At 37.1% G+C, this 72,089-nt stretch overlaps 3 pseudogenes; all 3 read right to left on the reverse strand.

The window, feature by feature from the left end:
* Positions 6,417-40,581, reverse strand: LOC102175107 (annotated as a pseudogene).
* On the reverse strand, positions 60,678-61,601 carry LOC108635904 (annotated as a pseudogene).
* Positions 70,779-71,731, reverse strand: LOC102173455 (annotated as a pseudogene).

The following is a 72,089-nucleotide window of genomic DNA, read 5'->3' on the forward strand; positions in this document are numbered from 1 at the left end:
ATTTCACAGTAATGATCACACTGGAAGAGTACCATCTTTAGGACTGGAGGATGCTATATTAGAATATGGAAGAATGCAGATAGGTATCACAGATCAAGAAACTATCTTTTTATAAATGTGAATCAAAAGCTGTTTTAATGATTTCTTACTAAATCTAGTAGATTTTATATTTTTAAACTTTTTACATTTTTTGATTCTGAATTTCCCTTACGTAAGGGCTTCCCTGGTGGCTCAGAAGGTAAAGAATTTACCTTCAATGCAGGAGATGTGGGTTTGACCAATGGGGAAAGATCACCTGGAGAAGAGAATTGACACCCACTCCAATGTACTTGCCTGGAGAATTCCATGGTCAGAGGAGCTTGGCGGGCTACAGTCCATGTGTGCATGCTCAATCACTTCAGTCGTATATGACTCTGTGTACCTGTGGACTGTAGCCCACCAGGCTCTTTTGTCCATTGGATTCTCCAGGGCATCTTCTCCACCCAGGGATTGAACCCAGGACACCTGGTATATAGGTGTCCTCTGTATAGCAGGCCACCAGAGGAAGCCCAGGCTTCAGTCTATGGACTCACAAAAAGTTGGACATAACTGAGCCCCTAACACACTTTACTTACAGAAACTTTAGTTATGTAACTTTAGCTATCCAACTTCAGTTATGTAAGGAAAACGTCTTGTAATAGAATAATGTAGTAAGATACGTGCCTAATATCAATCAGTATATTGGCTGTTGCCTTCTTTACTTACTCAACTTATTAATATTGGCATGTATACATCATGCACCAGATCCAGGTTTTGTAATTATTGCTCCAGAAAGAAGTGAACATTGAACTGTACAATTCATGGCAGTATTGTATGTATCCTCAGTAACCGTTTAGTTATGGTCTTTCAAAGAAGAAAAGTTATATTTATACTTGCTACATCCAAAAGTTTTAAAGATAAGTAGTATGTAAATCCATCTATAGAAACAGTAGTTCATAAATGTTACTTAGTATAACAGTTAGTGAACTAACCTATGTTATCTAATATATCAATGCATTGAGCTTCATAGTTAAAATGTTTATTTTTAGATTGAAAGTGCAACCTAAGAATTTTTGGAAAAAAGTTTGCATTGCATTTATATAAATAAACTGTCTATTCAAGAGCATTTACCAAGCAAAAATAATCTATACTAAAAAGATTTTGCAACTATTTGATCCTTTTCTCTTTTGTTTTCTTTCTACTTAATATAAAAATCTAATGAGAACCAAATTACAATTTATATAACTTCAAATTTGATATTTAAACAGTATATTTTCTTTACTCCATTATATATTCTTGCCTCCTTTGTCAAAGATAAGGTGTCCATAGGTGTGTGGATTTATCTCTGGGCTTTTTATTTTGTTCCATTGATCTATATTTCTGTCTTTGTGCCAGTACCATACTGTCTTGATGACTGTGGCTTTGTAGTAGAGCCTGAAGTCAGGCAGGTTGATTCCTCCAGCTCCATTCTTCTTTCTCAAGATTGCTTTGGCTATTAGAGGTTTTTTGTATTTCCATACAAGTCTTGAAATTATTTGTTCTAGCTCTGTGAAAAATATCGCTGGTAGCTTGATAGGGATTGCATTGAATCTGTATATTGATTTGGGTAGTTTACTCATTTTCACTATATTGATTCTTCCAATCCATGAACATGGTATATTTCTCCGTCTATTAGTGTCCTCTTTGATTTCTTTCATCAGTGTTTATGGTTTTCTATATATAGGTCTTTAGTTTCTCTAGGTAGATATATTACCAAGTATTTTATTCTTTTCGTTGCAATAGTGAATGGAATTGTTTCCTTAATTTCTTAAAGACAATCTCTTTAACAGGTGGTGCTGGGAAAACTGGTCAACCACTTGTAAAAGAATGAAACTAGATCACTTTCTAACATCACACACAAAAATAAACTCAAAATGGGTTAAAGATCTAAATGTAAGACCAGAAACTATAAAACTCCTAGAGGAGAACATAGGCGAAACACTCTCAGACATAAATCACAGCAGGATCCTCTATGATCCACCTCCCAGAATTCTGGAAATAAAAGCAAAAATAAACAAATGGGATCTAATTAAAATTAAAAGCTTCTGCACAACAAAGAAAAGTATAAGTAAGGTGAAAAGACAGGCTTCTTAATGGGAGAAAATAATAGCAAATGAAGCAACTGGCAAACAACTAATCTCAAAAATATACAAGCAACTTCTGCAGCTCAATTCCAGAAAAATAAACGACCCAATCAAAAAATGGGCCAAAGAACTAAATAGACATTTCTCCAAAAAGACATACAGATGGCTAACAAACACATGAAAAGATGCTCAACATCACTCATTATCAGAGAAATGCAAATCAAAACCACAATGAGGTAGCACTTCACACCAGTCAGAATGGATGCGATCCAAAAGTCTACAAGCAGTAAATGCTGAAGAGGGTGTGGAGAAAAGGGAACCCTCTTACACTGTTGGTGGGAATGCAAACTAGTATAGCCACTAAGGAGAACAGTGTGGAGATTCCTTTAAAAATTGCAAATAGAACTGCCATATGACCCAGCAATCCCACTGCTGGGCATACACACTGAGGAAACCAGAATTGAAAGAGACACATGTACCCCAGTGTTCATCGCAGCACTGTTTATAATAGCCAGGACATGGAAACAACCTAGATGTCCATCAGCAGATGAATGGATAATAAAGCTGTGGTACATATACACACTGGAGTATTACTCAGCCATTAAAAAGAATACATTGCAATCAGTTCTAATGAGATGGATGAAAGTGGAGCCTATTATACAAAGTGAAGTAAGCCAGAAAGAAAAACACCAATACAGTATCCTAACACATATATATGAAATTTAGAAAGATGGCAATGATGACGCTGTATGCAAGACAGCAAAGGAGACACAGATGTGTAGAGTGGACTTTTGGACTCTGAGGGAGCGGGAGAGGGTGGGATGATTTGGGAGAATGGCATTGAAACATGTATACTATCATGTAGGAAATGAATCGCCAGTCTATGTCTGATGCAGGATACAGCATGCTTGGGGCTGGTGCATGGGGATGACCCAGGGAGATGTTATGGGGAGGGAGGTGGGAGGGGGGGTCATGTTTGGGAACGCATGTACACCCGTGGTGGAGTCATGTCAATGTATGGCAAAACCAATACAGTATTTTAAAGTAAAATAGAACTACCTTATGACCCAGCAATCCCACTTCTGGGCATACACACCGAGGAAACCAGAATTGAAAGAGACACATGTACCCAATGTTCATCGCAGCACTGTTTATAATAGCCAGGACATGGAAACAACCTAGATGTCCATCAGCAGATGAATGGATAAGAAAGCTGTGGTACATATACACAATGGAGTATTACTCAGCCATTAAAAAGAATTCATTTGAATCAGTTCTGATGAGATGGGTGAAACTGGAGCCAATTATACAGAGTGAAGTAAGCCAGAAAGAAAAACACCAATGCAGTATACTAACACATATATATGGAATTTAGGAAGATGGCAATGATGACCCTGTATGCAAGACAGGAAAAAAGACACAGATGTGTATACCAGACTTTTGGACTCAGAGGGAGAGGGAGAGGGTGGGATGATTTGGGAGAATGGGAGTTCTAACATGTATACTGTCATGTAAGAATTGAATCGCCAGTCCATGTCTGACGTAGGATGCAGCTTGCTTGGGGCTGGTGCATGGGGATGACCCAGAGAGATGTTGTGGGGAGGGAGGTGGGAGGGGGGTTCATGTTTGGGAACGCATGTAAGAATTAAAGATTTTAAAATTTAAAAAAAATAAAAAATTAAAAAAAAATAAAGTAAAATAAAGTAAAAATAAAAATAAAAAAAACAGTGTTTTAATTGTTATCTTAAAACATTACTGAATTTGTCAGACATTACATGATGCATTCTCAAATTTTCTAAATCATTTTTGTATTAGTAACAGATCTTTATTAAACTACAGAGACACACAGCACACTATTTTTGTTTCTTATTTTTTTTTTTAATTTTTGCAATGCTCTACTGGTTTCTGCCATGCTGCTGCTGCTGCTGCCAAGTCTCTTCAGTGGTGTCCGACTCTGTGCAACCCCATAGATGGCAGCCCACCCGGCTCCCACGTCCCTGGGATTCTCCAGGCAAGAACACTGGAGTGGGTTGCCATTTCCTTCTCCAATGCATACAAGTGAAAAGTGAAAGTGAAGTCACTCAGTCGTGTTAAACTCTTAGCGACCCCATGGATGGCAGCCTACCAGGCTCCTTCATTCATGGGATTTTCCAGGCAAGAGTACTGGAGTGGGATGCCATTGCCTTCTCCGGGTTTCTGCCATACAACAATGCTAATCAGCCATGATTATACATGCATCCCTTCCCTTTCTAGGCTCACTCTCCTCTCCTCTCCTCATTCCATTCCTCTGGGTCATCACAGACCACCAGACTGGGCTCCCTATACTGGATAGGAACATTTGGTTATGACCCTTGGATGACAAACAAAAGTTAAATTTCTATCTCTATTGCCATGAATAAAGAGGGTCGGGAATTTTGTTGTATATTCATAAACAATAAAAGACATATGATTTAGTATAAAGAATTATGGTAAATATTTAATTTTCACGGAAAACTCTAAATCATGGAAGGAAATGTAATATTTAATATGTTGAATTATAACTACAACACATAGTCCCTCCCTACTTTCTGCTTATAAACCTTAATCATGATTGAAGTGAAGTGAAGTGAAGTCGCTCAGTCGTGTCCGACTCTTTGCAACCCCATGGACTGTAGCCCACCAGGCCCCTCTGTCCATAGAATTCTCCTGGCAAGAGTACTGGAGTGGGTTTCCATTCCTTCCTTCAGGGGATATTCCCAACCCAGGGATTGAACCTGGGTCTCCCGCATTGCAGTCAGACACTTAACCGTCTGAGCCACCAGGGAAGCCCATTAGTAAGACACAAATAGGAAAGGCAAATTCTTATATTTAATCTCAATCAGTCATTGGAGAAGGAAATGGCAACCAACTCCAGTGTTCTTGCCTGGAGAATCCCAGGGACAGCGGAGCCTGGTGGGCTGCCGTCTATGGGGTTGCACAGAGTCGGACACGACTGATGCGACTTAGCAGCAGTCATTTGCTTAAAGCAATCCAGTGACCCATCAATTATTAAAACCTTAGGTAAAACAAGTCATAGTCATGAATTCTCTGCTATTTGCTATGGAATTACCTGGAATTATCAAGAAAGAATATATTTGATGAGATAAATATTTTAATTAATCTTTGGTGAATATTGAGCCAGGGCTTTCCAGGTGATGCTAGTGGTAAAGAATCTGCTTGCTAATGAAGGAGACGCCAGAGACTCTGGTTCAATCCTGATAGGCCTGGATTTGATTCCTGCTTTCGGAAGTTCCCCTGGAGGAGGAAATGGTGACCCACTCCAGTATTCTTGCCTGGAAAATTCCATGAACAGAGGAGAGTGAGGGGTTACAGTCTATGGCATCACAGTGTCAGACCTGACTGAGAAGGCACACATCACACATGCACAAATGTTGAGCCAACTTCTTCATGTCACCCTATACCCCTGACATAAAACATAACAGCTCTACAAGAAGCAAAGATTTTCAAACCTTGCCTTTGAGTTTAGCCTTTTGGTTTTTTTAAACTTTGACCCAAACATAGATGAGACCCAAACAGGGACTTGATTGTTTCCAACATAAGAATGGTCCAAGGAGGATGATTTACATACAGGTCTGTAGGCTGAAGATTAGTTGGTCCGATTAGCTCAGCCCTGAACCTCGAGTGACCTGTCTCATATCATCAGAGCTGCCTCAGTAAAGTCACTATTTCAAAAATAGCTGTTGTTGCAACCTACTGGAGTTCATAAATGTTTCTTTTTCATCATAAATAGCTAATGCTTTAATGAAATCTGTACACTAAATCATAATCAATTTGTTGGTTGTTATATTATACTATACATGGGAGAACTGGTTTAAAGATACTGTAACTTAAAATGAATTGAAAATTACCTAATTAAAATTTCTAGTAAAAGAGATAGATAAATACATTTAAAAATGTACAACCACAATGATGTACATGGAAAAACTTAAGTGATAGGTATACGTTATATTTCCAACATTTGTATCATTTTCTTGCAATAGCACATAGAAAATAATTTATATCTGGTTATATTATCAATTATATTTAAACTATAACATATTATGAACTATTTAAGTTAAACATATTTCAAATTTGTCTTTGTTTGCCTGGGAATCTTCCAAAGTCAAAGTGTTTCTTATGGAATTAGTAAAGTCTTAGTCCCGCAAAAGGATAATGTTGATAAAAAGTATATGTATTACTGCAAGAGTATAATGCAGACATCAACAAGGAACAAAGCTTCTGGGACATCACAGTGGCTTACAGAAGAGGGTTACAAACGGCCATAAATCGGTCATATGCCATCACTGCCAACAGGAATGTCTCTGTTACCACAAATACGCAGACAAAGAATTGTATGAGGCATCCTGTGAAGGAGATGGTTCTGTCTTCCACAACCAAGTTTTCTAGTAGCTTGGGTGTAACTACTGTCGAGTAACAGAAATCAACGAAGGATAAGGGGCTGAGAAAGAAGTACATTGGTGTGTGGAGCCTGGAGTGGGACTTGATGATCAGGATCATGCCCAGGTTCCCCAGCACAGTGACTGTGTAGATTTTCAGGAAGACCAGGAACAGGTGTAGCTGGAGCTGAGGATATTCTGAGAAGCCCAAGAGAATGAAAGTGACCTCAGCACTCTGGTTTGTTTGGTTCCTGTGGACAAAATATCAATTTTCATCCAGAAGAGTAAAAACTAAACTTTGAAATAGGCGGGAGAGTAGAAAATGTGTTGAGAAGCTCACTGGGTCTCTGTTTACAGTGCTTCTGTAAATGCTATATTTGTGCTTTATTTCAAATGCTAATGTTCACTTATATGTCAATTATACAGCCAATAATAATTTTCATTGTGTATGATCTTCAGAAACAAAGAAATAAAACAGATTAGATCCTGCTTTATTTCAAATAATAAAATTCATTATTACCAGCTGTTTTCAGGAGACATGGTATTTGCGTGAATCTGAGCTTTGTGAAAACACCTGCTATGACAATCCAATTACATGTATTGGAGAAAAACATGTCATTAGGTTCCACAGTTTCTTACCTGCCTCACCTCCTGAGCTATGAGACAATTAACTTATATGCTAATTTGTATAGTGGTAACATCTCTGAAAAGATTGTTAATATAATATTCTTTTGGTTGTTCTATCTCCTTTCAATTCCTTTCTTATTCCTAGTTATTCCAAATTCTCAACCCATTCTGGAGCTATGCTATAAGACATGCTAAAGTTTTTCACTTAAGTTGAATTAATCTTGAAAATATTTAAATGTATTCTTCATAGCCAGTTGTATTATTCATCAGAAGTTTCAAAACAAAATATGTGCTATGCTTCCTATGATCATAGTTGAAACAATATTGAACAGAAAACTCTTATTTTTTTCCATTGTAGCAGATTTTGGAATTTAGGTGACAAAAATAAGAAATGTGAAAATACTGGAGAAAGCATATAGGCTTCAGAATGGATCAAATATATACTCTGCCATTTTGAATTAAGTTTTTAGTTCTCCCAAATAAAAGTGGCTGGAAAACACCTATTTCAATGGGACACCAGAATATTTCTTGATTATTACTGATCACAATGTATTTCCTCTATAGTAAGATAAGAATATTAATATAAATTATAAATCATTAGATTGGAACTAGATACTTCAATAATAATTCCAATGCTGTAAGACATGGTAGAACAGATATTTACCTTTTTATATATTAGAATTATGAACAATTGTTATTTCAAACACCTGATATGTTTGTGAAAATCCAGCACAGCATGGACATCTATCAACTGGTAGACACATTGGGGAAGAGAATGCAGTAATCCCTTCTTCTAGAAGCCACACAACAGAAACACTGTACAATTTCATTAGAACACTTGGTTTAAGATGCGTGTTTCCTTATTTTCCTCTAGATTTTCTCACAACACTATAGTTTTCTCTGATTCCCACATGATGAACTTGTAAGAAAGATATCTTCCAAAGACCATGTCCACAACAGATCTACGGGGGTGGTTGGGGGTGCTCCACAGAAAGAGAGAAGCAGTGGAACTTCCCTCAGCAGAGCTGAGGGGTCCTGAGGAAAAGTGAGCCTGCTGTCAGCCAAACCAGCCCCTCGGCGAGCGAGAAACAATCAGACCGACAGGTGTTCCGTCTGAGCAGTTCTGCTTTATTGCCGCAAGCTCCCAGCTTATAAAGGCAAGGAGGGTGGGGGGGTGTTGCCAGGGACTTTCCATAGTTGCACCAATCACGCTAAAGGTCAAATCATCATGTGCCAGCATTATAACAGGAGTCTATGGTGATCATGCGCTGTCCATGTGCACGGAAATCAAGAGAGCCAATCAAAAGTTTTGACAAACAACATAGACACGCCCCTATCTCTTCCTCCAGGCGCCATCTTAGTTTCCGACAGCAAAGCTAGCCCTTCTCTTTTCTTTTTTAAGGTTTCCCATTTAGGGCCAACACAGATCCTCTGTAACAGTAGTTTGTAAGGTCTCAGCACCACTACAAAGATTGATTATGACTATATTATTCCAGCCACATTCCTTCAATTTAAAATGCTCTGTGCAAGGTTATGAGAATAATTTTCCAAGATTGTTTAATATAACAGTGACTTTAAGGTTCCAATAAATATTAATAGCAAATGCATAACATTAACATTATTCACTATGACTCTTCCAAAAACTGCTTGGATTTATAAATTCAACCTCATTATCAATTAATACATCCTTCTTTAGTGAAGGTGGATTTATCAACCTCTGCTATATAGTACATGCCTATTTCTTTATAATTTATTTCCCCATTTTATTTTTTCTTATGATGTTTGCTTTATTTTGCCACCTACTTTTATAGACATGACTTATTCTTTCATCCCCTCTGTACACAGACGAACTTTCATATTTATCACTCACAATTACTATAGGTTATATTCCTATTATTTATAAATATTGTTGTTAATGTCACTTTATTTCTAGAAAGTTACAGAAAAATCTTGAAGACAAGGCTCACTTTGTTATAATCCTCCCTTTTGCCAAAAGGAGAATTCTCCTTTTTGGACTTTATGGTGAATATCCAATGAGAAAATTAGGATAAAATTTATTTGAAAGAAAGAATTTGATATAACTCCATAAACCTTCTCAGCCAAAAAGTGGTTCTTTGTGGACACTTTGTTCTACACATGTGTCTGTCTCCCACAAAGATTACTGGATCTTTGTATTTTCTTTTTTAAGTAAAACAAAAGAGACATGAGTCAACTCACCTAAATAGAGAAGAACTTGAATGAGTCATTTAGTGAAGAACTCTTTAGTAAGATTAATGGATTCCAGCAATGCTGCCGCTTAGTACTTAATAGAAACACACCTGAAAAGGGTAGTAAAAATGCCCAGTTATTTTCATTAATTATTTCATAGTTTATGATTTTCCAACCTGTTGAGAAAACTCAGAAATACCAAAGATAAGATCAAGCCTGAAAAGTAACTCCTGTCACCAAACTTTATCACAAATATATGCCATCATGACCTTAAGGGTATGAAAACTAGAGAATATAACTGAAGTGCTGCCTTGATGACTGCAGTTCAACTAATTACATTTTAACTCTGAACTCTGTCCCAGGTGGTATATTGATTGTATATTATTTCCCTAAAGCTTTAGGGCATTAGTATTATCAACTTTACACATTTAATCTTAAAAAACAAACAACACCATTTAAAAATATTTTATGTGGATATAAAATACATAAATCAACAAGGGGAAGTTATACAGCAATATATTTACTTTTATTAATCCGTATTTAATTTTCAAAATTTTCCTATGAAGATATATATATATTCTTATGTTTCTAAACATATGGCTGCTAAACTATAGTTATACTGTTTATTTGGTACTTTACAACATTTGTACTATAAACTTTATTTTATATTTACACTATTGATTTTATTGATAGAAAACAGCTTCCATTGGCTTTTCAAATATAGAATATGCTCAGATGTTTATATTTGTTACTGAATCTAAAAAGAAATTTTGGATAATATGTTTTCTAAAAATATCTGTTTATGAAAAGGATGATATTTTCACTAATTTTGGTAAATACCCATCTTGGCTTTAAGGACACAGGTTAAGAAAAATAATAACTTGATGCAGAAGGAGCTGAAGTGGAAGCAGTGAAAGATTTCACTTTCTTGGGTTCCAAAATCTTTGCTTTATGGTGACTGCACCCATGAAATTAAAATGCACTTGCTCTGTGGGGTCAGTTCAGTTCAGTCGCTCAATCATGTCCAACTCTTTGTGACCCCATGAATCGCAGCATGCCAGGCCTCCCTGTCCATCACCAACTCCCAGAGTTCACTCAGACTCATGTCCATCAAGTCAGTGTTGCCATCCAGTCATCTCATCCTCTGTCATCCCCTTCTCCTCCTGCCCTCAATCCCTCCCAGCATCAGAGTCTTTTCCAATGAGTCAAATCTTCGCATGAGGTGGCCACAGTACTGGAGTAAGTTATGATAAAACTAGGCAGCATATTCAAAGCCAGAGACATCACTTTGCCAACAAAAGTGCACATAGTCAAAGCCATGGTTTTTCCAGTAGCCAGGTATGGATGTGAGAGTTGGACCATAAAGAAGACAAAGTGCTGAAGAATTGTCCTTTCAAATTGAGGTGCTGCGGAAGACTCCTGAGAGTCCTTTGGACAGCAATGTCCAACCAGTCAATCCTGAAGGAAATCAACCCTGAATATTCATTGGAAGGACCGATGCTGAAGCTGAAGGTCCAGTGCTTTGGCCACCTGACCTGAAGAGCTGACTCACTGGAAAAGACCCTGATGCTGGGAATGATTGAAGGCTAGTGGAGAAGAGGGCAGCAGAGGATGAGATGGTCAGATGGCATCACTGACTCAATGGACATGAGTGTGAGCAAATTCCACTCGACAGTGAAGGACAGGGAGGCCTGGCATGTTCCAGTCCAGTTCAGTTCAGTTCAGTCGCTCAGTCGTGTCCGACTCTTTGCAAACCCATGAATCACAGCATGCCAGGCCTCCCTGTCCATCACCATCTCCCAGAGTTCATTCAGACTCACATCCATTGAGTCATTGATGCCATCCAGCCATCTCATCCTCTATCGTCCATTTTTCCTCCTGCCCCCAATCCCTCCCGGCATCAGAGTCTTTTCCAGTGAGTCAACTCTTAGCATGAGGTGTCCAAAGTACAGGATCTTCAGCTTTAGCATCATTCCTTCCAAAGTACACCCAGGGCTGATCTCTTTCAGAATGGACTGGTTGGATCTCCTTGCAGTCCAAGGGACTCTCAAGAGTCTTCTCTAACACCACAGTTCAAAAGCATCAATTCTTCGGTGCTCAGCCTTCTTCACAGTCCAACTGTCACAACCATACATGACCACAGGAGAAACCATAGCCTTGACTAGACTAAACGGACCTTAGTTGGCAAAGTAATGTCTCTGCTTTTGAATATACTATCTAGGTTGGTCATAACTTTTCTTCCAAGGAGTAAGCGTCTTTTAATTTCTTGGCTGCAGTCCATGTGGTGGCAAAGACTTGGACATGACTTAGTGACTGAACAACAATAACACAATAACAACAAGCTTATTTCTCACTAATGGAAGATTCAAAATACACTTTGACTACGTAGCTGTGCCCTATACAGGCTCTGATTTCTCCCAATTTGTACCTCACCATCATCATGGTGCTTCTGAGGTTCTCTTAATATTAATTGGAGAAAGAATTGATTCTTCTTCAAATAAGTGATGCCAGGACAACTGGGTGTTCACAAGTAAAATTATGGGATTGGACACTTGCCTCATATTATATACAACAGTTAACTCAGAAAGTGAACAAGGACCTGAATGAAAGAGCATAAGCTATAAAACTCTTAAAAGAAAAACACAGGCCTTAAATTTCATGGCCTTGAATTTGGCAGTAGATTCTTAGATAGGGAAACAAAAACATAAGTGACAATAAATAAATAAATAAATAAATAACTTGAACTTCCTCAAAATTTAAAATATTTTTATATTAAAAACATTATGAATAAAGTGAAAAGAAAGGGTACAGAAAAGAAACAATAAAGACAAAAAGTCAAATCAGATACAACACAAATTTTACAAATGTCCAACAAGCATGTGAAAATATTCTCAACATATTTAGTTACTAAGTGGTGAAGTCACTCAGTCATGTCCAACTCTTTGTGACCCAATGAACTACAGCCCACCAGGCTCCTTCATCCATGAAATTTTCTAGACAAGAGTACTGGAGTGGAGGGGCGGTCCTAAGATGGTCCTAATAGGATGGGAAGACCACTTTCTCCCCTAAAAATTCATCAAAAGAACATTTCAACGCTGAGTAAATTCCACAAAACAACTTCTGAAAGCTGGCAGAGGACATCAGACATCCAGAAAAGCAGATCATTGTCTTCAAAAACAGGTAGGAAAAAATATAAAAGATGAAAAAAGAGACAGAGGAGGTAGGGAGGAAGCTCCATCCGGGAAGGGAGTCTCGTCCCAGGAAGGGAGTCTTAAAAAGAGAGAAGTTTCCAAACACCAGGAAACACTTTCGCTGCCGAGTCTGTGGCGAGCCTTGGAAGGGCAGAGGGCAACATAACAGGGAAGAAAAATAAATAAATAACTAAAACCAACAGATTATGAGCCCAGTGGTAACTCCCCCAGCAGAGAAGCAGCACAGATGCCTGCATCTACCACTAGCAAGTGGGGGCTGGGCAGGGAGGCGCGGGCTGCAGTGCTTTTTATGAATTGGGCCGGAATGCCCTGAGTGTAACTAGAGCAAACTAACTTGGGCTAGCATATCAGACTGTGGGATAGCTACCACGCAAAAAGCTCTAACATAAGACACCACCAGGACTGCACACAGAACAAAGGATGGAACAGAAATAGCCAGCTGCAGACCATCCCTCTCCAGTGACAGGCAGCCAGAGCCATAAGGGCTGGAAAGGGGCAATCGCAGCCCTGTTGAAGCATTACCTACCAAACTGCAAGCAGGCTTCTTTGCTAAGACTTCTTGGGGTTCTGGACAGTCACCATCTGCCTGAGAAAGGGAGCCAGTGGTACACCCAGAAAACTGAGCAGCAGCGACGGGAAAGGTGATAAGTCGCAGTGACTGTGCTCGCCAAACACCTGAGCTACTTGCACCTGGGAAGGATACAAAAGGCAGGCACAACCTAATCTGCACCTCTGAGGGCTACCTGAGAGCCGAACCTGAGTGGCTTAGACCAGGGAGGTGCATGCAGTCCAGGGCCGGCCTCGGATGGTTCCTGGTGGAGCAACATAGGGCCTGAATGGTGTGCGCTGTGAGCAGGGGCAGGCCCAGCGTGGCTGAGACACTGTGAGCACACACCAGTGTTATTTGTTTGCAGCATCTCTCCCTCCCCACAGCACGACTGAACAAGTGAGCCTAAAAAAAAAAAAAAAAGAAAAGAAAAGAAAAAAAAATTGTCCACCACCACCCCCCTTGTGTCAGGGAAGAAATCAGACACTGAAGAGACCAGCAAACAGAAGCTAAAACAGAGGAAACCACCTTTGAAGTGAACCCACACTGCCCACAACACCAGAGAAAGTCCCAGAAATATCTTTACTATTTTTTTAATCATTCTCTTTTTTTGTTGTTTTGTTTTGTTGATGTTGTTGTTTGATTGTTTTTTCTTCTTTTCTTTTTCTTCTTTTTTTAAACTTTTTTAAAATTTTTAAGTCCTCTATTTCTCCTTGAATTTTTATTTTTATAACCTACTATTATTATTCAAAAAAACCCTATTTTTAAAGCAAACACCATATATATATATATGTATGTATATATATATATATATATATATATAAAAAAAATATATATATATATATATAGTGTGTGTGGTTGTTGTTTTTTTAATAATTCTTGTAACTTTTTTTCTCTTCTTCTTTTCTTTAATATTGTATTTTTGAAAATAGGAGCTCTACTCTAGACTTTTAATCTTTGCTTTTTGGTATTTGTTGTCAATATTGTACATTTATAAATCCAATCTTCAGTACCCAATTTTACCTGAGAGTGACATTACTGGCTTGACCACTCTCTCCTCCTTTGGACTCTCCTTTTTCTCCACCAGGTTGTCTCTCTCTCCTCCATCCCCCTTCTCTTTTCTACCCAACTCTGTGAATCTCTGTGTGTTCCAGACGACGGAGAACACTTAGGGAACTGGCTACTGGCTGGACCTGTCTCTCTCCTTTTCATTTCCCTGTTTTATCCTCCTGGACACCTCTGTCAACTTCCCCCGTCTCCTCTTCCCTGTATAACTCTGTGAACATCTCTGAGCGGCACAGACTGTGGAGCACACATAAGGAAGTGATCACTGGCTAGCTTGCTCTCTCCTCTTTTGATCTCACCTCATCTCATTTCAGTCAACTCTAACTACCCCCTCCCTCTTCTCTTCTCCATGTAACTCAGTGAACCTATCTGGGTGTCCCTCAGTGTGGAGAAACTTTTCATCTTTAACCTAGATGTTTTATCGTCAGTGCTGTGTAGATGGAGAAGTCTTGAGGCTACTGTAAAAACAAGACTGTAAACCAGAAGCAGGAAGCGTAAGTCCAAACCCTGAGAACATCAGAGAACTCCTGAATCCAGGGAACATTAATTGATAGGAACTCATCAAATGCCTCCACACCTACATTGAAACCAAGCACCACCCAAGGGCCAACAAGTTCCAGAACAAGACATACCAAGAAAATTCTCCAGCAACACAGGAACAACCCCTGAGCTTCAATATACAGGCAGCTCAAAGTTACTCCAAAACGACTGACATCTCATAACTCATTACTGGATGCTTCATTGCACTCCAGAAAGAAGAAATCCAGTTCCACCGACGAGAACTCCAACACAAGCCTCCCTAACCAGGAAACCTTGACAAGCCACTGATACAACCACACTCACAGCGAGAAAACTCCACTATAAAGAGAACTCCACAAATTCCCAGATTACAGAAAGGCCACCCCAAACACAGCAATATAACCAAGATTAAGAGACAGAGGAATACCCAGCAGGTAAAGGAACAGGAGAAATGCCCACCAAACCAAACAAAAGAGGAAGAGATAGGAAATCTATCTGAGAAAGAATTCTGAATAATGATAGTGAAAAATGATCCAAAATCTTGAAGTCAAAATGGAATCACAGATAAATAGCCTGGAGACAAGGATTGAGAAGATGCAAGAAAGCTTTAACAAGGACCTAAAATAAATAAAAAAGAGTCAATATATAATGAATAATGCAATGAATAAGATCAGAAACACTCTGGAGGCAACAAATAGTAGAATAACAGAGGCAGAAGATAGGATTAGTGAAGTAGAAAATAGAATGGTAGAAATAAATGAATCAGAGAGGAAAAAAGAAAAATGAATTAAAAGAAATGAGGACAAGCTCAGAGACCTCCAGGACAATATGAAACGCTCCAACATTCGAATTATAGGAATCTCAGAAAAAGAAGATAAAAAGAAAGACCATGAGAAAATACTTGAGGAGATAATAGTTGAAAACTTCCCTAAAATGAAGAAGGAAATAATCACCCAAGGCCAAGAAACCCAGAGAGTTCCAAACAGGATAATCCCAAGGTGAAACACCCCAAGACATATATTAATCAAATTAACAAAGATCAAACACAAAGAACAAATATTAAAAGCAGCAAGGGAAAAACAACAAATAACACACAAGGGGATTCCTATAAGGATAACTGCAGATCTTTCAATAGAAACACTTCAGGCTAGGAGGGAATGGCAAGACATACGTAAAGTGATGAAAGAAAATCACCTACAGCCCAGATTACTGTACCCAGCATGGATCTCATTCAAATATGAAGGAGAAATAAAAAGCTTTCCAGACAAGCAAAAGCTGAGAATTCAGCACCACCAAAACAGCTCTCCAACAAATGCTAAAGGATATTCTCTAGACAGGAAACACAAAAAGGGCATATAAACCCAAACCCAAAACAATAAAGTAAATGGCAATGGGATCATACTTATCAATAATTACATTAAACATAAATGGGTTGAATGCCCCAACCAAAAGGCAAGGACTGGCTGAATGGATACAAAAACAAGATCCCTATATATGCTGCCTACAAGAGACCCACCTCAAAGTGAGGGACACATACAGACTGAAAGTGAATGACTGGAAAAAGACATTCCATGCAAATAGAGACCAAGAGAAAACAGGAGTAGCAATACTCATATACGACAAAATAGACTTCAAAACAAAGGCTGTGAAAAGAGACAAAGAAGGACACTACATAATGATCAAAGGATCAATCCAAGAAGAAGATATAGCAATTATAAACATATATGTACACAACATAGGTGCACTGCAATATGTAAGACAAATCCTAACAGGTATGAAAGGGGAAACTAACAATAACACAATAATAGTGGGAGACTTTAATACCCCACTCACACATATGGACAGATCAACTAAACAGAAAATTAACAAAGAAACGCAAACTTTAAATGATACAATAGACCAGTTAGACCTAATTGATATCTATAGGACATTTCACCCCAAAACAATGAATATCACCTTTTTCTCAAGTGCTCATGGAACCTTCTCCAGGATAGATCACACCCTGGGCAATAAATCTAACCTTGATAAATTCAAAAAAATTGAAATCATTCCAAGCATCTTTTCTGACCATAATGCATTAAGATCAGATCTCAATTACGGGGGGAAAAAAACTATTAAAAATTCCAACATATGGGGGCTGAACAACACACTTCTGAATAACCAACAAATCACAGAAGAAATCAAAAAAGAAATCAAAATATGCATAGAAATTAATGAAAATGAAAACACAACAACCCAAAACCTGTGGGACACTATAAAAGCAGTGCTAAGAGGAAAGTTCATAGCAACACAGAAATACCTCAAGAAACAAGATAAAAGTCAAAGAAATAATCTAACTCTACACCTAAAGCAACTAGAAAAGGAAGAAATGAAGAACCCAAGAGTTAGTAGAAGGAAAGAAATCTTAAAAATTAGGGAAGAAGTAAATGCAAAAGAAACAAAAGAGACCAGAGCAAAAATCAAAAAGCCAAAAGCTGGTTCTTTGAAAGGATAAATAAAATTGACAAACCATTAGCCAGACTCATCAAGAAACAAGGGGAGAAAAATCAAATCAATAAAAATAGAAATGAAAATGGAGAGATCACAACAGACAACACAGAAATGCAAAGGATCATAAGAAACTACTACCAGCAATTATATGCCAATAAAATGGACAACATGGAAGAAAAGGAAAAATTCTTAGAAAAGTACAACTTTCCAAAACTGAACCAGGAAGAAATAGAAAATCTTAACAGACCCATCACAAGCACGGAAATTGAAACTGTAATCAGAAATCTTCCAGCAAACAAAAGCCCAGTCCAGACGGCTTCACAGCTGAATTCTACCAAAAATTTCGAGAAGAGCTAACACCTATCCTCCTCAAACTCTTCCAGAAAATTGCAGAGGAAGGTAAACTACCAAACTCATTCTATGAGGCCATCATCACCCTAATACCAAAACCTGACTAAGATGCCACCAAAAAAGAAAACTACAGGCCAATATCACTGATGAACATAGATGCAAAAATCCTCAACAAAATTCTTGCAATTAGAATGCACAACACATTAAAAAGATCATACACCAAGTGGGCTTTATCCCATTGATGCAAGGATTCTTCTGTATCCACATATCAATCAATGTAATTCACCACATTAACAAATTGAAAAATAAAAGCCATATGATTATCTCAATAGATGCAGAGAAGGCCTTTGACAAAATTCAACATCCATTTATGAATAAAACCTCTCCAGAAAGCAGGAATAGAAGGGACATACCTCAACATAATAAAACCTATATATAACATACCCACAGCAAACATTATCCTCAATGGTAAAAAATTGAAAAAAATTCCCCTAAAATCAGGAACAAGACAAGGGTGCCCACATTCATTGCTACTTTTCAACGTAGTTCTGGAAGTTGTGGCCATAGCAATCAGAGAAGAAAAAGAAAAAAAAAAAAGAATCCAAATTGGAAAAGAAGAAGTAAAACTCTCACTGTTTGCAGATGACATGATCCTCTACATTGAAAACCCTAAAGACTCCATCAGAAAATTACTAGAGCTAGTCAATGAATACAGTAAAGTTGCAGGATATAAAATCAACACACAGAAATCCCTTGCATTCCTATACATTAATAATGAGAAAGTAGAAAAAGAAATTAAGGAAACAATTCCATTCACCATTGCAACGAAAAGAATAAAATACTTAGGAATATGTCCACCTAAAGAAACTAAAGACCTATATATAGAAAACTATAAAACACTGACGAAAGAAGTCAAAGAGGACACTAATAGATGGAGAAACATACCATGTTCGTGGATTGGAAGAATCAATATAGTGAAAATGAGTATACTACCCAAAGCAATCTACAGATTCAATGCAATCCCTATCAAGCTACCAGCGGTATTTTTCACAGAGCTAGAACAAATAATTTCACAATTTGTATGGAAATGCAAAAAAAAAAAAAAAACTTGAATAGCCAAAACAATCTTGAGAAAGAAGAATGGAACTGGAGGAATCAACCTGCCTGACTTCAGGCTCTACTACAAAGCCACAGTCATCAAGACAGTATGGTACTGGCACAAAGACAGGAATATAGATCAATGGAACAAAATAGAAAGCCCAGAGATAAACCCACACACCTATGGACACCTTATCTTCCACAAGGGAGGCAAGAATATACAATGGAGCAAAGACAATGTCTTCAACAAGTGGTGCTGGGATAACTGGTCAACCACTTGTAAAAGAATGAAACTAGATCACTTTCTAACACTGCACACAAATATAAACTCAAAATGGATTAAAGATCTAAATGTAAGACCAGAAACTATAAAACTCTTAGAGGAGAACTTAGGGAAAGCACTCTCCAACATAAATCACAGCAGGATCCTCTATGATCCACCTCCCAGAATTCTGGAAATAAAAGCAAAAATAAACAAATGGGATCTAATTAAAATTAAAAGCTTCTGCACAACAAAGGAAAATATGAGCAAGGTGAAAAGACAGCCTTCTGAATGGGAGAAAATAATAGCAAATGAAGCAACTGACAAACAACTAACCTCAAAAATATACAAGCAACTTATGCAGCTCAATTCCCAGAAAAATAAATGACCCCAATTGGAAAAAATGGGGCCAAAGAACTAAATAGACATTTCTCCAAAAAGACATACAGATGGCTAACATATATACAATGGAGTATTACTCAGCCGTTAAAAAAAAATTCATTTGAATCAGTTCTGATGAGATGGATGAAACTGGAGCCGATTATACAGAGTGAAGTAAGCCAGAAAGAAAAACACCAATACAGTATACTAACACATATATATGAAATTTAGAAAGATGGCAATGACGACACTGTATGCAAGACAGGAAAAAAGACACAGCTGTGTATAATGGACTTTTGGACTCAGAGGGAGAGGGAGGGTGGGATGATTTGGGAGAATGGCATTCTTACATGTATACTATCATGTAAGAATTGAATCGCCAGTCTATGTCTGATGCAGGATACAGCATGCTTGGGGCTGGTGCATGGGGATGACCCAGAGAGATGTTATGGGGAGGGAGGTGGGAGGGGGGTCATGTTTGGGAACACATGCAAGAATTAAAGATTTTAAAATTAAAAAAAATTAATTTTTTTTAAAAATAAAGTAATACATGAAAGAAAAATTGTAGAAATAGAATATCATCCTTTTGATTACATGGAGCAGTAATACATGGAGTTCAACATTCATCTTACAGAATTCCAAAAAGAGAAAGAATGGATGGAATGAAATAAATAATAGAAGATTATTTCCAAGCACTAAAGAAGGACAAGCCTTTAGACAATCTGCTATTTGGCACAAGGAGCACAGCCCAGTGCTCTGTGATGACTGAGGGGTGGGATCTGATGGGATGGAGAGGGAGAGGATATGTATATACCTATAACTGATTCACTTTGTTATAGAGTAGAAACTAACACAACATTGTAAAACTATTATATTCCAATTAAAAAATAAATAAAAATTAAAAAAATATATATACAAGCAACTTATGCAGCTCAATTCCAGAAAAATAAATGACCCGATCAAAAAATGGGCCAAAGAACTAAATAGACATTTCTCCAAAAAGACATACAGATGGCTAACAAACACGTGAAAAGATGCTCAACATCACTCACTATTAGAGAAATGCAAATCAAAACCACAATGAAGTACCTTTTCACACCAGTCAGAATGGCTGCGATCCAAAAGTCTGCAAGCAATAAGTGCTGGAGAAGGTATGAAGAAAAGGGAACCCTCTTACACTGTTGGTGGGAATGCAAACTGGTACAGCCACTATGGAGAACTGTGTGGAGATTCCTTAAAAAACTGGAAATAGAACTGCCTTATGACCCAGCAATCCCACTGCTGGGCATACACACCAAGGAAACCAGAATAGAAAGAGACACATGTACCCCAATGTTCATTGCAGCACTGTTTATAATAGCCCGGACATGGAAACAACCTAGATGTCCATCAGCTGATGAATGGATAAGAAAGCTGTGGTACATGTACACAATGGAGTATTACTCAGCCATTAAAAAGGATACATTTGAATCCGTTCTAATGAGTTGGATGAAACTGGAGCCAATTATACAGAGTGAAGTAAGCCAGAAAGAAAAACACCAATACAGTATACTAACACATATATATGGAATTTAGAAAGATGGTTATGATAACCCTGTATGCGAGACAGCAAAAGAGACAGAGATGTATAAAACGGACTTTTGGACTCTGAGGGAGAGGGAGAGGGTGGGATGATTTGGGAGAATGGCATTGAAACATGTATACTATCATGTAAGAAATGAATCGCCAGTCTATGTTCGATATTTTTGTCTTTAAATACTTGCAAAATGCAGAAATATACAAAAGCAAAATCAGCTATTGGGTAACAATCCAAAGATTCTTAATTTTTGTTCAATTTCTGGTTGTCCCTCTGTATCTGTGGACTTCCCTCATAGCTCAGTTGGTAAAGAATCTGCCTGCAATGCAGGAGACCCTGGTTTGATTCCTGGGTCAGGAAACTCTGGTGGAGAAGGGATAGGCTCCCCATTCGAGTATTCTTGGTCTTCCCTTGTAGCTCAGCTGGTGAAGAATCTGCCTGCAATGCAGGAGACCTGGGTTTGATCCCTGGGTTCAGAAGATCCCCTGGAGAAGGGAAATGCTACCCACTCCAGTATTCTGGCCTGGAGAATTCCATGGACTATATAGTCCATGGAGTCACAAAGAGTCAGACAGGACTGAGAGACTTTCACTTTCTGTGTATCTGAGGGACATATTGATATGTTTGGATGTAAAACTTATACAATATGAATCATATTATAGTGTTTTTTATCCTTTCTTTAACATTGTGTTGTGAATTTCATTTTCTGTAAAAACCATTGGTTTTCTTAAGATAATACAACTTGCATTACTATTACAAATATGAGCACAATTCTTTTTTATTCTTACATTTATTATTGAAATTGCAAAAAAAAACTGGTATTCTATTTTTTAATTTATAGTCTAGGTTTATGGGAAGTATTGTATATTTATTATTTAAGAAGCCGCCATATCTTAACATATAAACATCTCAACTCCAGTGACTTAATTTAATAAAGCAGGGAGCAGCACTTTTTTCTGGGAAAAGAAGTATAGTAAATAATTTAGCCTTTGTGGGCCACATAGTCTCAATTTCAGCTATGCACTTCTGCATCTTGCAGGTTGGATTCACCCATAGGCAATACATAAATCAATAGGCATGACTCTGTTCCAATAAACTTTCATTTATAAAAGACAGTAGGACAGATTTGGTTTGCAGATCACACTTTGTCAACCTATGCAATAGAATGCATTTCTTGATTGTTCAAAGTCTAAAATTATTTCCAGATCAGTAGGCAGATGTCCTCTGAGTGGCAATGCAGAGACTTAAGCTTGTTCTCAATTATGGCTTATGACAATGTGACTGGGTGCATGTGTGTTAAGTCACTTTAGTGGTGTCTGACTCTGTGAGAGGGTATGGACTGAAGCCCACCAGGCTCCTCTGTCCATGGGATTCTCCAGGCAGAATTCTGGAGTGGTTTTTGCAGTGCTCTCCTCCCAGGAATCTTCCCAGCCCAGGGATCAAACCTGTCTCTCTTGAATTGGCGGTTGGGTTGTTTACGACTAGTGCCACCTGGGAAGTTCAACAATGGGATTGTTATGGTATAATTATAATGTAGTGAGAGAAAGAATAATTTGCTTTCAAAAATACTACACTTTTCTGCATTGCCACTGTGCATAATATTTTGTGTTTTGCTTATTTATTTTTAATTAAGATTTTATCAAGCATATTGAGTGTTCCTCATATGTTGAGATACTTGAATAATGACCAAGATATTTCCTGATCAATAAAATCACAATAGTACTTTGAACTTTGAGTCAAACTACAGTGTTAAGATAGATTGAAGGGATAAGAAAGAAAAACAAAAGACATATTAAGCAGAGAAGACAGTCTGAACCAAGGTAGGAGTTGAATGTTCAAATTTTTTTCAGTTAGAAGTAGAGTTTATGCAGGGCAAACTTTGGGAGATGGTGAGGGACAGAGAAGCCTGGCTTGCTGCAGGACATGGGATTGCAAAGAGTCTTACATGACTGCGAGACTGAACAACAACAAAAAGTATGAGATATTATCAGAGGACCAGAGAATCTAAATTGTGCAAAGAATGCAATTAGGATTAATACCAATTGCTGAATAGAGTTAAAATAGAGTTCCATGCCCACAGGAAAAGTATGTAGTAATGAAGATTGTGGTTGCAAAACGGTGTCTACAATGGGAATGAAACTGACTCAGTTTCAATATTGTAATCATGGCATTCAATGCGGTTGCATTAGTAGTTGATGTAAACAGAAAGAAGTAACTCCCATTTTCATTTTGATTCACAAGCAAACATTATGTTCTTGACAGCATCTCACTGTAGAGGAGTCAATGATTCCCAGTAACTAGCAATAATTATGTAGGCACCTACAATGTGAAGTAATAAACAGTGAGGTATAATATGGGAGCTGGAGCATCTGAAAAACCAATCAAGGCCTGAAGACATCTGGAACACAGAAGGAAAACAAAAGGAGGCTTTTACCACTGTCTTCAAATATTTCAAGCCTAAAATATGAAAGAAACACTGACCTTTTTTCTGTGTCCTGAGGAGAGAAATTTAATTTTAAATGAATTAACTTTTAAAAGCCACAGGAAGCTAATTTCAGAACAACAACAATAAAATAATTTTCTTTTTTTTTTTTTCTCCAGTTTCAATAAACAGAATAGTGTGAATGACTCAGAGTCTCTGAGTTGCCTGGTTTCACTAAAAGTATATAAGAAGGGGCTGTAGGGACACAAACTTTAATGTAAACAAAAGGAAGGGGGAGACTCTTCAGGAAGAATGCAGACAAAATATTAAACCCCACAGTGTCTCTCTACATTTCCCATATTCTGTGACTGGTCCTCACATTGTCCTAGAGCTTTCACTAAGATCACTTTTTGCTTGGTGTTCTCAAAATACTGTTGTAAAATTATTTGTATAATTCTCAAAATCCATAATTTACACATCTGTAACAGGTTGATTTAACTACTCCATCTGATAAAAAAAATCTATTACTATAATTTAGTACATTCTAACCACCTTAACACATAAGGATTGAGTTCAATACCAACTTTATTAATCTTTGTCTATAACTGAGGAGGGGCTTCCCTGGTGACTCACATAGTTAAGAATCCTGCAATACAGAAGACCCAGGTTCGATCCCTGGGTTGGGAAGATCCCCTGGAGGAGGGAATGGTAACTCACTCCAGTAATTTTGCCTGGAGAATTCCCATGGACAGAGGAGCTTGGTGGGCTCTAGCCCATGGGTTGCAAAGAGTCAGACATGACTGAGTGACTGAGCACAGCACATAACTGAAGAGATCATTCCTATAAGTATATGTAGGTAAAGTGAAAGTGAAAGGTGAAAGTGAAGTCGCTCAGTCGTGTCCAACTCTTTGCGACCCCATGGACTGTAGACCACCAGGCTCCTCTCTCCATGGGATTCTCCAGGCAAGAATACTGGAGTGGGTTGCCATTTCCTTCTCCAGTATGTAAGTATGTAGGTAAAGCATACTGTAAAAATGTAAGAAATTCAATTCAAAATAGCCTCCTAAATTCAGTATGACATGTAAATACATAATTTTAGATAGATCCCTGGTGGCTCAGATGGTGAAGATTTGACCTGCAATGCAGGAGACCTGGTTCTCTCCCTAGATTGGGAAGATACCCTGGAGAAGGGAATGGCTACTCACTCCAGTATTCTTGCCTGGAGAATTCCATGAATGGAGGAGCCTGGTAGGCTATAGTCTGTGGGGTCATGAAGAGTCAGACACGACAGAGCAACTAATGCTTGCACTTTTTTTCCCACATGTATTTATGTGTAGATACTTCTGAGAGTGGCAAGTATGAAGTGCAGGCCATCACGGGCACCCTGGTGTCTAGGGTTACTCAGTGTGCTCACAGGCAGTTTTATTTATCTTTCTTTGATCTGGTCTGGGCCTCCAGTCTGGCACATGTTTCAGAAAAGATTAAAGAATTAAAGTAAATATGATCATCTCAGTCCAGTATTATTTCTTATTACACAAGAAATTATTTTTCCCCTTAAGTCTATATACAGTTTAAATACTAGATTGACATAATGGGAAGGAAATGTTGGTTTTATTTTCCCCCAACATTCCCAGTTTGACCCTACATTATCTATTTGTGGTCTCATTCTCAGCAAAATTACATAGTAATTGGTAGAATTTTTTCATAGGCTCTAAGAGTATAAAGTGCTAATTGCTCAGTCATGGTTGACTCTTTGCAACCCTGTGGACTGTAGCCCGCTAGGTTCCTCTGTGCCTGGAATTCTCCCGGCAAGAATACTGAAGTGTGTTGCCATTCCCTTCTCCAGGGTATCTTCCCGATCCAGGAACCGAACCCAGAATCTCAGATTCCAGACGGATCCTTTACCTTCTGAGCCACAAGTAGCATAACATCCCTCTGCAAATTAGTAGCAAAGAGTATGAATTTGTTTTTCCCTAACGAGTACTCTTGCCTGGAAAATCCCATGGACGGAGGAGCCTGGTAGGCTGCAGTCCATGGGGTCGCTAAGAGTCGGGCCCGACCGAGCGATTTCACTTTCACTTTTCACTTTCATGCACTGGAGAAGGAAATGGCAACCCACTCCAGTATTCTTGCCTGGAGAATCCCAGGGACAGAGGAGCCTAGTGGGCTGCCGTCTCTGGGGTCGCACAGAGTCGGACACGACTGAAGCGATTCAGCTGCAGCAGCAGCAACGAGTGATGCAAATAGCATATCCACTAGATGGCAGAGTGACACTGTAATTTAAATCAAGGCACAAATAAAGTGCATTGATTGCTTTAGAGAAAGTAGCAGAAACTGATAGAAAGTAAGATGTTCGTGGTTTAAATATAACTTTGAAAACATTTTATTCCGTGAAAAATGTGATTTGTCATGCCTACCGACAGAGGATGCTGAGGCCACCAAGCCGTCAGCAGGGCTCCTGCACCCCCACCTCCTGCTCAAGCTGATGAGTCCTGAGGAACTCTGAATGGAAACAGAGCTGCGCCCTGAGGGAACACAGGATAGAAAAGAACAGGACCTAGGTAGTCAAGGTGCAGCTCAAAGAGATTATTTCAAGGAGCCCAGACTGTTTTCTCTTCCCAGGCGCAGAAAAGCCCTGAATTTGTTAACATGAGCTTTCTGGTTTTCTTTAATTTCCGATAATCTTCTCATGGTCGAAATACCTGGTTTTTATTGCAAAATGCATATACATTCTGACTCCTCCCTTCCCTTTTCAGGGCAGTTTTTCTGAACTAACTGAGATGTTGTCTTCCAGGTTTGTGTGTGAGTGGCCGCTCAGACATGTCCGACTCTTTTGTGACCCCATGGACTGTAGCCCACCAGGCTCCTCTATCCATGGGATTCTCCAGGCAAGAGTATTGGAATGGGTAGCCAATTCCTCCTCCAGGGGATCTTCCTAACCTAGGGATTGAACCTGGGTCTCCTACGTTACAGGTGAATTATTAATTATCTGAGACACCAGAGAAGCCCCTTATTTTCTAGGTTTAAGTCCATAGGAAAAAAAAATAATTCTTTTTTTTAGGTTGTGTTTTTTGTTTGTTTGTTTTTTGGTCAGTTGGTAATTTCATGTCTCTTTCAGGAATAAGGAAACCAGTGTTCAAAGATGGCGGTTTACTAGATCACATTCAAGTAGCAATTCACCTTTGGTTTTTATCTTTGTTTTTCCAATTTTCGTTTTTGAACTAGGAGTGATGTGTTGACTCTTGGTCACTTAGTTTAGGTAATGAAGAGTGTTAATACTTTATCTCAATTAATTTTATAAGAAGTAAATACACAAAACATAGTTAATAATATGTGCAGATATTAGTATAAATTTTAAAATCCTTATAGAAGCAAACACTATTAATATAACACAAAAACAAGAATGCATAATAAAGTTGCAATGTTATTAACATATATAATTCAATGACAAAGCAAAAATATTCATAAGCCAAAAACTATAGGAGATGAGAGAAGAAATAAATTAGAGAAGATTCTAAATTCAAACTAAAAACAATATAAGATATATATATGTGTGTGTGTGTGATTGTGTTCCTGTTATAATCCCAAATAACACAACTACATTGTATCACAGAAATCTAATAAGGAATATAATTTTTTCCAATATTTCTTAAGAAATTCTAAGCATTGACTATGTCTTAGCCCATAAGTAAAACACAAAAGTTTTAATAATAAAATTATCATTTATTGGTTACTAGCAAATACAAGAGTAAATAAGGCAATCCATTTAAAACTGTAAAATCATGCCTTTAAAAATTACAAAGGAATAATATAGACTACCATAGCAAAAAAATTACTATATAAGATATAATCTAGGTGATAATCAAAATAAATTACATGGTATAGTATACTGATATCAACAAAATTAAAACAGATAAAGCATTCTTCTGGCAAGGTCTATTAGAAAGCCTTAAGATACCTAAAATTTAATCTTCCGACCCACCCTCCCAAAAACTTTTCAGACCAGGGGAATCAAATGAATGAACCATACTTTTTGCACTGTGGGAAAGATAATCACATGAAGTGAAATTTACCTATAAGTAAATAAATACTCATAAGTAGTGCAAAGACCTTTGGGTCTCAAATTACCATAATTCTAAGTGTGTAGAATGAAGAAATCTGAAGACACAGTGGAGAAAAGAGAAAAGGAAAGTGGAGATCTTATTAGTGGGACAAAACAGGTAAAACAAATAATAAATTTCTACTCACATAACCAGTAATTGAAAGCAGGTCAAAAGTCTGATAGAAGCAGCACTGGCTGCAAGAAAAAGGCTAGCGATTGTAGAGGATTTGAGGTGCAGACTTCAGGGAAATTTCTTTCTAAGACAAAGGAAGAAAGGAAAAGGTTGACAATAGAATTATAAATATTAAGAGAAGCAAAATGAGTAAATTAAGTATCTTCCCAAAACAAGATAAAAGAAACATACACACAAAAAACTGATAATCAAAATCTCTCAACAATTATGAATTTTACATAGAGAGGGATATATACACAGATTTAGGTATATGTTGATGATGAAGCTGAAACTCTAGTACTCTGGCCACATGGTATGAAGAACCGATGCGTTGGAAAAGACCCTTATTCTGGGAAAGATTGAAGGCAAAAGAAGAGAGTGGCTGAGGGTGAGATGGTTGGATAGCATCACTGACTCACCAGACATGAATTTGAGCAAATTCTGAGGGATAGTGAAGAACAGGGAAGCCTGAAATGCTGCAGTCCATGGGGTATCTAAGAGTCAGACAGGACTTAGTAACTGAACAACAAAATAGATACATTCATATATATCCATGTATGTATGTGTGAGTATATGTATGTGTGTGTGTATCCACATATACTTCATTTCACTACACAACAGAAGAAAACAGCACTAAACTAGAATTCTTGAAAGCCACAGAAAACCCAAAATTTACTCTAAGTTATCAAAAAATAAATAAACAAAAAAATCTGTATCCATACAATGCTACTATGATGGGAGGGGGGAAAAGCATAAAATGTGCCAAAACATTCCAAACAATGAATATGTCCCTGTAATAACATCACATGTACACAAAGACACACTCAGAGAGAACAGACAAAAACCGTAACACTCTGAATTGAACTAAATCTCCTTAAATAATCATTTGGAAATATTAAAAATATGTCATAAATATAAAATAAAACATGAATAGAAAAAAAAGAGATTATGCCAAAAAAAGAGTTGTTTGGACTCAAGAAAGAGATTGTAAAAAAAAAAAAAAAAAAGAATTTTGTGAGAAATCATGATTAAATTGCAATGTAGGAAAAAAGGGATAAGGGACTTCTTTGGTGGTTCAGCGGTTAAGAATCCACCTTGCAACAAAGGGAACACGGGTGCAATCCCTCGTTGGAAACTAAGATTCCACCTGTGGAGGAGCAACTGACATCCCCCACTGCAGTGAAGAGCCCAGGTAGCGAAATGAGAGATCCCTGTGCCACAGCTGAGACCTGATACAGCCAAGGTAACTAAGTAATTTAAAAAAAAAAAAAAAAGGATAGGAGAAACAAACTTTGAATGATTTTACTTACATGAAATATAAAAACAAGATTCACAGATGCAGAGTATATTAAATGATATCAGTGGCAGAGGGAAAGGAGGATGGAGGATGAGGAGTTATTACTTAATGGATGCAAAGTTTCTGTTTGGAGTGATGAAAATGTTTTGGAAATCTATAGCCATTACACAATATTGTAAATATAAGCAATGCCACTGAGTTGTGCACTTAAAGTTGTTAAAGTGCCATTTTTAAAATGTAAACATTTGAGGAATATAGTCTCTGGAGCTTGAATAAAATGTTGTTAGAGAAGAGAAAATACTGTCTTAAAATGTTACTGAGAAATAAGAAAAAAACATAAGTAACCACAAAAAGACTTGGTATTACCTTCCATTACAGGGATGAGGTATATAAGGAACCTATTTGGGTGAACTGTGGACAGAAAAATCAACAGTAAAAGACATTGAGGAAGAATGGACAACAGATTGTGGTAACTTTTCAAAGTGGTTTTATTATTAATAGACTATAGGAGATGCATGCTGGAATAGTCAGCACCCTCCACAAACTGAATTGAGACAGCATCGATGTTTTCCTTTTACCTGCAACTCAGAGTTTCCTTCTCTTTCTTTGCCTCTTCTTCTGAGGTCTGGGTATTATGAGCTTTCTTTTCAGGTTATTAGAGTTTTCTCACAATTGTCCCCACAATAAAATAGGATATTTTACTAAGTACAAATACACATAGGGAAAATATGACTTGGTCGATATAATTATTTTTAGGTCTTTGAATAATGTTCAGAAAAGTTCAGCTTCACTTTGGTCACATTATCCCAAAGGGAATTTCCAAACTCACAGAGATACTGTAATAAATATCTGCAAGTTAAATATCTCCCTGGTAAAGTTGCTTAGAAATAAGATAGGAACCTTTTGTTGTCTTTGTTTTAATGTTCACCACAGAATATAATAAAAGTGTTATTTAAAGAGAAATAAAGGACAGTTGCCAATATAAATGATGGCACCATTTTGTTTTCTGAAATATTAAAATAAAACTGGGAAAAGCTTTTTAAATTTGGTCAAGAAGAAAGCTGAACACCTTACCTTAGAGAGGTAAGTTCTATTTTCAGATTTCTACAGAATTATTTGTATAATGAGACACATGACTACATAGTCATATAATTTACTGTTTAATTCACATGGTACTGTGAAATATTACATGTACCTGAGATTTGAGCCAAATATCTGATGAGTTGGACATGAATTACCATTTTTTTAATCAATCCATAATTAATTACAGTTGCTAGATCAATATGTTTTTAGAATTTATTATTTAAATATAATTTAAAGATCATTTGCCCCTTGGCTAGTGTTTATTAGAAAACTTTAACCGCATTTTCATACAGTCAACACTTGAAACTATTGCTCTATCAGCCTGGTAATACAGAGCCTCTCTTTCACAGTTACATATTTTTTGTACAACTCATTTGTGATAACTTACCCTTCCTATGTCAATTGCATAAAGTAATAAAAATGACAATGATAAACATTTTTTCATAACTTGGGGAATGTTAAAGGGAAGCTAGTAAAGCAGAAAGTTGGTGACTTATATTTCAGTAAAGGATACAGAAAATCTGTTAAGGAAAAACTCAAGAAGTAAAAAGTATGTTAAATCACTCTGCCCTTACTTTCTATTAATTGCCTGAATGTGCCATATTTATGGCTTGAGTTTCTCACTCCTGTATTTAAAAACACCACTTATTCTATTACAATTTGGCCAAGAAAGGGCTGTCTATTAAAATAGGAGGCTAATGAAGATGATCTGAATAAATATTCAGAATAAATGAAAGAGTGGTGAATAGAGCATGGTCAGATTGAGTTCTGTACATTTTGGAGAGCACCCAGGTTGGCGACAACCACGGTTTTAGGGCAAGTGACTGAGTTTTAATATATAAGACTACTTCTAAAGGTCTGGTCTCCACAGTAAGCCAAGGGAGTGAGAAGTAGGGGAAGGTTACAGGGATGGATTTATGCGACCTTCAAATGATTTTTTCTAATAGAATACTAGCAAAAATTAGAGAGCAATTCTAAGGTGATCTTTCATTCTGAAGCAAATTTTATTATAAGCATTCTGTGTTTTTATGTCTCTTAAATACATGACAAAATAATTATAATGATAATGACATGTAATTAAAATGAATTTTCATTTCATTCTACCAAATATTGAAATAAAATGTATTTATTTGACAAATGCATACGGAATACTTAAAATATCCAAAGTACAGAGTGAGGATATAATGGGAAACCTAACAGAATTAATCATTTAATTCATGATGAGACACAGTGCCATATAAATGATTAAATGAGGAATGTATTCTATAATCTAATTCATCAAATCCTTCATAATTTGTCATTATCTAGCCAACAAAGACCTGTCTAGTCAAGGCTGTGGTTTTCCCAGTGGTCATGTATGGATGTGAGAGCTGGACTGTCAAGAAAGCTGAACGCAGAAGAACTGATACTTTTGAACTGTGGTTTCGGAGAAGACTCTTGAGAGTCCCTTGGACTGCAAGGAGATCCAACCAGTCCATTCTAAAGGAAATCAGCCCTGGGTGTTCTTTGGAAGGAATGATGCTAAAGCTGAAACTCCAATACTTTGGCCACCTCATGCGAAGAGTTGACTCATTGGTAAAGACTCTGATGCTGGAAGGGACTGGGGGCAGGAGGAAAAGGGGACGAGAGAGGATGAGATGGATGGATGGCATCACCGACTCCATGGACGTGAGTTTGAGTGAACTGCGGGAATTGGTGATGGACAGGGAGGCCTGGCGTGCTGCGATTCATGGGGTCACAGAGTCAGACACGACTGATGGACTGAACTGAACTGAACTAAGCTGAGTTACAATCTTATGATGGGAGAACTAAATAACTAACCTACTAAATGAGAATTTCAATAAAGCCTCCTAGATTATTTTTAGAGCAGTCAGTTGGCACCCCACTCCAATAATCTTGCCTGGAAAATCCCATGGACGAAGGAGCCTGGTAGGCTGCAGTACATGGGGTCGCGAAGAGTCTGACACGACTGAACGACTTCACTTTCACTTTTCATTTTCATGCATGGGAGAAGCGAATGGCAACCCACTCCAGTGTTCTTGCCTGGAGAATCCCAGGGACGGCAGAGCCTGGTGGGTTGCCGTCTATGGGGTCACACAGAGTCAGACACTACTGAAGCGACTTAGCAGCAGCAGCAGATAATGATGATGATTTTAGTCTTTTTTTCCACCTAGCACAATTCCTGACACATAGTAATTGATAACTGGTTAATAACTTTTCCCACATCCAAAAGAGATGTTTTATTTTCCTTTCTTTAGAGATTAAACAAGTAAGATGGCTCAGAAAGTTTATATAATCTGTTCCAAAGTCAAACATTCACTATTCAACATAGATTTGAATGGCATAAATTTTGTTTGGTTTTGTTTTTCATTATGTCTAGGTTAGGGAGAAAATGAGGCCCTGGCCCTAACTTTCACCAAGATAAAATTGCTTTAGAGAGATAAGCTAAAGCACTTAACAGTATCTGGTAATAATTAGAAAAAATACAAAGCAAGGTAGATAGTTCTAAAAACCACAAGACTTAGAATATTTGAGTAACCATAGCATGGTGGGCTGTAGTTAGTGAGAGCTACCTGAAAGTAATAGATTTCACAGAGTTTAGTGCTCTGTGATAGTATTGAGCAAAGATTGGTTTGAAACTGCTAGTCCAGGTTCATAACTTCAGGGAATCATTAGAGATTAGAGAAGAATACTTAAGTTTGAACTATAGATGATGGAGCCTTCTATATATTCAGATTGGATAAAGGAAATTTAAAATATCAAGCTATAAAGGATCCAAGTAAAAGGAAAGCTGGAGGAGTTGTGTTTCTTTCTGAGACTGGATCAGTTAATCTTAAAGCAAATGAGAGACAATAACCTGGAGGAGAGTTGTAAACATATTCTGATTTCTCTGGAAAATAATTGCCTGTGGGACAACCCAAGACGGGCGGGTCATGGTGGAAAGATTTGACAGAATGTGGTCCACTGGAGAAGGGAATAGCAAACCACATCAGCATTCTTGCCTTGAGAACCCCATGAACAGTATGAAAAGGCAAAATGATAGGATACTGAAAGAGGAACTCCCCAGGTAAGTAGGTGCCCAATATGCTACTGGAGATCAGTGGAGAAATAACTCCAGAAAGAATGAAGAGATGGAGCCAAAGCAAAAACAATACCCAGCTGTGGATGTGACTGGTGAGAGAAGCAAGGTCCGATGCTGTAAAGAGCAATATTGCATAGGAACCTGGAATGTCAGGTCCATGAATCAAGGCAAATTGGAAGTGGTCAAACAAGAGATGGCAAGTGTGAACGTCGACATTCTAGGAATCAGTGAACTAAAATGGACTGGAATGGGTTAATTTAACTCAGATGACCATTATATCTACTATTGTGTGCAGGAATCCCTCAGGAGAAATGGAGTAGCCATCATGATCAACAAAAGAGTCCAAAATGCAGTACTTAGATACAATCTCAAAAACGACGGAATGATCTCTGTTCATCTCCAGGCAAACCGTTCAATATCACAGTAATCCAAGTCTATGTCCCAACCAGTAATGCTGAAGAAGCTGAAGTTGAACGGTTCTATGAAGACCTACAAGACCTTTTAGAACTAACACCCAAAAAAGATCTCATTTTCATTATAGGGGACTGGAATGCAAAAGTAGGAAGTAAAGAAACACCTGGAGTAACAGGTAAATTTGGCCTTGGAATGCAGAATGAATCAGGGCAAAGACTAATTGAGTTTTGCCAAGAAAATGCACTGGTCACAGCAAACAGCCTCTTCCAACACCAAAAGAGAAGACTCCACACATGGACATCACCAGATGGTCAACACCGAAGTCAGATTGATTATATTCTTTGCAGCCAAAGATGGAGAAGCTCTATACAGTCAACAAAAACAAGACCAGGAGCTGACTGTGGCTCAGATCATGAACTCCTTATTACCAAATTCAGAATGAAATTGAAGAAAGTAGAGGAAACCGCTAGAACATTCAGGTATGACCTAAATCAAATCTCTTATGATTATACAGTGGAAGGGAGAAATAGATTTAAGGGACTAGATCTGATAGATAGAGTGCCTGATGAACTATGGACAGAGGTGCATGACATTGTACAGGAGACAGGGATCAAGACCATCCCCATGGAAAAGAAATGCAAAAAAGCAAAATGGCTGTCTGGGGAGGCCTTACAAAGAGCTGTGAAAAGAAGAGGCGAAAAGCAAAGGAGAAAAGGAAAGATATAAGCATCTGAATGCAGAGTTTCAAAGAATAGCAAGAAGAGATAAGAAAGCCTTCTTCAGCAATCAATGCAAAGAAATAGAGGAAAACAACAGAATGGGAAAGACTAGAGATCTCTTCAAGAAAATTAGAGATACCAAGGGAACATTTCATGCAAAGATGGGCTCGATAAAGGACAGAAATTGTATGGACCTAGCAGAAGCAGAAGATATTAACAAGAGGTGGCAAGAATACACGGAAGAACTATACAAAAAAGATCTTCATGACCCAGATAATCATGATGATGTGATCACTAATCTAGAGCCAGACATCTTGGAATGTGAAGTCAAGTGGGCCTTAGAAATCATCACTATGAACAAAGCTAGTGGAGGTGATGGAATTCCAGTTGAGCTGTTTCAAATCCTGAAACATGATGCTGGGAAAGTGCTGCACTCAATATGCCAGCAAATGTGGAAAACTCAGCAGTGGCCACAGGACTGGAAAAGGTCCGTTTTCATTCCAATTCCAAAGAATGGCAATGCCAAAGAATGCTCAAACTGCTGCACAATTGCACTCATCTCACATGCTAGTGAAGTAATGCTCAAAATTCTCAAATCCAAAAAATAAAAATAAAAATAAAAAAATTCTCAAAGCCAGGCTTCAGCAATACGTGAACCATGAACTCCCTGATGTTCCAGCTGGTTTTAGAAAAGGCAGAGGAACCAGAGATCAAATTGGCAATATCCGACTGGATCATGCAAAAAAGCAAGAGAGTTCCAGAAAAACATCTATTTCTGCTTTATTGACTATGCCAAAGGCTTTGACTGTGTGGATCACAATAAACTGTAGAAAATTCTAAAAGAGATCGAATACCAGACAACCTGACCTGCCTCTGGAGAAATCTGTATGCAGGTCAGGAAGCAACAGTTAGAACTGAACATGGAACAACAGACTGGTTCCAAATAGGAAAAGGAGTACGTCAAGGCTGTATATTGTCACCCTGCTTATTTAACTTCTATGCAGAGTACATCATGAGAAATCCTAGACTGGAAGTAACACAAGCTGGAATCAAGATTGCCGGGAGAAATATCAATAACTTCAGATATGCAGATGACACCACCCTTATGGCAGAAAGTGAAGAGGAGCTAAAAAGCCTCTTGATGAAAGTGAAAGAGGAGAGTGAAAAGGTTGGCTTAAAGCTCAATATTCAGAAAACAAACATCATGGCCCAGTCCCATCACTTCATGGGAAATAGATGGGGAAACAGTGGAAACAGTGTCAGACTTTATTTTGGGGGGGCTCCAAAATCACTGCAGATGGTGAGTGCAGCCATGAAATTAAAAGACACTTACTCCTTGGAAGAAAAGTTATGACCAACCTAGGTAGCATATTCAAAAGCAGAGACATTACTTTGTCGACTAATGTCCGTCTAGTCAAGGCTATGGTTTTTCCTGTGGTCATGTATGGATGTGAGAGTTGGACTGTGAAGAAGGCTGAGCACCGAAGAATTGATGCTTTTGAACTGTGGTGTTGGAGAAGACTCTTGAGAGTCCCTTGGACTGCAAGGAGATCCAACCAGTCCATTCTGAAGAAGATCAGCCCGGGGTGTTCTTTGGAAGGAATGATGCTAAAGCTGAAACTCCAGTACTTTGGCCACTTCATGCAAAGAGTTTACTCATTGGAAAAGACTCTGATGCTGGGATGGACTGGGGGCAGTAGGAGAAGGAGACGACGGAGGATGAGATGGATGGATGGCATCATGGACTCAGTGGACATGAGTCTGAGTGAACTCTGGGAGATGGTGATGAACAGGGAGGCCTGGCGTGCTCCAATTGATGGGGTTGCAAAGAGTCGGACACAGCTGAGTGACTGAACTGAACTGAACTGAACTGAACATATATATAGGCTAGAGAGAGAAAAACGGAATTTTTCAGCAATTATCTGATGGAATTTAATACGGTTAAGACTATCTTTGAAGAAGTAAGATTCATTTGCCCAACTATCTGTTTTGCTTAAAAACTAAACCAGGTCTTCCTCAGTTTTATCTAGTCTGAAAATCCCATTCCACTCTATTTTCTGCTTTTTCTACTATAAATGCATGCCACAGTCCATTGGGTCACAATGGGTTGGACACGACTGAGTACCTGAACTGAACTGAACTGAACTGCTATACGTTATTATTGAGGGTGAAATATTTGATCTCTGCCTTTAGGATGACTTCCTCCTTGCTGAAAAGCTTTAAATAAAACTTTGAGTGTTGCCATCAATTTTATGGCTTTTGGTGTCCTTTACCTGACTACTTAGGGGGCTTTCCAGATGGTGTTAGTGGTAAAGAACTCACCTGCCAATACAGGAGACATAAGAGGCATGAGTTCAATCCTTGACTCTAGAAGATCCCCTGGAGGAGGTCATAGCAACCCCCTCCACTATTCTTGCCTGGATAATCTCATGGACAGAGAGAGGAGCCTGGCAGGCTATAATCCATAGGGCCACATAAAGACACTACTGAAGCAACTTAGTACACGCACACACACAAACCTGACTACTCAACTGTCTTAACTGTACTTTGCCATTTGATGCTGAGAAAGAATTTTATCTGCTGAGTTTCAATTTACACCTCTGTAAAATAATGCAGATAATTAGATAAATATTTCAGAACTAGAGTTTATAGAGTTTTATAAGAAAAATGATCACATATATCTTGTGAAGATTGAAAGCATAATTTACTATAATGTTACTTAAACATGCATGAACATAAGCCACAGAAATCTTCTGCTTATGTTTCTAATATAATGAAAAAAGTAAAAATAAAATATTTATTATAAAATTCTTGTTTCACAGAAATTAATTTACAGAAATTATTAGAATTGTATTCTAATAGTATTACTAGAAATAAGATATATATTTCTAATATAACATTAGAAACAAAAACAATAGCAAAACAATTTTGAGAAATTTCTATTCTATGAACAATATTGCACATTTCCTTTCAGCATCACAATTAGTTTATGAGTTAGTTACTAACATCTCTTATCTCTAAACAACAGAGGAAAAAAAAAAGAATAAGGTCTTTTAAGGGCCCCTCACTTAGTAAGATATTATCTATCTGCATGCTTCCTGTTCACTTGTTACTAAATTCATATTTTAATAAATCACTTGAATCATAACTGCCATCTCTACTATTAGTATAATTTTAGAGTAACAACATTTTATAATAATAATTTTATTGGAAAACAAACTCTTTAAGCCTAAGGTAAGGTATTAAAAACTAAAACACTTGTTAATAATTTTCTATTGATTTAAGATACCTTTAATGAACTAATGTAAACTAGCATACACCATGATGTAGATTTCATAATAATTCATAGAATTAGCTAGGTTATCAATTGCTCTAATAACAATTTTTTATTACCTATATGAATATTTCCCCTTACTTCCACATTTGAACTCCTCTGAAATTTTTCATTATACATTGTGCTATATTATTTTCTTTCCCTGTATGGATTCATTTACATATTCAGTCTATCTATAATTTTTTTTCCCCCTTCACACTTGCTGCTGCTGCTGCTAAGTTGCTTCAGTCTTGTCCCTCTTTGTGACCCTATGAACCATACCCTGCCAGGCTCCTCCTCTGTTCACAGGATTCTCCAGGCAGGAATACTGAAGTGGGATGCCATGCTCTCCTCTAGGAGATCTTCCCCACCCAGGGATCGAGCCCACATCTCTTCCCTTTCTGCATTGGCAGGTGGGTTCTTTACCACTAGCTCTACCCAGGAAGCCCCTATGCATTTGCAATGTAATACATTATCCTCCCCTTAGAGTTATTTTCATGATGCCCCTATACATGTGCAATATAATACATTATTCCTCCCTTTTGAGTTATTTTCATGATGTCCAATGAATCTTATTTTGTTAAAGAATTAAGAAAAAAATAAACTTCAATTATTTGAAAAGTGATACTTTTAAATTCTATGTATGTCTAGGGATATCAGGACTTCTCTGGTGGCTCAGATGGTAAAGCATCTGCCTGCAATGCGGGAGACCTGGGTTCGATCTCTGGGTCGGGAAGATCCCCTGGAGAAGGAAATGGCAACCCATTCCAATACTCTTGCCTGGAAAATTCCAGTGTATAGAAATTCTGTGGAAATTGAAAATGTGTACCCTTTGTTTTGGGCTTCCCAGATTGCACTAGTAAAGAATGTGCCTGCAGTGTAAGGGATGCAGGAGGCCTGGGTTTGATTCCTGGGTGGGTAAGATCCTCTGGAGGAGGGCACAGCAACACGATGGTAATGGAAAACCAAAGTATACACTAGATTGAATAGTTTCAGTACCATCATTTACTTCTGTTTTTACAACCCCATTGACTTCAACTAAGATAACATGCAGATTCTGCAATGTTCCTGCCACTAACCTTTCACTAGAAGAGTATCCATACATCTTAGACATTGAAAAGTGGGCAGACATCCTACTTGCTTGATACAATCCCATTTTATGTCCATTATTTCACCATAAGTATTAGCAGAACTCCTCTTTTTAAACTCAAATTATCTCAATTTGAGCAATAAATCATATAGCTACCTTTTTTTTATTTCCAAACTAATTTTTCAGTATATATGAAGATATTGTTATGGTAAATGTTATATAATTACTAATTTTTGTCATTTTTAAGATGATTTCATGAAAATCACTTTAGAAATATGTTCCAATTTTTATATAGTGATTCTCACATAAATCATATTGTTGTTCTTCAGTTCCTACATTTTTGCTTTTCAAGAGTTGTAATGAATATGGGAAGTCCTCAGGTGATTAGAAAATAAGACTTTAAATTTCAGATACTCTTTTTTTTATGAGACTGCAGGGAGTATAGCAAGGTCCTATGGACTTTCTGTCTGGGATGATCAACATGAGTGTAGCTTATGTACATTTGAAGATTCGTTTCATAGAACTAAAGTATAGGGAGATTAGAATGGTAACCTCCACTTAGCGACTTATGGAAAGAGAAAAAAAAAAAGCAAAGCAAAGCAAAGTATAACTTCAACAATGAAATGATGTCTCTTATTACTAGGGGACAGAGAAGGCAATGGCATCCCACTCCAGTACTCTTGCCTGGAAAATCCCATGGATGGAAGAGCCTGGTAGGCTGCAGTCATGGGGTCGAGAAGAGTGAGACACGACTGAGCAACTTCACGTTCAATTTTCACTTTCATGCATTGGAGAAGGAAATGGCAACCCACTCCAGTGTTCTTGCCTGGAGAATCCCAGGGACTGGGGAGCCTGGTGGGCTGCCGTCTATGGGGTCGCACAAAGTCGGACACGACTGAAGTGACTTAGCAGTATCAGCAGCATTACTAGGGGAAGATGTTAATAAGAAGCATGGATTGATAGAAGAAAGGATTTCAACTAATGCTAGTGTTTATGCTTAGTTTTTGTAGTGTAAATTTAATTGTTTATTAAACTAAAGTAAGCAAATATCAATTGAATAGGATGTGTAATGAGGAGGCAAAGTGACTTTCAGATGATTTGCCTTGCAATCAAAAATGGTTTCTGGCACCACATCTTCCTCAGGGCATTCTTCATCTCTGCATTTCTGAGACTGTAAATCAGAGGGTTGAACATGGGAGCAATGAGGGTGTAGAAGAGAACATCTTGTCTTCTGGAAACATCGTGGCTGGCCTAATGTAAATGAAGAGAATAGGCACAAAGAACAGAACCACAACTGTGATGTGGGAACTACAAGTGGAAAGAGCTTCGTACCAGGTTTCTGAAGGGTAAGCCTTGATGGTGTAAATAATATAAAAATGTAGGACAGCATCACGATTACAAAGATCACCAACCCCATCAGGCCAGCATTGGCCACCATTAGGATCCCAACTCTGTAAGTGTCCATGCAGGCCAGACACAGAAATAGTGATCTATTTCATCAGGGTCATAGAATGGTAAGTTAATGGTGAGGAGACCGTGGACAAAGGAGTGCAGAAGTGCTCCAGCATAACAAGCACTGACCATGGCACAGCATCTGTGCCTGCTCATGATGATGGTGCGGTGCAGGGGCCTCATAGCAGTCAGAGGCTGTCACGGTGAGGATACAGACTTCAATCCCCTAAAGAAGTGCATGGTAAAAAGCTGCGCCATGCTTTCTGTGGATGAAATTGTGCTGCTTTATGCCAGCAAGTCAGTGACTAACTTCGGTGTCATGGTTGAGGTATAACACAGATCTGATAGAGCAAGGTAAATAAAGAAGAAGTGCATGGGTTGACCATTTAGCTGACTGCATGTGATAGAAATCATGATGAGCAAGTTTCCCATCCAAACAGCTATGTAACAAAATAAGAATAGTGGGAAGCACACATGTTTGATTTTCATGTTCTGGGAAAGTCCCAAGATAAAAAATTCAGTGATGTTATTGGCATATTTCATGGTCTAATACAGTGAAGACTCAGTGAGTTTGCCTTAAAAAAAAAAGGACAGGTTAGCATGAGAAATATTGACTATACATGGTGTCAATCAGAGTGAATGTTGGAGAAATACATTCATTTCGTAAATCAGCTTCCTATACTATACTTTTAGACAGATAATTCTAAACTTTGTATGAAAATCTTGCCATATAACATACCAGATCTTATTAATTTCTAGAATGAAAGAGAATAGTATCAATAAGTACACTTGCTCAAATATAAACAAATATGCACAGTCATCTTATTTATGGGATGAAAAGTGAGCTTAGGAAAGATTCATTTCTTTTCCTGAAAAAGCTTGTTCACTTACGAGATTCAAACAAACATACTAAAAGTGAAGGGAGTAAGGTAAGTTGTGCAACTGCAGGATAGAACCCTGTATTTATTTAAAATACTGATAATTTTCTTGTGGAATATGATGTTTTAAAACCCACAGCAAACATTATCCTCAATGGTGAAAAATTGAAAGCATTTCCCCTAAAGTCAGGAAGAAGACAAGGGTGCCCACTTTCACTGTTACTATTCAACATAGTTCTGGAAGTTGTGTCCATAGCAATCATAGAAGAAAAAAGAAATAAAAGGAATCCAAATTGGAAAAGAAGAAGTAAAACTCTCACTGTTTGCAGATGACATGATCCTCTACATAGAAAACCCCAAAGACTCCACCAGAAAGTTACTAGAGCTAATCAATGAATATAGTAAAGTTTCAGGATATAAAATCAACACACAGAAATCCCTTGCTTTCCTATACACTAAAAACGAGAAAGTAGAAAAAGAAATTAAGGAAACAATTGCATTCACCATTGCAATGAAAAGAATAAAATACTTAGAAATATAACTACCTAAAGAAACTGAAGATCTATATATAGAAAACTATAAAACACTGATGAAAGAAATCAAAGAGGACACTAATAGATGGAGAAACATACCATGTTCATGGATTGGAAGAATCAATATAGTGAACATGAGTATACTATGCAAAGCAATCTACAGATTCAATGCAATCCCTATCAAGCTACCAGTGGTATTTTTCACAGAACTAGAACAAATAATTTCAAGATTTGTATGGAAATACAAAAAAACCTCGAATAGCCAAAGCAATCTTGAGAAATAAGAATGGAACTGGAGGAATCAACCTGCCTGACTTCAGGCTCTACTACAAAGCCACAGTCATCAAGACAGTATGGTACTTGCACAAAGACAGATCAGCGGAAAAAAATAGAAAGCCCAGAGATAAATCCACACACCTATAGACACCTTATCTTCAACAAAGGAGGCAAGAATATACAATGGATTAAAGACAATCTCTTTAAAAAGTGGTCAACCACTTGTAAAAGAATGAAACTAGATCACTTTCTAACAACACACACAAAAATAAACTCAAAATGGATTAAAGATCTAAACGTAAGACCAGAAACTATAAAACTCTTAGAGGAGAACATAGGCAAAACACTCTCTTACATAAATCACAGCTGGATCCTCTATGACCCACCTCCCAGAATACTGGAAATAAAAGCAAAAATAAACAAATGGGATCTAATTAAACTTAAAAGCTTCTGCACAACAAAAGAAAGTATAAGCAAGGTGAAAAGACAGCATTTGGAATGGGAGAAAAGAATAACAAATGAAGCAACTGACAAACAACTAATCTCAAAAATATACAATCAACTCCTGCCGCTCAATTCCAGAAAATTAAACGACCCAATCAAAAAATGGGCCAAAGAACTAAATAGACATTTCTCCAAAGAAGACATACAGATGGCTAACAAACACGTGAAAAGATGCTCAACATCACTCATTATCAGAGAAATGCAAATAAAAACCACAATGAGGTACCATTTCACACCAGTCAGAATGGCTGTGACCCAAAAGTCTACAAGCACTAAATGCTGGAGAGGGTGTGGAGAAAAGGGAACCCTCTTACACTGTTGGTATGAATGCAAACTAGTACAGCCACTATGGAGAACAGTGTGGAGATTCCTTTAAAAATTGCAAATAGAACTGCCTTATGACCCAGCAATCCCACTGCTGGGCATACACACTGAGGAAACCAGAATTGAAAGAGACACGTGTACCCCAGTGTTCATTGCAGCACTCTTTATAGCCAGGACATGGAAGCAACCTAGATGTCCATCAGCAGATGAATGGATAAGAAAGCTGTGGTACATATAAACAATGGAGTATTACTCAGCCATTAAAAAGAATACGTTTGAATCAGTTCTAATGAGGTGGATGAAACTGGAGCCAACTATACAGAGTGAAGTAAGCCAGAAAGAAAAACACCAATACAGTATACTAACACATATATATGGAATTTAGAAAGATGATAAAGATAACCCTGCATGCGAGACAGCAAAAGAGACACAGATGTAGAGAACAGTATTTTGGAGTCTGTGGGAGATGGCGAGGGTGGGATGATTTGGGGGAATGGCATTGAAACATGTATAATATCATATAAGAAATGAATCGCCAGTCTAGGTTCGATGCAGGATGCTTGGGGCTGCTGCACTGGGATGACCCAGAGAGATTATATGGGGAGGGACATGGGAGGGAGGTTTAGAATTGGGAACATGTGTACACCTGTGGTGGATTCATGTTGATGTATGACAAAGCCAATACAATATTGTAAAGTAAATTAAAGTAAAATAAAAAATAAATAAAAATATTGCACTAAATCATTATTATCTTTGAGTTGCTTGCACACAAGACAAGTGACTCATTTGCATCACTGAAGAAAAGCTATGACAAACCTAGACAGCATAAAACATTTCAATTTATCAGTATAGGTACATATAGTCGAAGTTATGGTTTTTCCAATAGTCATGTACAGATGTGAGAGTTGGACCACAGAGAAGGCTGAGCACCAAAGAGTGAAGACTTTCAAACTATGATGTTGCAGAAGACTCTTGAGAGTCTTGACAGCTAGGAGAACAAACAAGTCAATCCTAAAGGAAATCAACTCTGAATATTCATTGAAAGGACTGATGCTGAAGCTGAAGTTCCAAAATTTTGTTCACCTGATGTGACGAGATGACTCACTGGAAAAGACCCTGATGCTGGGAAAGATTCATGGTAACAGAGAATGGTATTGTTGGATGGCATCATTGACTCAATGAACATGTATTTGAGCAAACTCCAAGAGACAACGAAGGACAGAGAAGCCTGATGTGCTACAGTCCATGAGGTCACAAAGATTCGGACATGCTTAGCAACTGGACAAGAAGAAACCTTGATTCTGGAGAAAAGTCTGATATATTTACAAGCATTGTGGAGAATAGCAAAGAAAATGCTGTATCAGGTGAAGCAAAAGTAGCTGTGGCATTTTTTTTTAATTTAAATTAGGAAAAATAACAGTAATTATACATAAAATTGAGAAACAAATGTTGCCAAAATGACTAATAACAATAATATAGAAGTGAATGGCACTTGCTTTATAGGGATCAGGCTTCAATGATTTTTATAATAGAATATTTTATAACGATTAATCATAATGTCCCTGCTTTGTTATCTTTAAGGTTACAATGATTTCTTTAAGAAATAGTGACAATTTCATAAATAAATATCCTAAGGAAATATTTTTTAGAATATCATACATAGCATTTCTATAATCAGAAAAATAAGTAAAAGTTACTTTCTTAAATTCTTTTAGTTTAGGTTGTAGATACTTTCATTTCCAATTAATTTTCCAATATGTTTCTGTAGTTTATAAGCATATTTTTAATCTAAGAATTTAAGATCATTTTGATAATTTGCTCATATGATCCTGGAGAAAAGCATATTCTAACTGGAAAAAAAAAGTAGAAACATTCCATTAATTCATAGTCAGGATAGTTTGAAAATCTGTCTGTCTAGTGTTAACTAGATGCTATCTTAACAAAATGGGAAAATAATTAGAACACTTAATTAGTTTCCTTTTTTTTTTCCCTTAAAAGTCTCTCCTTGATAGCCTCCAAATTAATATCAAAGGCTTCATAATAATGCTATTTAAATTATAACTTACATTTCTAATGCCTTTTCATTATTTCCAATTTCCTTTGTTGATATTAGAGTTACTGATTTTATAGACACAATATCCTCATTTCATATTTATTTGATTTAAAGAGAACATTTCATATGATAAACTACAAGGACTAGAATTGCTGCTAAGACAAATTCATTATTTATGACAACAAGTTTCTCTTTTTTAATATGAGCATTTCTAGTATAAATATAAATATTTCATGGTAGTGCAGGTAGAATTAGCAGGTACATACTGTGCAATGGACACCAATTATTTTCTCTTTCAGTTTGTTTTTCTTCATATCATTGTGTATAGAGTATCTCATATAGCATAATAAAAAATAAACAAAAATGTGCTGAAATATTAATAGCTAAAAATGAAGCCATTGCAATTCATATCAAATTGATTTTTATTACAGATCTTTCACAGACATAAAAGATAAGTAATGATAATAATACCTAATATTTCCTGGAAGAAGTTTTATACATTTCATATGAATTGAACCATTAATCCAAATAGTTGTCCAGTGATCATTTTGTTGTCTCTTTTTTTGTAAAAAAAGAAGCCAAATACTTAACAATTTGGGTAAATACTGAAAAATACTAAAGACTGTTTTTAGGTTTATTTTAATTTTCTTTCATTATCCAGATATTGCTAATTTGGTTATCAGGTACAAATTAGTCTTATGATTCTAGGGGCATGTTATTTTTGTTTGTTTATTTTTGTTATTCCTTTCATAACCAAATTGTCTCACAGAAAAAGTTATGAATAAGCTGAATGTTTTTCAACAGCTTCAAAGTTTTCTCTTAACACCTGTACCAATTCTTGGCTAAACTAATTGTATTTGCTATCTGTGTAACTGTTCATCCTGTTCTCAATCTTCCTGAATGAGTTTGCTCTACCTTGACGTTCAGGATCCTCTGATACTAAGGTTTTCTGTATTGTAACATTTTGCTTTTTTAATTACTCACTAAATACATATTATGCAGAGTAACAAAGAAGGCAGAAGAGTGATGAATCTCTGTATCAGTGCATTCCCTTAATTTATCTGTACCTTTTTTTTCCTTTAATATTTTTTCTCTTCATTTATTTTCTCTTCTGTCTTAAGTATAAGTTTTTTCTTTTCTTTAATATAATCACTATGTGACACAAATGCTATTATTTCTCCATGAATTTCTCAAAATCATACCAAAAATCTGCTTAATTTTGACATCTGTTGAGGCATATGACAAGGGGAATTAACGTATGTAATCAGCATGTTTATAGATAAAATTTAATTTAAATTGTATATGCAAATTTTATCTTTTGTATTGAAAGTAATTATTATTTACTATAGGTTGGTTGAAATTTTACTTACCAGGTGATTATCTCATTAGATGAAATCCTTTATCTCTGAGTAAATGCTAGCAATGTTTTTAATGCAGTCAGAATCTTAACCACACTGCTTAAGTTAATGAACTTTATCTTAAAATCACATGAATCTTGGTTCTGGGACTTTTCTGCTGTCCTTACAGAAATAGTAATTGCTCTCCTGATTTTTGAAACTAAAATCATCTAAGTTTTTAGATGATCTAAAAATCATTTAGATTTTTAAAACTGAATCATCACTGGCATTTATGTTGAATAGTGCTTTTGTTTTCTACCAAAAGTTATATCTCCTCTGTGGTTCTGAGAATGGAAATGTATACATAAGCCTTCTGTTCGATTACTAAGAGGTATTTAAATAGATGACCTTAGAGAGTATAACCACCAACCTCCTTCTCACTTTTTGTAAAGATGAGACAGTTCCCCCAAGAAAAGCTGGTCAAGTCCTTCAAACATACCTATGTCAGAGCTATTAATTCCTTATATTCTGAGGAATATGAGTACAAACTGAAAGCCCACTTTTGTTCAATACTGAGACTATAATCATGTCCTTTATGTTGAAACAAAATTTGAGGAAAAACTAAGAGATAATGTCTGAACAGAGGAAATATTAGAAAATACTGAAGAAGCCAAAGGCCAAGAAAATTAGAAACAGGATTTTTATTTTATTTTTTGATGTAGATCATTTTTAAAGTCTTTATTGAATTTGTTACAGTGTTGCTTCTGTGCTTGTTTTATGCTTTGGGTTTTTAGTCATGAGGCATGTGGGATCTTAACTCCCCAATCCAGGGATCAAACCCACACTTCCTGCACTGGAAGGCAAGTCTACTGAACTGTCAGGGAAACTCCAGACCAAGTTTGGAAGTTTGGTTTGCTATGGAATAAACTGTTTGGAAAGAGAATGAAAAACATTCTCTGTGTTGCTTCAAATTTAAAGCACCCTCTCAACCTCACTAGATGCTTTATTGTATAGTTTTAATTTTCAACTTGTTTAAAATATGTGCTTATTGCAGTAGAAACTTAACTGCATTTCCATCGGCTGAGGTGGTCAAAGTAATGTGTATTTGAAGAAAATTAATTTATAGCACAATATATAATATTTTTAATAGTAATCTCTGTGTGTTTAAATGGAATACACATTCCAGAGTCCCTGGTTCAAGTGAACTGGAGCTGTCCATGAGATCTCATCAGGTTTATTGACCTCTATTTCCATAAAATATAAAAACTTCTATTTCCATAGAATTTTTGTAGTTTCTTACTGTTATGAAATGTCATTAACACTATCTACACTATTAACACTATCAACTATTTCTGTTAATTTTGCTCTGACACTAATACCTTTCTTTTCATTAGTACTTACCCAATCGATCTTCTTCCTTTATTTTTAACCACTTGGCATCTTTATTGTTTAGGTTAATCTCTTTAAAATGTATGGTGGTTGTGGTTTAGTTGCTAAGTTGTGTCCAACTCCTGCAACTCCATGGACTGTTACCTGACAGTCTCCTCTATCCATGGGATTTTCCAAACAAGAATACTGGAATGGGTTGCCATTTCCTTCTCCAGGGGATCGTCCCAACCCAGGAATTGAACCTGGGTCTCCTGCATTACTGGTAGATTCTTTATGGACTGAGCTAAGCAAGAAGCCCCTTTAAAATATATGACTATATTTAAAAATCTAGTCTGATAATTATTATCTTTTAGCTGAATAATTTAAATCAAGCAGTCTGACGTATTTTTGTGGATTAATTTCTATAGTTCTATATCTGTTTTATATTTTTAATATATTTTTATTTTTAATCTGTCCTCTTTTCTTGTCTTTTAAGAAGAAATTTGTTTGTTTTCCCCTTCTGAAATTTTGGAAATTTTCATTTCTGTCACTGCTATAGAAATTTGTCACATGTGAATCTTATTTATTATTTAAAAGAAGATTTTTTTTCTCAGTTTCTGTGGCAGTCCATACAGTTTAAGGGGCATAAACTTCACTGATATTGTCAGTGGTTTAGATCTTAGTGTTGGTACCAGATAGTGTAACAAAAGTTTTATAAAATAAAGAAGGGTTCCAATTACTGTGAATAGCAATTTATGATAGATCAGTAAGTCTGAAGAAATATACTTCTTTTTTTCAATAAGAATCATAGGATTCTGGGGTGGTAGACATCAAGTGAAAGCACTTCACTGCTAGAGATAAGGTGGTCCCAGGCCATCTTATACTAGTCTCCATGGGAACAAAGTTTCACACTATGTTTGTTTCCACAGTTCCTAAATGCAAAGCTGAAATAGACATTCTTGATGACAGAATCTTTTCATTGGATTCTGATTCTTATTATGCCCAAACGTAAGCCCATGGAACATAATTTCTCTATCATTACTATGTAGCCAAAATAACACCGTATCTCTGATGGACATGCATATATTAAGGTCACCATAATAGCAACAACAAAAACAAAACATAAACAATAGGGGGCACTAATTGTTATTACAAGTACTTCTCAAATTACTTGTTTAGCTTGTGGATAGATATACCTTGAACACTGACAATGGATGTTCATAATTTACTTTAGATGATGACTTCAACTGTACCTCCTGCTTCAGATTCAGTAATTCAAACAAAAACTCATGTTAATGTCTAAGGATTAGGGTCTGTGAGACAAAAGAGTATAGACCCTCCCACCTGAAAAACTAATATGTTAGCAAATTTGGAAAACTCAACAGTGGCCACAGTACTGGAAAATGTCAGTTTTCATTCCAATCCCAAAGAAAGGCAATGCCAAAGAATGTTCAAACTACAGCACAATTGCACTCATCTCATACACTAGCAAAGTAATGCTCAAAATTCTACAAGTCAGGTTTTAACAGTACATGAACCGTGAGCTTCCAGATGTTCAAGCTGGATTTAGACAAGGCAGAGGAGCCAGAGATCAAATTGCCAACATCCACTGGATCATTGAAAAAGCAGAAAAAAAAACTAGAAAAACATCTACTTTTGCTTTATTGATTACACCAAAGCCTTTGACTGTCTGGGTCAAAACAAATTCTGGAAAATTCTGAAAGAGATGGGAATACCAGACCACCTGAACTGCCTCCTGAGAAATGTGTCTTCAAACAGGCATATGACACCACTCTTATGGCAGAAAGTAAAGAATAACTAAAAAGCCTCTTGATGAAAGTGAAAGAGGAAAGTGAAAAAGTTGGCTTAAAACTCAACATTCAAAAAATTATGATCATGGCATCCGGTCCCATCACTTCATGCCAAATAGATGGGAAAACAATAGAAACAGTGAGAGGCTTTATTTTTTTGAGCTCCAAAATCACTGCAGATGGTGACTGCAGCCATGAAATTCTAAGAAAAGCTATGACCAACCTAGACAGCATATTAAAAAGCAGAGACATTATTTTGTCAACAAAAGTTCATCTAGTCAAAGCTACGGTTTTTCCAGTAGTCATGTATGGATGTGAGAGTTGAACCATAAAGAAAGTTATGTGCCGAAGAATTGATATTTTTGAACTGTGGTGTTGGAGAAGACTCTTGAGAGTTCCTTGGATGGCAAGGAGATCAAATCAGTCAATCCTAAAGGAAATTATTCCTGAATATTCTTTGGAAGGACAGATATTGAAGCTGAAACTCCAATACTTTGGCTACCTGATATGAAGATCTGACTCATTGGAAAAGACCCTTACACTGGGAAAGATTGAAGGCATCAGGAAAGGCAACAACAGAGGATGAGATGGTTGAATGGCATCACTGACTTGATGAGCATGATTTTGAGCAATCTCTGGGAACTGCTGATGGACAGGGAAGCCTGGCATGCTGCAGTCCATGGGGTCACAGAGTCAGACACAACTGTGCAACTGAACTGAACTGAACTGAAAAACAGAGCAGTAAATTTTCCATCATGAAGAAGCTCAATGATTGCCAGCAACACATCATCAAGTGAGAATGATCTCTAAGAGGTTAGGTTTGAACATGTCTCTTACACTTAAGAAATGTTCATGAAACCCTTGCCAAATTGTCTCTTTTCCCTCAGTCAACAATTGTGATCTTATGGTGAGTTGGCCAAGGAGGAAACACACATTTGCATCTGTTTGCATTTTATTCTATGAGAAAATCTGGCACTGACTCAACATGGAATGTTATAGCATTGCAACCTCAAACATGAATATTCCCAAAAAGATAACATTGAAGGAATTCTTCTCAGTAGTCAAAACCTCAGCTAATGCACTTGACTGTCTAGTTTGTAGAGACAACAAGATATCTAGATGTGTAGGACTGTTCCTAAACATGGCATTTGTTAATGATTTCACTGGGAAAATAACTATTTAGAAAGCATAGCATAGAAGATGTGAAAATAAGACATATTTTCCCACAGCTTCTGTACTGTACAGAAGCCCAAACTAGTCCTTTGAAAACCGACGCATACAGGACAGATGCAGAGGTTTATGGCCAGCAGCTCAGCTGAGGTCACAGCTCACAGCCAACCTCAACTTCCAGGAATGCAATTCAAGGTGTTAAAAGATTTCAGCTTCCAGTTAGTGAATTTTTTTAATTAATTTATTTTTTATTGAAGGATAATTACTTGGCAGAATTTTGCCATTTTCTGTTCAAACCTCAATGTGAATCAGGGATAGGTATACATATATCCCCTCTTCTAGCTCCTTCCCAACTTTTGAATTATCTAAGCTGCAACCTCAGACATCATGGAAGTTAGATAAGCCATCTTCAGTATATCTAAGTTCCAGATCCCAATCACAGAAACAAAGACTAATATAGCATTGCATATGTTTCATACATTTAATTACATACTATTTTTTTTCTTTTTTAAGTTTTGCATATTAATTTTACAATCTCTTCTCATTGTGACAGATTATTCAAGAAAGATTGTAACCTAAACTAGAAGAGAAACTAACATTTTCCAGAAGGTTTAGGATTTGCATTTCCTTTTTGGGAGAGAGAAGGGAGATTATCTTTGTAGAAGCATCTTGTTTGGCAAAAACATAGAGATGTTATTGTTTTTTATAAGGAGATTCAAATTTAATGTAGAAGAGTGGTAATAAACTCTAAGTAGCCACAGGAGTTCAATGTTACACTCATTTACCTATTAGTCTCAACTCAAGTGAAAAATGAAAGTGAAGTCGTTTAGTTGTGTCCGACTGTTTGTGACCCGTGGACTGTAGCCCACCAAGCTCCTCTGTCCATGGGATTCTCCAGGCAAGAATACTGGAATGGGTTGCCATTACATTCTCCAGGGCATCTTACCCACCCAGGGATCGAACCCAGGTCTCCCACATTGCAGGCAGACACTTTAACCTCTGCACCACCAGGGAAGCCCTTAAATATAAGAATACAGTCTTTCAGAAAACCTCCTGTAGAGACACAGAACTTCAGATCCAAGTACTAACATCAAAGATTTCAAGGGAGGAAAGGAAGCCAGGTTGAAAGAAGAAGGGGGAGGAGGCAGGAGGGGGGGTGAAAGGGGTGGCCTTACACACATCTCCTGTCAGCTACAGACACTTAGGCGATATGGGACGTTTCCCTGGGCCTCCAGAGAAGGGAGGACTGGAATTTGGCCCTACCAGAAATCAGACCAGACCAGAACCAGAATTTGAGTTTTCTGCCAAGAGAAGGTGACCAGTCTCCAATCCTCAGCTCAGGCTGAGGGCCCTTGATCAGATTCCTGAATCCAGGACTGGGGGACTAGAAAGACAGGGAAGGATAGGAAGGGTTAAGGAGAGGAAAGAGAGAGGGAAGGTGAGTGAGGTCAATAAAGTATCTTGTTCCTTACCGGTTGGGGTACTCTGGCCAGTTGTCTGGGTCAGGAGGAGACCAGGGACAAAAGGGTCCAAGTTGCGGCCACTGGGTCTGGTCCATTGACAGGCAAGCTGGCCCCTGAGTACCCCAAGTGGTCAGGATATCAGTCTCAGCAAAGAAGAGTCCCACCAGAGTCACCATCTGTTGCAGTATGGGGAACCCCTTCCAGGGCCCGAAACTGGGCTCTTGTCTAACACTTGGAAATGAATTGTCCAAGGAGACATATGTGCTGACAAACAAGAGATTTTATTGGGAAAGGGCACCCAAGTGGAGAGCAGTAGGGTAAGGGAACCCAGCTCAAAAATCTGCCTTTAAATGCTCTCCTCTGAGAAGCTGGAAGTAATATTTGTCCTCTATTAGATGACTTTGTATTAGTTTATGTCATTAAGAGCACCCTAGAATAAGATTGGCAGTCCAAAGGAGAGAATTAGAGAACTGGCTATATGCTACTAGAGAATTTATGTTTCAGTAATTAAGGATGCTTATTTAATATTGATCTGATATTTTAGGAGGGCTTACCTGTTAGCTCAGATGGTAAAGAATCTGCATGTAAAACGGGAGACCCTTGTTAGATCTCTGGGTGAAGAGTATCCTCTGGAGAAGGGGATAGTTGCCCACTCCAGTATTCTGGCCTGGAGAATTTCATGGACAAAGAATTTCATGGCAGGTTACAGACTATGAGGTTGCAAAGAGTTGGACATAACTATCACTTTCACTTTAAGAACCAACATAATTATTTTACTCAAATCTAATAAATTTGAATAAAACTTATCAATACAGGAGAGGGAACTATAAAGATGGTGGAGGAATAGGACGGGAAGACCACTTTCTCCCCCACAAATTCCTCAAAAGAACATTTCAATGCCGAGCAAACTCCAAAAAAACAACTTCTATAGGCTGGCAGAGGACATCAGGCAACCAGAAAAGCAGACCATTGTCTTCAAAAAACAGGTAGGAAAAAATATAAAAGACAAAAAAGGAGACAAAGAAGGTGGGGAGGGAGCTTCGTCCTGGGAAGGGAAGCCCGTCCTGGGAAGGGAATTTTAAGAAGAGAGGTTTCCAAACACCAGGAAACACTCTCCCTGCCAAGTCTGTGGCGAGCCTTGGAAACACAGAGGGCAACATAACAGGAAGGAAAAATAAATAAATAATTAAAACCAAGAGATTACAAGCCCAACAGTAACTCCCCCAGTGGAAAAGCAGCACAGACGCCTGCATCCGCCATTGGGAAGTGGGGGCAGGGCAGGGAAGCTCGGGAGGCGCGGGCTGCGGTGCTTTGTAAGAATCGGGCAGGAACGCCCCACGCGCAACCAGAACAATCTAACTTGGGCTAGCAAACCAGACTGTGGGATAGCTACCGCACGAAAAGCTCGAACATAAGACACCACCAGGACCTAGCACAGAACAAAGGACGGAACGGAATAAGCTGGCTGCAGACCATCCCCCGCCGGGGACAGGCAGCCAGAGCCATAAGGACTGGAAAGGGGCAATTGCAGACCTAGAGAGACTTTACTTACCTAACTGCAAGCAGGCTTCTTTTCTAAGACTTCTGGGGGTGCTGGACAGTCACCATCTGCCTCACGGGGGGCGCCAGCGGTCCACCCAGAAAGCTGAGCAGCAGTGGCAGAAAAGGTGACAAGCCGCGGCGATCGCACTCGCCAAACTCCTGAGCTACTCGGACCTGGGAAGGGCACAAAGCTCAATCCCAGCCGAATCTGTGCCTCTGAGGGCTACCTGAGCGCCGAACCTGAGAGGCTTGGACCGGGGAAGTGCACACAGCCTAGAGCCAGTCTCAGACAGTTCCCGGCTGAGCATTGTAGAGCCGGAGTGGTTTGTGCGCCACGAGAAGGGACAGGTCCAGCGGGGCTGAGACACTGTGTGCACACAACAGTGCTGTTTGTTTGCAGCATCGCCCCTCCCCACAGCATGACTGAACTAGTGAGCCTAAAAAACCAGCAAACAGACGAAGTTAAACAGAGGGAACCACCTTGGAAGTGATCCCACATGGCCCGCAACATCAGAGAAGGGCCAGAAATATTTTTACTATTTTTAAAATCATTCCTTTTGTTTGTTTGTTTTGTTTTTTCTTCTTTTTTTTCTAACTTTCTTTAATCGTTAAGTCTTCTATTTCTCCTCTAATTTTTATTTCTATAACCTACTATTACTATTTAAAAAAAATACTTTTTTTTTTTTTAAGGCAAACACCATATATAGTCTTTGGATTGTTGTTGGTGGTTTTTTCTTTGTTTGTTTGTTTTTTGTGGGTTTTTTTTTGTTTGTTTTAATAATTCTTGTTCTTTTTTTCTTTCTTCCTTTTTTCTTCTGCTTTTCTTTAATATTGTATCTTTGAAAATCCAACCTCTACTCTAGATTTTTAATCTTTGCTCTTAGGTTTTTGTTGTCAATTTTGTACATTTAAAAACTCAAACTTCACTACCCAAGTTTACCTGAGAGCGAGATTACTGGCTTGACCACTCTCTCCTCCTTTGGACTCTCCTTTTTCTCCACCAGGTGGCCTCCGTCTCTTTTCTCCCCCATCTCTTCTCTATCCAACTCTGTGAATCTCTGTGTGTTCCAGACGGTGGAGAACACCTAAGGAACTGGTTACTGGCAGGATTTGTCTCTCTTCTTCTCATTCCTCTCTCTTATCCTCCTGGTCACCTCTGTCTACTTCCTCCCTCTCCTCTTCCCCATATAACTCCGTAAATACTACTGAGCGGTCCAGACTATAGAGCACACATAAGGAAGTGACTACTGGCTAGCTTGCTCTCTCCTCTCTTAATCTCACCACATCTCATTCCAGTCACCTCTAACTACCCCCTCCATCTTCTCTTTTCCTTGTAACTCAGTGAACCTCTCTGAGTGTCCCTCAATGTGGAGAAACTTTTCATCTTTAAACTAGATGTTTTATCATTGGTGCTGTATAGATGGAGAAGTCTAGAGGCTATTGTAAAAATAAAACTGAAAACCAGAAGCAGGAGGCTTAAATCCAAAGCCTGAAAACATTAGAGAACTCTTGAATTCAGGGAACATTAAGCAATAGGAGCTCATCAAATGCCTTCATACCTACACCAAAACCAAGCTCCACCCAAGGGCCAACAAGTTCCAAAACAAGACATACCACGCAAATTCTCCAGCAACACAGGAACACTCCCCTGAGCTTCAATATACAGGCAGCTCAAAATTATTCCAAAACCTTTGATGTCTCATAACCCATTATGGGTCACTCCACTGCACTCCAGAGAGAAGAAACCCAGCTCCACCCATCAGAACTCCAACACAAGCCTCCCTAACCAGGAAACCTTGACAAGCCACTGATAGAAACCCACCCACAGTGAGGAAGCTCCATAATAAAGAGAACTCCACAAATTACCAGAATATAAAAAGGCCACCTCAAACGCAGCAATATAACCAAGATGAAGAGACAGAGGAATACCCAGCAGGTAAAGGAACAGGAGAGTTGCCCACCATACCAAACAAAAGAGGAAGAAGTAGGGAATCTACCTGAGGAGGAATTCCGAATATTGATAGTAAAAATGATCCAAAATCTTGAAATCAAAATGGAATCACAGATAAATAGCCTAGAGACAAGGATTGAGAAGATGCAAGAAAGGTTTAACAAGGACCTAGAAGAAATAAAAAAGAGTCAAAATATAATGAATAACGCAATAAATGAGATCAGAAACACTCTGGAGGCAAAAATAGTAGAATAATGGAGGCAGAAGATAGGATTAGTGAAATAGAAGATAGAATGGTAGAAATAAATGAATCAGAGAGGAAACAAGAAAAATGAATTAAAAGAAACGAGGACAATCTCAGAGACCTCCAGGACAATATGAAATGCTCCAACATTCGAATTATAGGAGTCTCAGAAGAAGAAGACAGAAAGAAAAATCATGAGAAAATCCTTGAGGAGATAATAGTTGAAAACTTCCCTAAAATGGGGAAGGAAATAATCACCCAAGTCCAAGAAACACAGAGAGTTCCAAATAGGATAAACCCAAGGTGAAACACCCCAAGACACATATTAATCAAATTAACAAAGATCAAAAACAAAGAACAAATGTTTAAAGCAGCAAGGGAAACACAACAAATAAGAAAAAAGGGGATTCCCATAAGGATAACAGCTAATCTTTCAATAGAAACTCTTCAGGCCAGGAGGGAATGGCAAGACATACTTAAAGTGATGAAAGACAATAACCTACAGCCCAGATTACTGTACCCAGCAAGGATCTCATTCAAATACGAAGGAGAAATCAAAAGCTTTACAGACAAGCAAAAGCTGAGAGAATTCAGCACCACCAAACCAGCTCTCCAACAAATTCTAAAGGATATTCTCTAGACAGGAAACCCAAAAATGGTGTATAAACCCGAACCCAAAACAATAAAGTAAATGGTAACGGGATCATACTTATCAATAATTACCTTAAACGTAAATGGGTTGAACGCCCCAACCAAAAGGCAAAGACTGGCCGAATGGATACAAAAACAAGACCCCTTTATATGCTGCTTGCAAGAGACCCACCTCAAAACAAGGGACACATACAGACTGAAAGTGAAGGGCTGGAAAAAGATATACCACACAAATAGAGACCAAAAGAAAGCAGGAGTGGCAATACTCATATTCAATAAAATAGACTTTAAAACAAAGGCTGTGAAAAGAGACAAAGAAGGCCACTACATAATGATCAAAGGATCAATCCAAGAAGAAGATATAACAATTATAAATATATGTGCACCAACATAGGAGCACCGCAATATGTAAGACAAATGCTAACAAGTATGAAAGGGGAAATCAACAATAACACAATAATAGTGGGAGACTTTAATACCCCACTCACACCTATGGACAGATCAACTAAACAGAAAATTAACAAAGAAACACAAACTTTAAATGATGCACTAGATCAGTTAGACCTAATTGATATCTATAGGACATTTCACCCCAAAACAATGAATTTCACCTTATTTTCAAGTGCTCATGGAATTCTCCAGGATAGATCACATCCTGGGCCATAAATCTAAACTTGATAAATTCAAAAAATTCGAAATCATTCCAAGCATCTTTTCTGACCATAATGCATTAAGATTAAATCTCAATTACAGGAGAAAAACTATTAAATATTCCCACATATGGAGGCTGAACAACACACTTCTGAATAACCAACAAATCACAGAAGAAATCAAAAATGAAATCAGATAATGCATAGAAACTAATGAAAATGAAAACACAACAACCCAAAACTTGTGGGACACTATAAAAGCAGTGCTAAGAGGAAAGTTCATAGCAATACAGGCATACCTCAAGAAACAAGAAAAAAGTCAAATAAATAACCTAACTCTACAACTAAAACAACTAGAAAAGGAAGAACTGGAGAACCTCAGAGTTAGTAGAAGAAAAGAAATCTTAAAAATTAGGGCAGAAATAAATGCAAAAGAAACAAAAGAGATCATAGCAAAAATCAACAAAGCCAAAAGCCGGTTCTTTGAAAGGATAAATAAAATTGACAAACCATTAGCCAGACTCATCAAGAAGCAAAGAGAGAAAAATCAAATCAATAAAATTAGAAATGAAAATGGAGAGATCACAACAGACAACACAGAAATGCAAAGGATCATAAGAGACTACTATCAGCAGTTGTATGCCAATAAATTGGACAACGTGGAAGAAATGGACAAATTCTTAGAAAAGTACAATTTTCCAAAACTGAACCAGGAAGAAATAGAAAATCTTAACAGACCCATACAAGCACGGAAATTGAAACTGTAATCAGAAATCTTCCAGCAAACAAAAGCCCAGGTCCAGACAGCTTCACAGCTGAATTCTACCAAAAATTTCGAGAAGAGCTAACACCTGTCCTACTCAAACTCTTCCAGAAAATTGCAGAGGAAGGTAAACTTCCAAACTCATTCTATGAGGCCACCATCACCCTAATACCAAAACCTGACAAAGATGTCACAGAAAAAGAAAACAACAGGCCAATATCACTGATGAACATAGATGCAAAAATCCTCAACAAAATTCTAGCAATCAGAATCCAACAACACATTAAAAAGATCATACACCGTGACCAAGTGGGCTTTATCCCAGGGATGCAAGGATTCTTCAATATCCGCAAATGAATCAATGTAATTCACCACATTAACAAATTGAAAAATAAAAACCATATCATTATCTCAGTAGATGCAGAGAAGGCCTTTGACAAAATTCAACATCATTTATGATAAAAACTCTCCAGAAAGCAGGAATAGAAGGAACATACCTCAACATAATAAAAGCTATCTATGACAAACCCACAGCAAACATTATCCTCAATGGTGAAAAATTGAAAGCATTTCCCCTAAAGTCAGGAACAAGACAAGGGTGCCCACTTTCACCGCTACTGTTCAACATAGTTCTGGAAGTTTTGGCCACAGCAATCAGAGCAGAAAAAGAAATAAAAGGGATCCAAATTGGAAAAGAAGAAGTAAAACTCTCACTGTTTGCAGATGACATGATCCTCTACATGGAAAACCCTAAAGACTCCACCAGAAAATTACTAGAGCTAATCAATGAATATAGTAAAGTTGCAGGATATAAAATCAACACAAAGAAATCTCTTGCATTCCTATACACTAATAATGAGAAAGTAGAAAAAGAAATTAAGGAAACAATTCCATTCACCATTGCAACGAAAAGAATAAAATACTTAGGAATATATCTACCTAAAGAAACTAAAGACCTACATATAGAAAACTAGAAAACACTGATGAAAGAAATCAAAGAGGACACTAATAGATGGAGAAATATACCATGTTCATGGATTGGAAGAATCAATATAGTGAAAATGAGTATAGTACCCAAAGCAATTTACAAATTCAATGCAATCCCTATCAAGCTACCAGCCATATTTTTCACAGAACTAGAACAAATAATTTCAAGATTTGTATGGAAATACAAAAAACCTCGAATTGCCAAAGCAATCTTGAGAAATAAGAATGGAACTGGAGGAATCAACTTGCCTGACTTCAGGCTCTACTACAAAGCCACAATTATCAAGACAGTATGGTACTGGCACAAAGACAGAAATATAGATCAATGGAACAAAATAGAAAGCCCAGAGATAAACCCACACACATATGGACACCTTATCTTTGACAAAGGAGGCATGAATATACAATGGAGTAAAGACAATCTCTTTAACAAGTGGTGCTGGGAAAACTGGTTAACCACTTGTAAAAGAATGAAACTAGATCACTTTCTAACACCATACACAAAAATAACCTCAAAATGGATTAAAGATCTAAATGTAAGACCAGAAACTATAAAACTCCTAGAGAAGAACATAGGCAAATCACTCTCTGACATAAATCACAGCAGGATCCTCTATGATCCACTTCCCAGAGTACTGGAAATAAAAGCCAAAATAAACAAATGGGATCTAATTAAAATTAAAAGCTTCTGCACAACAAAGGAAAATATAAGCAAGGTGAAAAGACAGCCTTCTGAATGGGAGAAAATAATAGCAAATTAAGCAACTGACAAACAACTAATCTCAAAAATATACAAGCAACTTCTGCAGCTCAATTCCAGAAAAATTAATGACCCAATCAAAAAATGGGCCAAAGAACTAAATAGACATTTCTCCAAAGAAGACATATGGATGGCTAACAAACGCATGAAAAGATGCTCAACATCACTTATTATTAGAGAAATGCAAATCAAAACCACAATGAGGTAGCACTTCACACCAGTCAGAATGGCTGCGATCCAAAAATCTGCAAGCAATAAATGCTGGAGAGGGTGTGGAGAAAAGGGAACCCTCCTACACTGTTGGTGGGAATGCAATCTAGTACAGCCACTATGGAGAACAGTGTGGAGATTCCTTAAAGAATTGCAAATAGAACTGCCTTATGACCCAGCAATCCCATTCCTGGGCATACACACCGAGGAAACCAGAATTGAAAGAGACACATGTACCCCAATGTTCATTGCAGCACTGTTTATAATAGCCAGGACATGGAAACAACCTAGATGTCCATCAGCAGATGAATGGATAAGAAAGCTGTTGTACATATACACAATGGAGTATTACTCAGCCATTAAAAAGAATTCATTTGAATCACTTCTGATGAGATGGATGAAACTGGAGCCGATTATACAGAGTGAAGTAAGCCAGAAAGAAAAACACCGATACAGTATGCTAACACATAATTATGGAATTTAGAAAGATGGCAGTGACGACCCTGTATGCAAGACAGGAAAAAAGACACAGATGTGTATTACGGACTTTTGGACTCAGAGGGAGAGGGAGAGGGTGGGATGATTTGGGAGAATGGCATTGAAACATGTATACTATCATGCAAGAATTTGAATCGCCAGTCTATGTCTGACGCAGGATACAGCATGCTTGGGGCTGGTGCATGGGGATGACCCACAGAGATGCTATGGGGTGGGAGGTGGGAGGGGGGTTCATGTTTGGGAACACATGTAAAAATTAAAGATTTTAAAATTAAAAATTTTTTTAAAAATGCCAAAAAAAACACTTATCAATACATCCACTTCCCACTATTCTCCCCCTATGATTTCCTAGAAAATTAAGCATTTCAAAAGAAAAAAAGAAAACTTTAATATATATATAGGAAGAAATAAAATATTTTATTGTACAGTCAAAATATAATGTCAGATTAAGGAATTCTTGAGACAGGTATGAGAAGAGAAAAGAGGGAAAATAAACATGAAAAAAATTAAATTTCCCAACCAGGAGAGACCTGAGAAAATGCTGAAGATTCTATACCCAGCTTTTGCCATCACTGTAAACTCTTTGTATATCATCCCATATTATCCAGGGCTTATGATATTTCTAGCCCTAAAGTGACTTTCTGAAAAATTTTTTTTTCATGCAGGTTACTGCCCTTTCTTAAGAAATGGATGATACCACACTTTCTTCACAGTATTCTTCATCTCCGAGTTTCTCAATGTACAGATCGGAGGGTTGAACATGGGAGCAATGATGGTGTAGAAGAGAGCAAACACTTTGTCTTCTGGAAAAGTTTCAGCTGATCTAATGTAGATGAAGAGGACAGGCATAAATAGAACCACAAGGGTGACGTGAGAACTGCAAGTAGAAAGAGCTTTGGTGTGGCTCTCTGCAGGGTAATCCTTGATTGTGTGTAATATCAGAAAATAAGAAGCCATCAAAATCACAAAAGTCACCAAAGCAATCAGACCTGGATTAACAACTACCAGGAGACCCATCCTGTATGTATCCATGCAAGCCAATTTCAGCAAAGGGTACACATCACAGAAGTAGTGATCAATCGTATTGGGGCCACAGGTTGGTAAAAAGATGGTGAGGAGAAATTGACTGGCAGAGTGTATAAGTCCCCCTAGTACAAGAAGCTATGATGATTGTGTTGCACTTTAGTCTGCTCATGACGATGGTGTAGTGCAGGCGCTTGCAGATGGCCACATAGCTGTCATAGGCCATCCCTGTGAGGAAAAAATCTCGATGGCTCCAAGGAAGTGAAGGATAAAAAGCTGTGTCATGCAGTTACTATAGGAATTGGTCTTTCTTTCTGCAAGTAAATCAGTCATTAGTTTGGGTGTCACCATCGATGTGTAGCAAAGGTCAGAGAGTGAGAGGTAATTAAGGAAGAAATACATAGGTTGGTCAATGAGAGGACTGCATATAATAGAAATCATTATGAACAAATTTCCCATCCAAATAGCAATGTAGCAAAATAAAAATAAGACAAAGCAGATTTCAATGTTCTTATTTTGAGATAGTCCCAAGAGAATAAACAGAGTGACATTATTTCTATTTTCCATGGTCCAGTGCAGTAAAAAGGCATAACAGTCCCCTGAAAGGACATAATGCATAAGTTGATATCAGAAATATTCATGGAGAAAACCTATGATAATACTAATGTCTGCTATTTCTGTTATTTTCAAAAATGAAAATAGAGTTTTAGATGTAGATAAAAAGAACTTATGGTTACCAAGGGGAAAGGAGGGAGACATAAACTGGGAGAGTAAAATTGACATAAACAACCTACTATAAATAAAATGGATACTAATAAGGACCTGCTCTATACACAGGAAACTCTGCTCAGTAATCTATAATGACCCATTGGAAAAAGAATCTAAAAGAATGGCTGTATCTAGGTGTATAACTGATTAACTTTGCTGTACAGCAGAAAGTAAACACAGCATTGTAAATCAACCCTAGTCCAATAAAAATTAATCAAAGCAAACTAATATCATGAAACTATATTTAATGAACATAATTCCAGCCTCACAAAATGAAAACTTGATAGCATTTTTTGTTTCTGATTAGTTTCATGATTTTCACAAGTCCATCTTTAAGAACATCAGGTTCAAAGTAAATGTTAATAAATATACATACATTTATTAATCAGTCAAATTATTTAAAAATAATAGTTGCAAATATTTCCCACTTCTAAAAAAACATACAAGTTCTTGAAAAGAATAATTGCTCTGTATGTCTACAAACTCAAATTTGTTAAAGACACAATTAAGCATAAGTATTACAAAGTTTACCTTTAATGATATAGAAGAAAGTATAAAACCTAAAAATATTAACTAGTAGAAAATATCCTGCCCCTCAAAATAATTTTAAAATGAGGTAGAATATAAAATTAAATATTTATTTATATAATACATGTATATTTACAAAGAGGAAGATGAAAACTATGCAAGAAGCCAATGCAATTGGTTTGAAAAATTTTAATTGCTAAGTTATATTTTCATTACTGATTTGAGACAGTAAAGTTCTAACATTTATAACAGAAGTATGTTTATTTCTGGCACATCAATAAAAATCATATACTAAATCAACCACAGAATAGAATAGTAGCTAAAACTAAAAACAGAGAAGCAAAAGGAAGTTTTACCTTCACGACTTGCCCTTAACTCACTGTATAATAATTTAAGAGCAATATTTTTCTCAGTGGTTTGAATTGGAGTATGACTTTTTCCTCCTTATTTGTCCAATCTAAGACTTTTTTAGAACCCACATATAAAAATTTTACACTGTATAGTTCAGAGAAAAAGTTCATGGGAGGTGTGTGGGAAAGGTTTTCTGAAGACAAACATTTGGGTTCTAGAATCCATTATTAATTACACTGCAGTGTGTGAAATCTGTACAAAACACTTTCGTCCTCTAAATTTAGGCTATCTCTCATTGAAAAAGACCTTGTTGCTGGGAAAGATTGAAGGCAAAGAGAGAAGAGTGTTGGTGGATGAGGATGAGATGGTTACATAGCTTCACCAACTCAATGGAGCAAAGTCCAGAAGATAGTGAAGGACAGGGGAGCCTGGCGTGCTGTAGTCCATGGGGTCTCAAAGAGTCAGATATGACTTAACAACTGAACAACATTTGTAAAATAGTGAAATATTTTATATTTTGTCACAAAACACTCAAATTAATAGTCATTGTTTTATTAGCCATTGAAGTATTAATTGATATTTTTATTATATGTATTCTTGTGTTACCAGTGAGGCTGTCAATAATAAAGTTAACTAAATATAACTTTCATATAGAAAAATTGAATTTTTAAAGCCATACAATTATTTTAAACTGGAAGAAAATGTTGAGGTATACTAGACAAATCCTCTAGTTCTAAATAGGAGGAATTTTAATTCAAAGCTTATAGAAAATATTTTTAAAAATGAATAAAGGTAGCTTGAAACACTTCATAAACAATCTGTTAAATCATATGGATTTAATATGGATTTGACATATGGAAATACAAACAATTCACCTGGGGTTGACCATAGTCTCTAAGAATGTAGTTTGTGTCTCAATAATAATGACATATATTACATAGAACTAGTTATTAGCCTCCAATTAAAATTAAAAAAAAATTTTTTTAAGAAAAAAAGAACTGGTAACCACATACTCCAAGTATCCTTACTATCAATGTGGATTCCAAAATACATTATAAGTAATTAAAACCTTTTCTAAAGTTTGTTACATGTCTTCTGCCCTAATCTTGTAGCTATATTTTATCAGTTAATTTATAAATTATCTGCTTATCACTCTCTTTTACAGACAAAATTAATTCTGTCACATCCAAAAGGAAAAAGTCCTTTTAAATGAAGCCTTAACACAATTAAATTATATCTATGGTAAAATTTTAAGATTTAAAATTAGTTTATAGTGTAGCCATTAAAAAGTAAGGTTTCATGCCTCCAGTTATATTATAGAAATATTTCCTCATCTCTCCCTCTCTCTCCCCTATATAATGGCTAATCTAAAATGATATTCAAAATACTGATTTGGTCAACTTGAAGCAATCACTTATTCATTTGAATAGACATAAACAAAGCCATTATTTTAATTATGGGCATGGGAAAAAACAACCAGTTGAAAACTTTTTCCCACCCCCAAATTAAACAGGAACATTTTAGTTTATACATAAATAAATTAAGCCTGTAAATAAACTAAGGCTTTTACAATAATTTACCAAAGCCAACTGTCTCCATTTCATACAGTATTAATATTTCTTCTAATTAAATTTGACTTTCTAACCAAACAGTTTTGTTAAACATGTGTTTGACCTAAAATTTTCTCAATTCTCAACGCCACAAACATTTCTTTAATTCCTTTCTTGATAGTTTTATTTTTTTTGCTAACTTTCCATACAGCTGTATCCCACAATGCTTAAACTAGTGCTTAGATTTCTAGCTTCTCAATTTTAGTGGGGAAAGATCTCTAACTTTTATTTTTGACACAGTCATCAGTTTCAAGTGTGAACTCTTAACTATATTTCCTGTAACATTTTTCTGTATCTAAATTGTAGAGAAATAGCTTCTTCCCTAAATAATTCAGAGAATTACGAGATTCAAATTTTAAAACAGATGGAAACTTTGAAAAAAGTAAAAAAGTTAGCAAATGAAACAGTCTAAATTCAATTTGACATAAATACCAAATGTTGAATACAGTCTTGACAATTTAATAAAATATTCTTTAGTTAAGATTTTACACAATCCTGGGGTTCTCCACTATTATTAAAGGTAAAATTTGGGAAAATATTAAAATCAAGGAGGTGAAATTGCATGGGTTTATATTCTGGCTTTGCTAAGAGTGAGTATATGGCCTCAATATGTTATTTAATTACACTAACCGCAGCTTAATAATTTTTTTATTAGTTTACAATTTCACATTTTCATGTGCCTAACATTCTTCTAAACATTGTCTAAACAAACTTTTCAATCATCTCTATAACTCTAATAAATAAAAATTATTAGTAAACTTAGCTTACAAATGGGAAAATTGAGTTTTAGGAAAATTAAAAACTAGTGCAAGATGGTCTTAATAAGTGGTAGAGTCAAGAGCTAAAACAGCATATATCTTACTTAGCAATACACTTGGTAAAATGTTACACAGTTACCATAGTTCCTGAAACTTGCACTTTTGATGAGCATATCTACCTCCATATTTATTGTGAGGATTAATTAGATAAGAGGTGTGTGTCAGCCAGTATGTATTAGTAGCTCAGTAAATATTTCAAGTGATTTTATCTTTGCTGTATCTCCGTAATCTTTTTTTTTTTTTCCCTATGAATGGCTAATGTATGACGTTGAGAGTAATGTGAATTCAAATCATGGAATGAAATACTCTGAACAGTAGGTGAATGACCAGAATGAGGAAAAAATGGCAGGACTGAAAGGAAATGATATGAATGGATTCACAACAACTGAAGTGGAAGAACATGTGTGGGAAGTTACATCTCCTCCTTTCCATGATCCTAGCCAAATGTGTGGAGCCTAAATGATTACAAGATACCACTTATTTAACCAATAATCAATAACTATTTGTTGAAATAACTTCATTTTTTAAAAATAGTATATAAAGTATTCAAAGCACTTGAAGTTATCAGCATCACATTTATTACAGGAAACACAAGTGGAGAGCAAGGTACATAGAGATAAAGTAAATAGACTCAAATTTTGAGATATCTCCTTTCGATTTTTGTGGCCTGCCTAGAGTCTTGGTAAACTTAATTTTTTAATATAAATTTATTTATTTTAATTGGAGGTCAATTACTTTACAATATTGTATTGGTTAACTTAATTCTTGAACCATCTTTTCTTTCTTTTTTTGTCAGGATGGTGATCATGGATCATGACAATGGGTACTGGAAGGATTTTCTTTTTCTTTTGGATTTGTTTTTTCTCACTTTCTTGGTAATCTGTGAGTCATTTGTTTTTTTAATGACTGTTTTGCCCATTTTCTACCAAAGTCTTAATACTATTTTCCTCTTGTTCAGCAAAACATGATTTCCCTATCACTGTCTGAAAGCAAAGTATAACGAATAAACAAAAATAAAGTGTACATTCTAAAACTTATTCCAGAACACTATTTTTTGCAAGTTGTTTGGATTTATGTTCCTGAATCATGAGTTCACCAGGTGGATTTCCTCTAGATCCTAGTCATCAGATCCACTGACGTGAATATAAAATCTGGATTATAAATAGTATGAAAACTACCATTAGCTATTGTGTTTGATTTAGGAAGCTCAGTTATTAGACATTCATTCCTCCTGGGCCTCAGTGACTGAATTCCCTTGCATTTCACTCAGAATTTTCTGATATAAACAACACTGTGGGGCTTTTGCCTTGAGGGAGCTTATCCTTTCCACGATTTCTGTAATCTGAGTGAGAAACTAAAAACAGCTCTGGTACTAGGGTTCACTCTCAGAGTCAGAAAGATCCTCTGGAGGAGGAAATGGCAACCCATTCGAGTATTTTTGCCTGGGAAATCCCATGGACAGAGGAGCCTGGTGGGTTGCAATTCATGGGGTCACAAAGAGTTGGACATGGCTAAGCAGTGAGTTGAGCTAAAACTTATTGCAATTAATAGTCTTCATCGCCCCTCAAAAAGATTGTCTCCCCTGAGAGAGTTAGAATGGGTTTTACTTTATTTTCAAGTATTGATTTCCTAAAAAATTATAAACTAATAAAGCTTGGTATTATTTTTATGAATTTAGAAAACTTCCAAAAATAATCTAAAATTTTTTCAGTTAAACATGTTTTAATTTTTCCCCAAACATATCTTTTCCAAATGCCTTTCTTTTCTTATTTTCTTCTTTCCCATGTGTTTCTGAAGATTCAGTTGCCTTCCAATGTGCTATATGAGCAAAATAAATAATAGAAAATGCATAGTGAGGATTTACTGTGTGTCATATACTAAGGGTTCTCTTTCATCTTAACATGGTCCTAGTGAGAAAGGCACTAAGTCTCCTAAATTTACCTATGAGTAAAATCAATGAGATAAGTTAATTTATAGTTTGCCAAATGTTTCCAGGTGTTGGTTGGCAAACTGACCCCCATTAAGGAGGCAGGGAGAGACTGAAAAAAGAGGCAGATGGCTCCAGATTGGAAGGTGGCGCTTTTAATAAACAAGGGGACTTACATGGGGGGCTCGTCATGGATGGCTACTAGACAAGCAGATCTTTGCCTCTTTATGTCAGAAAATTTAAGATCATATAGAGGCCTTTCCTGGGTTCATTCACATATTCAGTCCAGATGGTCTCAACAACACTTTATTATCTCAAGTCTGCATCCTTGAAAACATCTCCACCTATGGGGATGATGTTGTTTAGTCGCTCAGTTGTGTCTGACTCTGCAGCCCCATGACTACAGCAAGCCAGGTTTCCCTGTCCTTCACCATCTCCCAGAGCTCGCTCAAAATCACTTCCATTGAGTGGGTGATGCCATCCAACCATCTTGTCCTCTGTGATCCCCTTCTCCTCCTGCCCTCTATTTTTCCCAGCGTCAGTCTTTTCCTTTTTTTTTTTTCAAATGGCCTTAATTTTATTGTAAGATTTTATAACTTGGTGGTTTTCTTTTTCTTTTTCTTTTTACTTTATTTTACTTTACAATACTGTATTGGTTTTGCCATACATTGACATGAATCCACCACGGGTGTACATGCGATCCCAAACATGAACCCCCCTCCTACCTCCCTCCCCACAACATCCCTCTGGGTCATCCCCGTGCACCAGCCCCAAGCATCCTGTATCCTGCATCAAACATAGACTGGTGATTCGATTCTCACATGATAGTATACATGTTTCAATGCCATTCTCCCAAATCATCCCACCCTCTCCCTCTCCCTCTGAGTCCAAAAGTCCACTAGACACATCTGTGTCTTTTTTCCTGTCTTGCATACAGGGTCATCATTGCCAGCTTTCTAAATTCCATATATACGTGTTAGTATACTGTATCAGTGTTTTTCTTTCTGGCTTACTTCACTCTGTATAATCGGCTCCAGTTTCATCCATCTCATCAGAACTGATTCAAATATATTCTTTTTAATGGCTGAGTAATACTCCATTGTGTATATGTACAACAGCTTTCTTATCCATTCATCTGCTGATGGACATCTAGGTTGTTTCCATGTCCTGGCTATTATAAACAGTGCTGCGATGAACATTGGGGTACATGTGTCTCTTTCAATTCTGGTTTCCTCAGTGTGTAGGCCCAGAAGTGGGATTGCTGGGTCATATGGCAGTTCTATTTGCAATTTTTTAAGGAATCTCCACACTGTTTTCCATAGTGGTAGTACTAGTTTGCATTCCCACCAACAGTGTAAGAGGGTTCCCTTTTCTCCACACCCTCTCCAGCATTTATTGCTTGCAGATTTTTGGATCACAGCCATTCTGACTGGTGTGAAGTGGTACCTCATTGTGGTTTTGATTTGAATTTCTCTAATAATGAGTGATGTTGAGCATCTTTTCATGTGTTTTTTAGCCATCCATATGTCTTCCTGGAGAAATGTCTATTTAGTTCTTTGGCCCATTTTTTGATTGGGTCGTTTAATTTTTCTGGAATTGAGTTGCATAAGTTGCTTGTATCCTGGGCCATAAATCTAACCTTGATGAATTTTAAAAAAATGAAATCATTCAAACCATCTTTTCTGACCATAATGCATTAAGATAAGATCTCAACTACAGAAGAAAAACTATTAAAAATTCCAACATATGGAGGTTGAACAACACACTTCTGAATAACCAACAAATCACAGAAGAAATCAAAAAAGTAATCAAAATATGCATAGAAACTAATGAAAACACAACAACCCAAAACCTGTGGGACACTATAAAAGCAGTGCTAAGAGGAAAGTTCATAGCAATAGAGGCATACCTCAAGAAACAAGAAAAAAGTCAAATAAATAACCTAACTCTACACCTAAAGCAACTAGGAAAGGAAGAATTGGAGAACCTCAGAGTCAGTAGAAGGAATTTTAAAAATTTTAAAAATTTTAAAAATTTTAAAAATTAGGGCAGAAAAAATGTAAAAGAAACAAAAGAGACCATAGCAAAAATCAACAAAGCCAAAAGCTGGTTCTTTGAAAGGATAAATAAAATTGACAAACTATTAGCCAGACTCATCAGAAGCAAAGAGAGAAAAATCAAATCAATAAAATTAGAAATGAAAATGGAGAGATCACAACAGACAACACAGAAATACAAAGGATCATAAGAGACTACTATCAGAAGTTATATGCCAATAAAATGGACAACATGGAAGAAATGGACAAATTCTTAGAAAAGTACAATATTCCAAAACTGAACCAGGAAGAAATAGAAAATCTTAACAGACCCATCACAAGCATGGAAATTGAAACTGTAATCAGAAATCTTCCAGCAAACAAAAGCCCAGGTCCAGACGGCTTCACAGCTGAATTCTACCAAAAATTTCGAGAAGAGCTAACACCTGTCCTACTCAAACTCTTCCAGAAAATTGCAGAGGAAGGTAAACTTCCAAACTCATTCTATGAGGCCACCATCACCCGAATACCAAAACCTGACAAAGATACTACAAAAAAAGAAAACTACAGGCCAATATCACTGATGAACATAGATGCAAAAATCCTCAATAAAATTCTAGCAATCAGAATCCAACAACACATTAAAAAGATCATGCAGCATCAGTCTTTTCCAATGAGTCAACTGTTCACATTAGGTGGCCAGATTATTGGAGCTTCTGCTTTAGCATCAGTCCTTCCAGTGAATATTCAAGGCTGATTTCCTTTAGGATGGACTAAACAAAGTGATCACATGGATCGCAGCCTTGTCTAACTCAATGAAACTATAAGCCATGCCATGCACTACCCCTCAAGGTGGATGAGTCATGAAGGAGAGTTCTGACAAAATGTGGTCCACTGGAAAATGGAATGGCAAACCACTTCAGCATTCTTGCCTTGCGAACCCCATGAACAGTATGAAAAGGCAAAAATTTGGACAATAAATAGAACTAAAATTCAAGAATGGGTGGACAAATGAGGAACTTCTGATGCCCAAGCCCATCTAATTGCTCTAGCAGTGGTCATGTCCTCTCCATGACCGACACCAGGCAGAGAGGATAGTACCTGTAAAAGTCAGAAGGGCAGCTAGTTCTAGGGGAAGGAAGCAGTGAGGACAGGAGGGAACAGGTGATGGATTTTGGAGATGATTACTGTGCTCTATTTCTTGATTTAGGTACAGAGCACAGGTTTATTTCCTTCATAGTTCTATCTCTCTCTGTTTTGTTTTTGTTTTATTTCCTTATGGATTATATGTAATAATTAATCTATGAAAAAATATGTAAGATGCCTTAAAACTATACAAAAGTCAGTGAAACTACCTGAGGCAGAGTGTTAGGTTAGATATGTCTTCAAAGAATTAACTTGAAAGCAAATTTAGGTATTTCCTATTTAGTCTTCATCTACAAATATCATAATCAAATTATATTTTTTAGTTAACGCTCAGAATTGCCTACTCTATATAACATAGCAGCTGTTTCTTTAAGCTAATACATTTTTAATCACATAAGTCTCTACCGAATCTCAGAGTGACCAACAGATTTGTCATTTTTGTCATAATTTTTCAGCTCATCATCTCTGACATTTATAAAGTAAATAATTTGGGCTCTTTGATTTGAAAGTTAATCGAGTCCTCTGATTCCCAAGTCCACTTTTACTTCCACATAGAGGTTTTAACACATTGAGTTGGAGAAATTAATTATGCTTCTCTTCTGAAAACATCTTTTGGTACCAACCCTTCTCATGGCCTTTTTCATCTCTGTATTTCTCAGAGTGTAGATTAAGGGATTGAACATAGGAGCAATTATGGTATAAAAGAGAGAAAATATTTTTCCCTCAGGGAAAGTGGTAGGGATTCTTAAATAGATAAATATTGATGGTCCAAAAATAAGACAACCACAGTGATGTGAGACCCACAGGTAAACAGGGCTTTGTGTCTTCCTTCAGCTGAGTGATTTCTTAAAGTGAATAATATAATGATATAGGACCCAAACAAGTGAACAAAGGTTACTAAGGCAACCATTCCTGAATTGGCAACCACAAGGACACCAGTGACATAGGTATCAGTACAGGCAACTTTCAACAAAGGAAAAATGTCACAATAGTAGTGGTCAATTTCATTAGGGCCACAGAAGGGCAAACTGATTAGCATAGAGAACAGAGAAAAGGCATGCACAGCCCCACCAGCCCAAGCTGCCAGGATGAGGATATTGCGCCTTTTCCTGTTCATGGTAATCATGTAGTGGAGAGGCTTGCAAATGGAAACCCAGCGATCAAAAGCCATGATTGTTAGGATGCACATTTCAGTCATTCCTAAGAAGTGCAAGGAAAAGACCTATAACATACAGTTACCATAAGAGATGGTTTTCCTTCCCAGGAGCAGGTCACTGATCAGTTTGGGTGTCACACAAGAGGTATAGCAGATGTCCATAGAGGATAAGTGGCTGAGGAAATAGTGCATTGGTTGGTGACAAAGAGGGCTACATCAGATGGAGACAAGGATCAGAAGGTTTCCCACCAAGATGGCTATGTAACAAAATAAGAACACAAAGCAAAATATTTGTATGTTTTTGTTACAGGAAAGTCTCCAAAAAATAAATTATGAGATGTTCCTCTGACCTTCCATGTATTGTAAGCTATCTGCAAAAAGTTGAGTAACTGAAAAAAAAAATAAAATGAAAGGAAATATTTACAATATGATCACAGTCATATAAAAGCTGCTAACAAGACATTAAAGTTAATTTTAACAAATTACTGAAGCTAGTTAATAACTTAATGATATTATATTTTCTTAGGAATCATAGCTCATTTCTTCAGTATTGTTTTCACATATTTTGTTACATTGGTAATAATAAAAATAATTTTTATTAAATTTTCAAAATATAATTGTTTAGGCTTCCCAGGTGGCTCTAGAGGTAAAGAACCCATCTGCCAATGCAGAAGACACAAGAAACATGGGTTTGATCCTTGGGTCGAGAATATCC

This window comes from Capra hircus, chromosome 4, assembly GCF_001704415.2.
Source record: "Capra hircus breed San Clemente chromosome 4, ASM170441v1, whole genome shotgun sequence".
In the NCBI taxonomy this organism is placed as follows: domain Eukaryota; kingdom Metazoa; phylum Chordata; class Mammalia; order Artiodactyla; family Bovidae; genus Capra; species Capra hircus.